Genomic DNA, 72089 nt, shown 5'->3' with positions numbered 1-72089 from the left:
TTCATATGAAACCTGAAAAATCAGATACTGAACTATTTCGCAATATTACAAGACTGATTCCATCTCGTTTTAGCTGGTATGGTGCTTACTTATTTAAGGTAATAATTTAAGATAAATTACAAATTTTGTTTATGAAACATTATAGATTAAAAGAAAAATAATTGTATAGAGTATTTAACAAAAAAATAATTTTAAAAAAATTTTTATTATAGGCTTTTCCCTTGGATATGTCGCAATATAAAAATATATTTAATACAACTAGAATACCAAAATTGGAGAAGGATGTAATTTTCCATGATCCTTCAGCAAAACATTTAGTTGTATTAAGAAAAGGTCATTTTTACGCGTTTGATGTTTTAGATGAGGATTCCATTTGTAATCCTAGAAAGATAGCTGCATGCTTAAAGGCCATACTAGAAGATGATAGACCACCAAATAAACATCCTGTGGGCGTTCTTACGACATTAGAAAGGGATCAATGGGCACAAGCACGCTTACATTTAATTGAAACAGGGAATCAGGAAATTCTTAAGAAAATTGATTCAGCTATATTTATATTGGCCTTGGATGACGAAATTATTGACACTGATAACAACAAAGTACTTAGAACATATTTACATGCGGATGGTACCAATCGATGGTTCGACAAGTCGTTTTCTCTTATTGTTTCTAAGGACACCTATAGTGGAATCAATTTTGAACATTCATGGGGTGATGGTGTTGCAATGCTCAGATATATTCAGGTATATATATTTAATAGATATTGTCCTAATTTTAGGCACTTATGAACATAGTTGTAGCAAACTTTTGAAGATTGTAAGATATAAAATTTTGTTCGTTCTTTAGGATGTGAAAGCCGATATATCTAAGAAACCTAGATTTCATCCTAATGAAGTAACTGAACTTGCAAAAGAAAATGTAAACATTGAAAAACTACAATTTTCTCTCGATGCAAAGAGCGAAAATATTATTAAGCAACAAAAAGCGAAATATCACGAATGGATCAATCAAATATGTCTTGATTATATAATATATGAAAATTTTGGCAAAAATCAGTATAAGAAGTTTGGGGTAAGTCCAGATGCTATGATGCAGCTGGCATTCCAGTTGGCATTCTACACTCTAGAGAACAGAGTAGTATCGACTTATGAATCTTGCAGTACAGCTGCATATAAACATGGCAGAACAGAAGCCATTAGACCTTGTACATTAGAAACTAAAGAAATCTGCATCGCTATGTCCCGAACACAAACTGAACTCTCAAAATCAGACTTAAAAAGAATGATATTCAATTGTAGTAAGGCTCACAATGTCCTTACAAAAGAAGCTGTAATGGGTAAATAGTTCAATTACTGAGCAAATTTCAAACAAATAAGTTTAAAAAATTAGACTGTATGTAAATTATTTCATAATATTTCTTATTTTAGGCCAAGGATTTGATAGACATTTATTTGCCTTGAAAAAGATTTCAGAGAATTTAAATTCTACTAAATCAGTTATTTTTCAAGATCCAGCTTATGATGCTTTAAATTATAATATATTATCTACATCCACTTTATCGAGTCCAGTTATATTTGCTGGTGGATTTGGACCAGTAGTATCCGATGGCTATGGAATATCGTAAGTTAATTACATTGTATTGGATTAATATTGAAAATATGACAACTATTTATACACTATTATATTTTTTCGAAATATTGAGATTTAATAAATACCAAATTAATGTATATTGTTTAGATATCAAATTCGAGATAAACAATTGGCGACTGTTGTAACAAGTTATAAAAATAGTCATAATGCCACAAAATATATACAAGCCTTGGAATATGCATTCAAGAGCATTCATGATGTACTGCGCACATAAATATATTATGTGGCTAGATATATTTAAATATACATTTTTTTTAAATCATTGATACTATATAATTATCATATTATACAGGTATATTATACATTTACACAAAAAAAATGTTTACAATCATGATATCTATATCAAAGACAGATATATATATATGTATGTATGTATGTGTGTATATGCACGTGTGTGTGTGTGTACTTGAAATATTTATATAGATCAAAAGCAATAGGAATAAACTATTTCTATAACAAGAAATCTCTATAACAAGAAATTTGTATATTTTTACTTGTATTTTTTAATTGTTGAGAATAAATATTTTTAATATTTTTTTATATATAATGTTATGCTAATTTTTATATATAACCAACCAACAATTTTTCTAATAATTAGTAATTAGATATGACATATATATGTGTGTATATGTATGTGTGAGGGTAAATTATTACAAATATTATTTTATATTATTCTATTACTCATAAACAAGAAAATATGTACATTGACTTATGTAAAAATGAGCGCTATTTGAAGCGTGAAACGAAAAAATTACACTGTTTTCTAATATTGATAAAAATTCATATGTTATATAAAATTTATACATAATCTTAGTCATTTTTCTGCTTCAAAAAAATGGAAAGATTTATCTAATAACATAGACGATAAAGTAACATTCATAATTGTAAATATTAAAATGAATGTTAAATTAGATCATCATGAAGATTGCATAAATGGAATTGTATAGATACAGATAATATACCAATTTCTTCATATATTGGTATTTAGAAATTTTTTAACATTTCATGACGATTTTATAGATAGACAATTTTTGAAATTTTTTAAATGATTTCCAATGATTAAATATGGAATGGAATATTGTAATCTCTTATCATTTATAGCTTATCACCCATCTTGACTTTGGAAGTCTGCAAAAAAAGAAGAATATTTAATGAGTAATTTATATAAAGAGAATATTAACATTACAATACATAATTTTAAATATATTTGTTACATTCACGTTATCTGACATCGTATATATACAGAATATCCGGAAAATCGACCGTAGTATTTCGGCAAATGATTCCGTACTCATAAATAAGAAAAAAAAGTTATATGAACATAGGTCCGAAAATAAGTCGTTTCCGAGTTATATAGCTACTTCTATATTAAAAAAAATCATAATTTATAGTTCATTAGGCATCCTTCTCTTCTATATTTATTTTAATTTTTAAATTTAAATTGTTAAAATTAAATTATTAAATTTAAAATTGAATTTTTAAATTTAAAATTAAATTTTAAATTTAAATTTGAATTTTTTAATTTAAATTTTAAATTTAAATTCAAATTTTTAAGAATTTAAAAAAAGAGATGCCAAACAGATTATAAATTATGATTTTTTTAAATAAAAGTGACTATAACTCGGAAATGATTTATTTTCGGGCCTATGTTTATATAAGCTTTCTTTCTTTTTGAGTTTCGAATCACTTCCTGAAATACTGCAAACGATTTTCCAGGCACCCTATATATACATACATATATACACACACACACACACGTATAATATATATATATGTGTGTGTGTGTGTTTGTGTGTGAACTTACCATATAAATACCGACAATTAAACCAAAAAGTCCTATAGCGGAACCAAAAATCTCAACTATAAGAATCTTCACGAAAAGAGCAGAGTTTGCTGCATCAGCGAGAGCTGCGCCAGACCCTACAATACCAACTGCTATGCCACAGAAAAGGTTGACCAAACCAACAGACAGACCAGCGCCAAACATTAAGTATCCAGCCAACCAATTTTGATTCTTAAGTTCCTCATTTGACATAGCTTCGGAATAAGTGAATTTTTCGAGCATTCCAGACAGAACAATGGCAGTAATTAGACCATAGATAGCTACAGCCTCGCAAAATATCACAGAAATCAAATTCTTTGTCTTGATTCTAGGTGCTTTTACACCTCCACCGACTATAGATACTCCTGTTGTATGGATACCTCTGAAAAGATGAATATCATAAGTAATTTCATGCTGTTCTAAAATTATGAGTATTATAAATTTATAATTATTGTACTTACAATGCTGCGCCTACCACAGATAAAGCTACCGACAAACCTATGCCCAATGTAGACCACATATATGGGGAAGTATTTGATAAGAACCTAAAGGAAAATAAATATTTTGTTTAATATCTCAAGGATTCAGTACTACAAGAAATGAAAATATTAATGTACAAAGAATATGAATGTATAATTATACGTACCATGCAATGCTAATTTGCTCTCCTTTGCCAGTAAATACATAATACAAAACTGTAATATAAAATATACATAATAAAATCTTTGTATAATTATTAAACAGTGTTAATTCAGTAATAAATGTGTTTGATATAAGAACAGCTTGTGACAGTGGACACTGTATAATTCGGCAAAATATTTATTAATTTAAATTCGACATTCTTTACGAGTTTATCGCATATGTCAAATATAATTATTTTTAATATAAAAACATGTATAATAAAGCCATACCTAAAATAAGAATTGTCACCGAGGCGGTGACTGCAAATGTGCTACCCAAAATATATCTCATTGTTGCCATGATGATTTTAACCCAATATAAATTATATACAAGTCCTGTGAATTATAGTTGACACTCAAAAAAGTTAAGCAGCGCGATGGTTTCCTCAGACAAATTTTCAATCTCTATATCCAAAATATCGAAAGAAAATCTCACGCGCACCCGTCGCCGTCATGTGACGACTGCTGGCTCCTCCAGGGTTGCGTTCGAAAATCTATTTGACGAGTAGAGCAAAGTCCGATTGACTAATCGGAATAAAAAGATTTCTTTGTTTTCATTGGTCAATCAAACGCTACTTTACCCAACCAGTGTTCCGATTAGAGATTTCGTGCGCGTGCATGTGCGGCTCTGCGCTTGCACCACCGTAAAATTAAAGTCACTAGATTAACAAAGTACCGCAATTTTGATCTCAATAAGATAAGCTGGAGCAAAAATGGCGTCCGATAGTATAGATATAGGTTGCGATTGTTGCATTTCTTCACGCAACAACCTGGCATTTTTGATATTTTCTTCTTTTTTTGCGCAACAGAAGGAGTTTTCTCACCTCACACACAACAGGACAAACCAGGATCAAGGTTAGAAAAATTGCACTTAGTATAGATAGCTACACAAAGGGTGCTTTCCATTTAGCGACACAAGTCGACACAAGCGTCATTCTATCTTTTTTCAATAAATAACAATAAACGAAGATAGAATGACACTTGTGTCGATTTGTGTCGCTAAATGGAAAGCACCTAAAGTGTGCACTATCTGCATTATCGGACATCATTTTTGCTCCATCTTATTGAGATCAAAATTGCGGTACTTTGTTAATCTAGTGACTTTAAGATCGCCTAAAAGCAGACTATGACAAAAAAGAGTGAAAACTATGAACAACTTTATTGTTTATTTTATAGATTTTAAAAATGGCTTGTCGTATGCTACATATTTAGAGTTGTAAATAATTTGATAAAAAATGTTCAATCTGTAAACAATGGTAACGCAAATGAAATATATCATTGTCTCTAAATCATTATATGTAATTAACATATAATCTGTATTTAAAATTAATTTATCAATTTAACTCTAATAAAATTATGAAATTTTTTTCAGGTATATTATTATTTAATATTGTTTAATTTATTGCTTGTCAGTCATTCACATTTATTAAAAATAGTCGCTTTATTAAATATAATAATGTGAGAAACTCTATATTTTTTGCGAATAGTAAGTAGAACTTATGAATATAGCATTTTGATAATAGTTTATATTTACAGTAGAAAATAATTTGTATTTCACTGTGCTTTTGTTCTATAGAACCTGAAGATGAATTATGAAAGGGTGTGACAAGTATCAGTAATGCAGGAAGACGCAGAGATAGAGCAAGAAGAGTAGTGAAAAGAGAGAGCTCCTAAATAAGGAGCAAATTATTGGCATGGCAAAAATTCCGATACAATTTCCTGGTCTAAACACTCCTGTGTTTAGAGGAAAAGAATTAATTCAACAGCAAAAACTGCTTGTAAATCTTGAAAAAAAGCAAAAACTTATGGAATTATCACAAAGTCAGACCAGGCCAATGCAAATAAAATTATCGCCATTGGAATGTGGTTGGACGAGTGTTACAATGGATGGCAGAAGCATTGAATCAGATCTTATTGGAAAAGGTTAATATTTATGCTATTATTGGATTATAATGATTAAATTACACACATACAAAAATCAAGTGATACGATGTCTATTTTCAATTCTTTTTTTGATGTTTCAGTTCTAAATAATAGAATCTTATATAATTAATATCTTTGTTTTCTGCAGATACATTTGAAAGTTTTGAAACCTGGATTTTGGAAAACAAAATGATAACTTGTATGACCGGTAATTTAGCACGTAAGACTAGAATCAGTTCATTTATAGTAACTGGAAATGAAAATGGATTAGCTGGATTTGCGTTATCAAAAGCTAAAGCATCCCTAAAGACGGTTAAAAATAGGGCTGGTCAAAGACTAATGTATATTCCTACATATAAGGAATACACTGGTAAGAAAATAATTGTCAATACTATATAATATAAAATTTATTTCTTCTCTTTTAATATCACTTTGTATTTTTCAGTGTTACATGATTTCTTTACACAGTTTGAGAATATAAAAATATTTGTAAAGAAAATTCATGAAGGATAATGGGCTTGTTTGTCATCATGCGATAAAAGCATGTTGTGAGATAATATAAAGGCATAAAGGATATGTATGCCAAAGTACAAGGAGGAATGTAAAATCATTCTTTATTGCAATAGGTATGTATATTCTATATAAAAATGATAGATCTATATAAAAATGATAGATCTATATTTAATAGTTGGAAAGAAAGAGAGGAGAAATGAAAAGTGCATCTAGAGAATTTAAAAGAATAAAAATCTAAAAATAATAATACATAAAAATTAATATTATGTATTTTTTTCATGAGGAATATGGAGCGCACATTTATGCATTTATTTATTTAGATGAGATTTACTTTAGAGCACATTCAGTATTCAACTTTAATTTTATTTTCTCTTTCTTACGATATATAAGTATAACATAATTACCTGCAAATGCTATCATTTTTGTGTGTTTACAGTGATACAGAAGCAACATTACAAGTACTATATTTACAGATAACATCTGTATAATAAAAAAAGCAAAAATCTAATGATGAAAAAAGGATAAATATTGTAGATCAGCATAAGTATCAACCAAATATTCCACCGCTCTGTTTCATTAGAGTTGCAATTTTCTTTTATAATATCATAAATATTATAAATAAGATAAAGATTTCCGTACGTTTCAAATAAATTTATATATTTTATGTATGTAATACTGTGCACACATATTAAAAGGTGATAATATCGCAGTTATAATAAGATACAATCCTGGCAATGTAGTGATTTTTGGATCCTACTGAAAATAATTTAATTTGATTTATTTTTGTGCCATGTATTACCTGTGTAAAGTTCCACACACAGTATCATATTGTCTGCGATATATGAAAAGCTTCATCGATGAAATAAATGGTTGAATATGATTGAGATATAAGAAAAGTAATATACTTTTCTTGTATAGTACTTGTAATGCATAACGTTAATGTGGAATACATAAATATTTTATATTTTAATTTCATATAATCAAGATGAAATAAGACACTCATGATTACTTTAAAAATGTGTCCACAAATATCATGTAACTTCAGTAGCTGCAGATTCGTCAAATTAATCCTATTACGTTAAATGAATCACAGCAGCTTGTTTTAATTTAATCTAACCTAACCAATTATATTATATGCTTCTCATTAAAATGTGTAAAACTGTACGTCGCACATTTAATACGATTAATATACTACGTAATAAAATGTAACACACTAATGAAATAATTAAATATTATTTTTGAAAGCATGATAAAATCCAGGCAGCATACGCTTGTGTTTATATTCGACATCCAAAGCACTGAGAGGTTAGGTTAGGTTAGGTTAGATCGAAAAAATTTATCGTTTAACAGTTGGCAGCCCTACGAGATAGGCTGTGCAGCACTGCGCGTATATAAAATAAATTTGAAATCGCTTCTAGCTAACCATCTTCACGCGATCGACTTTATTTGAATTACACGGCATCGAATCGAATTATGATGCGGCGCCGATTTGTTCGAACGTAATTCGGGACATCGCGATGCTGTATAAGCGTCGAATGAGCACGAACTGTGCACGCAAATATGATAAATCACATCTACTCACCGTTCATCGGCTGTTCCACAGGTCGCTCCACTCGCTCGCCTCGGGACGTCCCATTCCGATCTTGATGCACACAAACTCACACGATATCATCAACGCGAACGCGCGACACTTTATTCGGCACTCCCGATATTCGCTCGCATCCGATAATCATCATCAAGGGCGCGAATAACGCGACGCAACTTCGCTCCATCTTCGCAATGACGCCATCACTGAATATCGTCAAAAATCGCTGTCGCGCGTTTCCATCGACACACTATAAAAGTCGCGCGATCATCCTTCGACACTCTCGACGCTCGTTCACTCGCGATATTCATTTAAAAACGGTTAAAAGATGCGAAAAATGCGGACGTACGACGATCCGTGTAACTGCGTATGACTCCGATTCACGCGCCAACATGGCGGCCGTATGACGCGTTTGACGTAGCAGTGACGTAGCAGTGACGTAGCAGCACGCGCCAACATGGCGGCCGAACCAGCATTCGTTTCTTCGTATGGCCATTCCTGCGCGCAACTTTGATTTCTGAATATTGTCTACGGCTTTAATTAATAGCACATAATGATAAATATATAAAGATGGAATCAATTAATCATATTGGTCATATATGTAGACTTGCCCGAAGAAATAGAAAAAAAATTGAGATATATTTTTAATTTCTTTTTCTTTTAATAAAGGATGGAAATGTCTATTCATAGGCTTGTTCTTTTTTTCCTCTTTCGCGCAATTTCGATTCAATATATAACGTAGAAAATTCATAGTATATTATGCTAATGATATGAATTACGAATGATTCGATTGTTTTATCGCGCTTTCCCAAAGTCAAATCTTATAATATTTAGTTTTGCATTTTAAAAGACTGAGAGCGAATTAAATAAATAAATAAATAAATAAATGATGTTGAGAAAAAGAAAAAGAAGACTCATAAATAAATAAATATATAAATATATAATAAAGATTGATATTAATATTACATATATATCATACGAACTTGTATGATCTCAAAATCTTTATCTTTTATTCCGTTACTCGAATACTTGTACGTTAACAGATTTAGGTTACACACATTGCATAAAACTTCGATATTTTGCAATCTTACCTCATTTCAATTTGGAGAAGCACGTGCATTCCTTTCGATAAATGTCCGCACAAAAATACATCGCATTCATAATTCACTCTTATATTTAAGATCCTCTTAAGTAAGTTGGAAAATATAACTATTTTACTAACTGAACGGAATCTCAAGACGCGATTTAGATTATTTTAAATATAAATAAATATATATATATGTATATACATAAATATATATGTATATGTATATACATAAATATTTCGTGTCACGATAAATCTTGTGAAATCATTGATCTTTAATAGTATCTCGTCAGTGAAAAAAAATGCTTTCGAATGTTACACTTTATGTAGCAAATTTTTTATATTGTTCTATTACAATTTTCATAACAGCAAAATATTTAATGCTTGATCCTTTATATGTATATATAATACAATGTGCTAAATTACAAAGTGTAACATAATTAAAAAGTTTTACTATTATTAGTCGACTTAATTGCAAGCTATTCCTAATTACTACACATGTTTATCCGATGCATCTTCTTCTTCAAATCTTTGCAATGTTGTGATCTGTCGCATTCCCAAGACTATAGGGACTCGTGCTTCTTTCTTCTTATCGTTTTATCATTCTTTTCTCTCTTCCATCTATAGGGACTATAGGGACTCGTGCTTCTTTCTTCTTATCGTTTTATTATTCTTTTCTCTCTTCCATCTTATTCAAAATATATAATTATTAACTAAGTATTATAATATATTATAATATAATATAATTATTATATTAATAATTAATAATTATTAATATAATAATTATAATTACGGTATCTCTCTTAGTCTGACTCTTTCTCTTTGACCTATCCGGCATGGGTGACCCTACCAGTAATTAAGGCCGGTGTTTACACAGTCTTATATTTAAAATCGTTTTAAGTAAAATTTAGAAAATGTTTGTTATTTCATTGAGATTGAACAGAATTTTAAGATGCGATCTAAGATTATATTTAAGATGATTAAATATAAAAACAAATTGTATGAATATCGGCCTACATTACCGCCGGCATAGCTCTCCGGATCATTAGAGTACTCAAACCTCCTCACCCGGCAAATGCCTTCGTTAAGGTGGAGATACCATCGAAGAGGTACAATTTTTTTATTTTATTTTCTTTTAATATAATGTAGGTTTTTCAAATTTTCCAAATAGAAAATGTAATACAAAGGATGTATAAAATATACATATATTATATATATATTATATAATTATAAAATATTATAATGCATAATTACATAGCTTGCAGTCATATAAAAATATATTACAAAATATATATTATAATTATAGTACAATTTATAAATTGGTATCAACATCAAATAAATATGTATTCGAATTTATTCAAATATTTTCAATAATACGGATAATGATGTTGAGAGCACACACACATTCTTGGACTTATAATAATACTATATATATAGAAAGAAAAAAAAAGGAAAATTCGGAGAATAAAATAATTTTTCGAAAAATGAAGATATATTTTCCATTTTTCGACATTTATTCAAGATTTATTTTCTATTGTTACAAATATCTTTTACACATATTTTTGTTATCATTTTCATAATAGTATAACTTAATATATAATATTTTATTTTAACTCTAAATACAATAGAGTTATAAAATATAAATTAGAAAATTAATTTAATATATAATAATACAATCAAATTGAAAATATATAATGTATAACAATAACAATAATAAAATATATATACATAATACACACACACACACATATATATATATATATATATATATATATATATATAATACATAAAATTGTTAATACATAAGATAATATATAAAACTTTTCGTTGAAAATATATAGTGTAATACATAACAATAAAATATATATTATATATAATACATAAAAAATTGTTATGTAGAATATATACATAGATTACTTTACTATATTACACGAAAATATCCGCAATACGTACAACGTAAAATTGATTAGAAATTTTTAAAAAATTTTAGATTAGCGTAGCTGATAATCTATCGCGACTAAAAAAATCATTAATAAATTTATCGCTTGTGTTCCTCTCAATTAAGAAAAAGTAATTTTAATGCGAAATTTTAATTCATTTTATAAGATTTTCTAACAGAAATGTTTGATGACACGGAAAGATAAGTAAAACTTTGATGTTACCCAATAATTAAATCAGAGAAAAAATTAAATTTCGCGGTTTAAATTTCGCGAATATATATGATAAATAAATAAATTAATAATAACAGTAATATTTAACTATAATACACATAATTTCTATAATAATCGGAATACAACATGCGCAATATAATTATTATCATTTTGTGCGACAATAAAAATATTGCAACATTAGAGGCGCATTTCATATAATTTACACAATATTATAATATACGTAAGGAATCAAACGCGGATGCAGAATCTAATAGTCGATTTCTTTTCAAATATACAATTTCATGTAAATTTCGCGATCAAAAGTAAAATATATATCTTGTTCCGCGAACAATTGCAAACAGGCTAAACTTTAATATCCTTATGCCTTAAAATAATCGCGTTATCGCCACGCTCAATGAAGAATAACTGGCCCAACGATTAGACCAGATCAAAATCCCTCTGCCGAGTGACACGCTGGTTAATATCTGACAGAGAGAAGAACGATCCTAAAAGTGGGAAGCGACTTCAATTTGTCTTATTTCTTCTATTTCGGATCTCGCGAAATCGATCCACAACGGATAGTTAAGTGATTCATTAAACATTAGAAGCTTCTTTACAAGAAAGAACGAAACCCCGATCTTCCTGACTGCTCCCGATAACAGCGATTTCGGCAGCGGATTAACGACTGTTACCCTTCTTATCATTTTCAATATATAATATTAAAATTCGCGTAAAAAAACATCTTCTTCCATTTTAAGAAATCTTTTCTTTTTACTAAAAAATGACTGGATATAATAGTTTTTATATATATGTTACAATCAAATATATTTAAAGGTAAAATGAAATACATGCGCTTTTATCGTTGCTTGATTAAATGTGTGAATAATAATAATTTTAGGGTACCAAATGTTCAAAATTCGAGACAAATCAAATCTGATAACAGCAAGATTAAAAAAAAATTCAACTTGAATATTTAGCAACATCAAATGAAAGATTATCAAGAAATTAATTTTTCTGTTGCATTTAACAGTTAAGACTTAGCACGTAACAATAATTTGCAGATATCTTACTGATATCAGAGTACCCATTCGATTTGTCTCGAATTTTTTAATTAATCACACATTTTATATTATATCATGCATTCCTAATATATTATTAAGAATAATATTAAAAAATAGTTTTTCAAATATGTCACAATTTACGCACATGTATTTTATTATATGTACACTCTTATCTAAAATAAACTAATTATAATATACATAAGATAGTGGAGCATCCAGTAATTCCTGCAAGTGGTTTCTTAAAAGAGACCAAAAATAAAATTAATTCAAAATTAATTAATAAAATATACTTGTTTGTAACCATAATTTTTCAAATAATAAAAATTTTGCACAAAAAAGTTTGCAAAAACTTATTAAATTAAATTTATATTTGAAAAAGTGAATTTTATCTATTATATCCATTTTTGAATTATTATTTTCATTATTAAAATAATAGTGATATTAATAGGAGGATATTAATAGAAGAACATTTTTAACAAAAAGAGAAAATATATCTTCTTTCAAAGTATAATGAATTTTGTAATTCGATTTCAAACAATGTACGGTGATTGTCGTTAAATCACTGCCAAAACATTGTTTTCAGGAACCGCCACGAAAACCTGGGTTTAATTCCTACTCTGTAATGAAACTTTCAATTTTCAATGAGGCACCGAACTAAGCGTTGCGGATAGATCTCACAAAAACCGGCGAGAAATAACTTTCCGCAATGAAAATCGTTTCGATTCTCCGCCAGTACAAACCGCGCATTTGCTAGCGTCCACCTGACATGAGGGACAGCGATAAGGCTTCGTCGTCGAGACAGCGATCACATCCAAAAACGTGAAAAGAACACAATTGTTTGCAATATAATTTATTATAAAATCGTAAATCAATAAATCGTAATCTATAAATATTTAACGGGATGCGAAATTCTCGAAATACATTAAATTAAAAACGATAATCAAAGAAAATTATTTTGTTTTACAGATTTTAATTTCCGCATGATTGATAATGTTTAATATTTCGCAATATTTTATTTTCGAATATACTTGTGTTTTCTATAATATTAAAAGAACGACAAATTTTACGTAAAAAGCTAATATCTAATTATTGAGTTAACATCGTGTTTTTCTTGATTCACTTTTATTTAATAACCTTTATATTATGTAAAAAAAATTTTTTACGGTATTTGCGCGATTACGAAAGTTTCTCGAATTTATTAATAATCTTTTAGTATAAAAATAAGCTATCCAAATATTTGAATAATTTTGCAATAAAAATATTCAAATAAAATATATCAAATGTGTTAATTAAACAAATTTTGTTATTATACGTATTCACCTAATTTCGTGTAACGTACAATAGATTTCTTTTACATTATTACAATTAGATTATAATTTCTATACAATTGCAAAGAAAATTATGAAAAATAAAAAATAATATAATTACAATTTATAGATATAATTATAATGTTAATTACAATTTAATAATTAATGCTATTAGTATCAATATTCTCAACATAAAAAAATTGCAAAATTTTTATTATTTAAAATGATTATTCAATGATAATCAATGTATATGATTTCAAATAAGTTAGAAAAAAAATTATTTAAATTGAATTACTTTTGTCTCTCAATATTTTATCAAATAAATATTATCATATTAGATACTAATAACATTCATCTTTGAATTTAAAATTATAATTTAAAAAAAAAATACAATTTTTAGTAGTGATAAAATAAAATATTAAAACAATTTACAAAAAATAAAATATTAAATTTAGTACATGTTATACGTATAATAAAATGCAACTTAAATGTACATTGTGTATTTAAGTTACATTTTTTACATTTTCCATACATTAATTTTTTTATTTTTATTTATAGTTTTTTTGTAATTAATTTCAATTCTTTATATATAATTTATTTAATTTTATATGAAATAAATTATAATATATTTAATTTTTATATGCCCTAATAGCCCTAACAATCTTAACAATCCTAACAGACCTAATAGCCCTAACAAACCTAATAGGCTTAACAAACCTAACAGTCCTAACAGCCCTAACAGACCTAACAAAGACCTAACAGCCCTAGCCACCCTACTTGCTGGCTTACGCCAGCAGAAATTCACGCTCAAGTGAAATTTGGGGAACCCTAATTTCAACCCTAATTAGGAATCCGCGATAATGAAAAATTTAGGAAGCCCTAACCGGAAATTCGCGATAAAAGGAAGCCTTAGCGGCGCAACACATCTTTTGGCCAATATTGCCAATATTGATGTATTTTCCAAGCCAGTTATCTCTGCTTCTGGCTATATTCATTTTGACGACTATTAGTTTAGTCGTCGACTATTCGTACGATCGTACGATATTATGATCGTATTTTAACGTGCGTCATTTAGTCGTCAGAAATCGCAAAATAAATTATCATGCATAAAATATAATTAGCATGCATTTTAACTCTCGGTCGGCGGGTTGCTTATAAATATTTTTATTTTTTAGATTAAATATTTAGAAATTAAAAATCTATTTTTAAAATCGTTTTGTAAAAGTCTGTGTGTCCATATATATATAATGGAAATAAATATTTCATGTATGTCTATATCTATTGTTATTTTACAAATATTTGTTCTTTTACTTTAATTTTTACACGTATTGTCCCGCCAATCAAGAGTTAGAAGCAACGGATTTCTTTATGCATTTACAAATCCTTTGCTTCAAATAAAAAGTTGTCACTTACCGGCACTGATGCGCAACAGCGAAATTGATATTGAAGCTATGTTGTCTGTAACATACAAATATAAAATGCAAATTATATCAATGTTCAAAATAATTAATATTTTAAGAAATTATTATTGGACTCCTTGAATTTTATATCCGATGTACGCAATTATAAATAGATGTATAAATATGAAATAATTTTATAAGTAATTAATTTTTTTTAAGTAGAAACTTTTATAGAAAGAATTATTAATATAAAAATTTGTCCAATCTTTCATGTTTAAATCATTTATGTAAATCAAATTAATTAATTAATTAATATAAAATTAATGTAAATAATAATACATACCATCAGGTTGTTCCGCTGGTGCAAGATGCCTTTCCTAGGCCTGCTCCTCCTCTCAGATCATCTGGGTTGGTTACATCTAACATACACATAGAAAATCGAAATTATAATAACGTCCAAAATAATTAATATTTCAAAGAATTATTATTGTATGTATTGTGTATCTTATATTCAATCCATATAATAATAAGTAGATTCATAAAATAATTCTATAAATTAAAGAAAAACATTATTAATAATTCTTTAATAATTTTATAAAAGCTTATATCTTTACAAGAGATTATAGCTTTTATTTAAAAATCTTTTTCTCTCTTATTTAAATCATATAAATAAACAAATCAATTAATTTTGCGATTAATTGTTTGATTTAAAAATAAATATATTTAATATTTAATATATAATTACAAATAAATAAATTGCTTACCAGAAGGTTGCTCTGCCGGAGCCTGATGCCTCTCCTAGGCCTCCTCCTCCTCTCAGTTAGACGCGCGATACTTAACGGCACTCCCGCACTCACGAGCGATATTTTATATCGCTATTTTCGCACTTTTACGCGCGATACTGAACGGCACTCCCGCACTATTCGATACGATTAAAAATTTTCTGTTTTGTCGCGCGATGTATATTTAATATATATATACTTTAAACGGCACTCCCGGTTTCGGTACGAGCGAAAATCCCGTTTCACTTGTGAAAGTGGGATTGCGAAAAGTCCAACGCGAAAACGCGATAACGCGATGACGCGAAAAAGCTAAACGCGAAAACGCGGTACGAGACGCCGCCGTCCGCGACACGTTGACGCACCGACGACGAAAAAGAAATATATATATATATTTTTTTTTTTTAATAATATTTATGTTTTTTTCTCTGAAATAAATTAATTTTTATATTCCCTAACGGCCCTAACATCCCTAACAGTCCTAGCAGTCCTAACAGCCTAGCCGCCTTACTTGCTGGCTTACACCAGCAAAAATTCGCGATAAGGTGCAATTTGGGGAGCCCTAATCGGAAATTCGCAATAAAATTTAATCGCGCAACACATCTTTTGGCCAATATTGACCATGTTTTTCAGGCCAGTTATCTCCACTTCTGGCCATTCATTCTGACGACTAATTTGTTTCAAAAACGATCATGCGATATTATGATCGTTTCTTTACGCACGTTATTCAGTCAAAAATTACAAGTTATAAATTATCATGCATAAAAGATAAAAAGCATGATNCAATTTCATGTTTAAAAAATTTTGTTGTGATTAAAATAAAAATATATCTTGTTCCGCGCGACATTGCAAACAGGCTAAACTTTATGTTCCTTAAAATCGCGTTATCGCTACGCTCAATGAAGAATAACTGGCCCAACGATTAGACCAGATCAAAATCCCTCTGCCAAGTGACACGCTGGTTAATATCTGACAGGAGAAAAGAACGATCCTAACAGTGGGAAGCGATTTCAATTTGTCTTTATCTTCTATTTCGGATCTCGCGAAATCGATCCACAATGAATAGTTAAGTGATTCATTAAACATCAGAAGCTTCTCTACAAGAAAAGAACGAAACCCCGATCTTCCTGACTGCTCTCGATAACAGCGATTTCGGCAGCGGATTAACGACTGTTACCCTTCTTTATCATTTCAAATATAATATTAAAATTCGCATAAAAAAACATCTTCTTCCATTTTAAGAAATCTTTTCTTTTTACTAAAAAAATGACTGGATATAATAATTTTTAAACATCATTACAATCAAATATATTTAAAAGGTAAATGAAATACATGCGTTTTTATCGTTGCTTGATTAAAATGTGTGAATAATAATAATTTAGGGTACCAAATTTGCTCAAAATTCGAGACAAATCAAATCTGATGACAGCAAGATTTAAAAAAAATTCAACTTGAATATTTAGCAACATCAAATGAAAGATTATCAAGAAATTAATTTTTTCTGTTGCATTTAAGTTAAGACTTAGCACGTAACAATAATTTTGCAGATATCTTACTGATATCAGAGTACCATTCGATTTGTCTCGATTTTTTAATTAATCACACATTTTATATATATTCATGCATTCCTAATATATTATTAAGAATAATATTAAAAAATAGTTTTCAATATGTCACAATTTACGCACATGTATTTTATTATATGTACACTCTTATCTAAAATAAACTAATTATAATATACATAAGATAGTAAGGAGCATCCAGTAATTCCTGCCAAGTGGTTTCTTAAAAGAGACCAAAAATAAATTAATTCAAAATTAATTAATAAAATATACTTGTTTTAACCATAATTTTCAAATTAATAAAAATTTTGCACAAAAAAGTTTGCGCAAAAACTTTTTAAATTAAATTTATATTTGAAAAGTGAATTTTATCTATTATACCATTTTTGAATTATTATTTTCATTATTAAAATAATAGTGATATTAATAGGAGGATATTAATGGAAAGAACATTTTTAACAAAAAGAGAAAATATATCTTCTCTCTAAGTATAATAAATTTTGTAATTCGATTTCCAAACAATGTACGGTGTTTGCGTTAAATCACTGCCAAAACATTGTTTCCAGGAACCGCCACGAAAACCTGGGTTTAATTCCTACTCTGTAATGAAACTTTCAATTTCAATGAGCACCGAACTAAGCGTTGCGATAGATCTGCACAAAAACCGGCGAGAAATAACTTTCTGCAATGAAATCGTTTCGATTCTTCCGCCAGTACAAACCGCGCATTTGCTAGCGTCCACCTGACATGAGGGACAGCGATAAGGCTTCTTTCGTCGAGACAACGATCACTCCAAAACGTGAAAAGAACGCAATTGTTTGCAATATAATTTATTATAAATCGTAAATCAAATAAATCGTAATCTATAAATATTTTAACGCGATGCGAAATTCTCGAAATACATTAAATTAAAAACGATAATCAAAAAAATTATTTTTGTTTTACAGATTTTAATTTCCGCATGATTGATAATGTTTAATATTTCGCAATATTTTATTTTTCGAATATACTTGTGTTTTCTATAATATTAAAAAGAACGACAAATTTTACGTAAAAAGCTAATATATAATTATTGGGTTAACATCGTGTTTTCTTTGATTCACTTTATTAATAACCTTTATAATATGTAAAAAAATTTTTTTACGGTATTTGCGCGATTACGAAAGTTTCGTCGAATTATTAATAATCTTTTAGTATAAAAAAAAAGCTACCAAATATTTGAATAATTTTGCAATAAAAATTATTTCAAATAAAATATCTCAATGTGTTTAATAAACAAATTTTTTATTTACTATTCACCTAATTTCGTGAATCTACAAAGATTTCTTTTACATTATTACAACTTAGTATAAATTCTATACAATTGCAAAGAAATTATGAAAATAAAAAATAATATAATTACAATTTATAATATAATATAATGTAATTACAATTAATAATTGACTGATTAGTATCACATACTCAACATAAGAAAATTGGCAAAATTTTTATTATTTAAATGATTTCAATGATAATCAATGTATAATGATTTCAAAAGTGAGTGATAGAAAAAAAAATTTATTTAAATTGAATTACTTCTTGTCTCTCAATATTTTATCAAATAAATATTATCATATTAGATACTAATAACATTCACCTTTGATTCTAAAATTGTATAATTTAAAAAAAAAAAATACAATTAGCTGATAAAATAAATATTTTAATACAATTTACAAAAATTAAAATAATTAAATTTAGTACATTATACGTATAATAAAATGGCAACTAAATGTAACCATTATGTATTTAAGTTTACATTTTTTTCATTTTCCTAACATTAATTTTTTTCCATACATATTTTATTTATAGTTTTTTATAATTAATTTCAATTTCTTTATATATATTATTTAATTTTTATGAAATAAAATTATATATATATTTAATTTTATGTGTCCTAATAAGCCCTAACAATCTTAACAAACTCCTAACAGACCTAATCCCTAACAAGCCTAATACAGACCCAAAATAACATATTTTTAGTTTTTTTCTTTGAAAATAAATTTAATTTTATATCTTTAATAGCCCTAAAACAAACCTAATAGGCTTAAACAAACCTTAACAGTCCTAACAGCCTAACAGACTTAACAAAACCTAACAGCCCTAGCCACCCCTACTTGCATGGGGCTTACCGCCAGCAGAAATTCACTGTCAAGTAAACATTTGGGGAACCCAATAGAATCCGCGATAAATGAAAAATTTAGGAACCCTAACCCCGAAATCGTATTAAAGAACCTTAGCAGCGCAACACATCTTTATGGATTAAACACCAAAAAATATTATAATAAAAAACAAAACTTGAATACCAATATTGCCAATGTGAGTTTATCCAAGCCAGTTAGGTCTCGCTCTGCTATATATTTTGACCTATTTGTAATGTCGTCGACTATTCATACCGATCGTACGATATTATATCTGCTATTCTTAACGTGCGTCATTTAGTCGTCAGAATCGGCAAAATAAATTATCATGGCATAAAATAAAATTAGCATGCATTTTAACTCTCGGTTCGGGGGGTTGCTTATAAATATTTTTATTTTTTAGATTAAATATTTAGAATTAAAATCATTTTTATAAATTCGTTTGTAAAAGTCTGTGTGTCCATATATATATAATGGAAATAAATTATTTTCATTCAAATATGTCTTATATCTATGTTATTTACAAATATTTTTTCTTTTACTTTAAATTTTTACACGTATTGTCCCGCTAATCAGAGTTAGAAGCAAACGAGATATTCTTCATGCATTTACAAATTCCTTGGCTTCAAATAAAAAGTTGTCACCTACCGGCACTGATGCGCCAACAGCGGAATTGATTATTGAAGCTATGTTGTCTGTAACTACAAATATAAAATGCCAAAATTATATTCAATGTTTTAAAATAATTAATATTTTAAGAAATTATATATGGACTCATTGAATTTTATATCCGATGTTAGATTATAAATAGAGTATAAATATGAAAAATATTATAAGTAATTAATTTTTTTAAGTAAGAAACTTTATAGAAAGAATTATTAATATAAAAAATCTTGTCCAATCTTTCAATCATAAATTTTCGTTTAAATTACATTTATGTTAAATCAAATTAATTAATTAATAATTTATATTAAAATTTAATGTAAATAATAATACCACACCATAGCGTTGTTCCCGCTGGTGCAAGATGGCCTTTCCTAGGCCTGCTTCCTCCTTCTCAATCATCAGGGTTGGTTACATCTTAACATACACATAGAAAATCCAAAGTATTTAATTAACGTCCAAAATAATAATATTTCAAAGAATATTATTGTATGATATTGTGTATCGTATATTCAATCCATATAATAAATAAAAGTAAAATTCATAAAATAATTCTATAAAATTAAAGAAAAACATCTATTAATAATTCTTTAATTCATTTTATACAAGCTTATATCATTACAAGAAGATTTATAGCTTTTATTTAAAAATCTTTTTCTCTCTTATTAATTCTATAAATAAACAAATCAAATTAATTGTTGCGATTAAATTGTTTGATTTAAATTTAATAAATATATTTAATATTTAATAATATAATTACAAAATAAAATAAACTTTGCTTACCAGAGGTTGCTTCTGTCGGAGGCCTGATGCCTCTCCTAGGCCTCCTCCTCCTCTCAGTTGACGCGCAGTACTTAACGGCACTCCCTCGCACTCACGAGCGGCGATATTTTATATCGCTATTTTTCGCACTTTTACGGCGCGATACTGAACAGCACTCCCGCACTATTCGATACGATTAACAAATTTTCTGTTTTGTCGCTCGATGTATATATTTAATTTATATTTATACCTGTTAAACGGCACGTCCCGGTTTCGGTTACGAGCGGAAATTATCCCGTTTCACTTGTGAAAGATGGGATTGCGAAAAAGTCCAACCGAAAAACGCCGATTAAACGCTGATGACGCGAAAAAGCTAAACGCGAAACGCGCGGGTAAACGAGACGCCGCCGGTCGCGAGCACGTGACGGCACCGACGACGACAAAGAAATATATATATATTTTTTTTTCTTTTTTTAATATATTTGTTTTTTTTTTCTCTGAAAATAAATTTAATTTTATATTCCCTAACAGCCCTAACATCCCTAACAATCCTAGCAGGTCTAACAGCCCTGCGCCTTACGTTGCTGGCTTACCGCCAGCAAAAATCGCGGATAAGGTGCCAATTTGGAGAGCCCTAATCGGAAATCGCGATAAAAATTAAAGAGCCTTAAACCGCGGCAACACATCTTTGGTCAATTATTGACGCATGTATTTTTCAGGCACAGTTATTCTCCTTCTTGGCCATTCATTCTGACGACTAATTGTTTTGTTTCAAAAACGATATGCGATTTATGATCGTTTCTTTACGCACGTTATTCAGTTCCACGAAAATTTACAAGTTATAAATTATCATGCACTACAATATACGATAAAAAGCATGCATTTTTAACTCTCGGTTGGCGATTGGTTAGAAATATCTCTATTTTATAGAATTTAAAAATATTATATCGGTAAAATTGGAAGATAACCATTAATCATTCTTTTTTTTCTTTACCAGAAAATATGTTTTTAGGAACCGCCGATAGCAAGCATTCAAAGATAGTAAGTCGGAGATTTTACCTGCTGTCTGACAGCGTTACTTATAAATAGTGTAATTCGTATGCTGACCCTGGAAAGTATCGTTCATTGATTACATCTTTCCATCTTTACAATTGTGCATAACAAAAATTAATTCATCTGAATCGTTTATATTAGGATGAGTATTTCCTTAAACATTCACTATTTTTGATTTCTCTTATCCTTCGTCGCGTGAACCTTGATTCCCTGCTCACGTGACGAGGTCTTGAGAGAAGCAATGGATTTCATGCGATTACAATAGTGTAAAAGCGTCTAATTGATCTTTATTCACCTTAGAAGATGAAATTATAGAGAATGATGGTTGTCACTTACCGGCACTGATGCCGCAACAGTCGGAATTGATATTGAAAGCTACTGTTCTCGTCACAAGAACTATAACATACAAATATAAAATGCATTATATATATTTGAAAAGAAATCGAGTATTACATTCTGAATACGCGTTTGGTTTTTTATGTCATATATTATAATTGCAGATTCCTTGTATATTATAATTGCAGATCATATAAAATGCGCCTGTAATGTCGCAAATTTTTATTATCATATAAAACGATAATAATAATATTGCGTGTGCGCACGTTGTATTCCGATTATAGAAATTATATGTATTGTGATTAAATGTTATTATCAATTTATTCATCACATACATTCGTGAAATGTAAATCGCGATTTTTTCTTTAATTTAATCAAAGCTCAATTTATCTTTTCGCGATAATATTGTAGAAAAGAAAACCTTTTACAAAATGCATTAAAATTCCGGGTACTCTTTCTTAATTGAAAGACATAATCGATAAATTTATTAATGATTCTTTTGGTTGCGATAGATTATCAGCGCTACGCCAATCTAAAAATTTCTAATAAATTTTACATTGTACGCATTTCTGATATTTTCGTGTAATATAATAAAATACTCAATATGTGTAAAATTGTATATATTAACTATTTTATGTATAATGTATTATGAATTATGTATATTTTATTTTATTGTTATTGTTATACATTATACACTTTCAATTTAATTGTATTATTATATATTAAATTAATTTTGTAATTTATATTTTATAACTCTTTATATTATATTTCGAGTTAACATATAGTCAAAATAAAATATTATGTATCAAGTTATATAATTATGGAAATTATAACAAAACTATGTGGAAAAGTTAAAAATGGTTTTATTCTCCGAACTTTCCTTTTTCTTTCTTTCTATATACATAATATTATTGTTAAGTCCAAGCGTATATGTTGATGCTTTCAATATCATTATCCATATATTATTGATAATATTTGAATACATTCGAATACACAAATATTTATTTGATGTTGATAGCACCACCAATTTATAAATTGTATTATAATTATAATAAATATTTTGTAATATATTTTTATATGACTGCGAGCTATGTTATTATACACTATAATATTTTATAATTATATAATATATATTTTATAAATTCTTTGTATTATATTTTCTATTTGGAAAGTTTGAAAAATCTACACTATTAAAATAAAATAAAATAAAATTTTACCTCCTCGATTGTATCTCCACCTTAACGAAGGCATTTGCCGGGTGAGGAGGTTTGAGTACTCTAATGAACCTAAGAGCTATGCCGGCGGTAACGTAGGCCAGTATTCATATATAATCTGTTCTTATGTTTAAAATTATCTTAGATTGTATCTTAAAATTTTATTTAGTCAATGAAGTGGTCACAGTATTTTCTTTGACTGAAGACGGCCTTAAATATAAAAACAGACTATGAATATTAGCTGTAGTTATCAGTAGGGTCACCCATGCCGAACAGGTCGAAGGGGAAGAGTCTGACTAAGAGAGATACACAAAAATTACATAAATTATATGTATTATAATAATATACAATAATAATATATAATATATAAATTATATATCATTAATCATATATATAAATTATGTATGTTATATTAATATTTTTGAATAAATTGGAAGCAAAAAGAAATAGTAATCGGAAGAATAAAGAAAAGTCGCTTCAGTGAATTGAACATTTTTTAAGAATGCCTGAAGATAAATAACTATGGAAGATATTCCAACAAACATCAAGAAGGAGGAAATGCATGTGCTTATTATCTTAGGAATGCGACAGTATAACAATCGAAAGATTCGAAGAAGAGGATAGCGTTAAGTAAAAATTATATAGTAATAATTAAGAACGAAAAAATAGCTTGCAATTATATAAAATCTGCTAATATTAATTATATTTTATAATTGTTATATTTTACAATTTAGTATTAGGGTATAGGTATTAAGTATTCAAATATTTTGCTGTTATGGAAACTACAATAAAATAATATAAAACATGTTTGTGTGTTATATAGAGGGGAATATATAATTTCATTAATCTACAGAATACTAATTACGTTCAAAAAGATTAAATAAATTATAAAAGATTGAATTATTATTTTATGGACATTTAAAATCGTTAATTATTACAGATAACGAAAAGTTCTTGAGGTTATTGAAAGAGAGAGCAAAAGTAAATAAAGAGCAAGCCAGATGACATATAATACATATATCATCAAAAGAGTTTTGAAGTCTTTTACATGATACTTCTTTTACTTAATATTATAATTTTTTGCAAGCATTATCTTATCATAAAAAATACACTGCATTGTATTCGTTTACAATTAATAGAATATAAATATCCTATAAAGTAAAAACTGAAATTTTTATTTTTTATTTTATTAGTTTAAAATTTTATTTTTATTCAATTTTAATAGAATAATAAGAATTTTACAATTAAATGACATCAAACAGGACATAAATCGGATGTATTTTATTGTTAAATATGTAATAAAAAATTTTTATTATTAGACTAAATTATAAATTATTATTTACGTCGTGTTTAATGTCATTTTAAATCGCAAAAATCTCACTAATTCTTTAAATTTAAATAAAAATAACTTTTTTAAAATTAAATAAAAATAAAATTTCAAACCAATAAAATAAAAAATAAAGGTTTCGGTTTATATTTTATAGGATATTTACATTCTCGTGAGTTATTAATGGATAGAAGAAGCAAGAAAATCGATTGTAAGTAACTTCGAAATTTTTCGATAATAGATCAAGTGCTTTGCGAAAATATTAAAAATTTGTACTATACATCGGAAAGAAAGGAGAGAGAGAGAGAAAGATCACAAAACTTATTTATATTGGAAATTTATTTAATATACATAAGCGTATTGTGTTCTTCGTATTATTACACTTTTTGTATCTAAGAAAGAGAAAATAAAATTAAAGTTGAATACTGAATGTGCTCTAAAGTAAATCTCATCTAAATAAATAAATGCATAAATGTGCGCCCCACATTCCTCATGCAAAAAATACATAATATTAATTTTTATGTATTATTATTTTTAGATTTTTATTCTTTTAAATTCTCTAGATGCACTTTTCATTTCTTCTCTCTTTCTTTCCAACTACTAAATATAGATCTATCATTTTTAATTTAGATCTGTCATTTTTAGTGTACATTATTGCAGTAAGTGGAATAAAGAGCAAATCTTTTGGCACATTTAAAATGTACAGAAAAGTCAGTTTTATCTGATGCGTTTTTTTCAATGGAAATATGTAAAAAAATCTGAAAAAATTCATACGTTTTTTTAAATCTTATTCTTTCAAAATAAAAATTAGAATAATAAATTTGCAAAATAATTTGCTTTAATATATTTTTATTGCAAATATATGAAGTAAAATGCTCAAGGTGCATCACTATGAAAACATCGATAGAATAAAAAATAGATCGTATACGAAAAAATTATAAAAAATAGATCGTATACGAAAAAATTAAAATATTTACACTACATATTTGATATAGCATTTAATCGATATGTGCAGTAATACGATAAAATCTAATTTTCTCTCAAATTTTTTCACGAAATTTAAACTACTAAAAAAATATCAAATTGTTCAATAGTCTTGCGAAAGAAACTGTTCTCGCTTAAAGAATCTTTAGAAAAAAAAATAAAAAAATTCTAAAGAAAAAAAAGGACAAAAAATTTTAAATCTCACATGGATATTTAATTTTATACTAACATTTTTAATGTAACACTTCATTTATAAAGATTTTATTTTGTGAAACGTTTATACATAAAAGTACAATGATTATACGGCTTCTTTAATCTATTGTTTCATCCTCGCATGATTTTCGTTTATAAAATATTTGTGCCTCTGGATACTTTTCTCTGGAAGCTTTATGCAATGTGTGTAACCTAAATCTGTTAACGTACAAGTATTAGAGTAACGGAATAAGTATATGTAATTTGATTAAAAATACGTTTTTACATGAATTTTTAATTACATATTTTATTATACTACAAATAAAAAAATCATTCCTGCGCGACGTGATTCTAACAATTTACCGACATGCACAAAATGATGACTTTACCGGCAGTCGAAGTATCTGGACTACGTAATTCTGGCGTTTAACGCGAATGTAGATGGCGATACTAAACAGCAAAAAAGATTGCCGCATTGTGTGAAACGCGAGGCGCGAAATATTGCATTTCGTATATCGTTCTTTACGAAAAAAATGTGTGGAAGTGTTGTACACGTATTCGCGATTAACAGTTCGGTGTTGATGAATACTAATCAATGCAAGTATAATTTGTCGTGTATTGGATATCTCTTCAAATTCTGTATATTCATCGTTTTCGAATCGTTCTGATCGCACGTTCCGATAATACAGTGATCCAAAAAAAATCGTCGAATATATTTCGTACGATTAGAATCGTGCACAGTATCGAGTGACTTTTATTTATTTGAAGCGCGATGTATTTTTGTGCGGACATTTATCGAAAGGAATGCAGGTGCTTCTCCAAATTGAGATGAGGTAAGATTGCAAAATATCGAAGCTTTATGCAATGTGTGTAACCTAAATCTATTAACGTACAAGTATTCGAGTAACGGAATAAAAGATAAAGATTTTGAGATCGTACAAGTTCGTATGATATATATGTATATATTAATATCAATCTTTATTATATATTTATATATTTACTTATTTATGAGTCGTCTTTTTCTTTTTCTCAACATCATTTATTTATTTATTTATTTATTTATTTATTTAGTTCGCTCTCATTCTTTTAAAATGCAAAAGTAAATATTATAAGATTTGACTTTGGAAAAGCACGATGAAACAATCGAATCATTCGTAATTCATATCATTAGCATAATATACTATGAATTTTTTACGTTATATATTGAATCAAAATTGCGCGAAAGAGGAAAAAAAGAACAAGCCTATGAATAGACATTTCCATCCTTTACTAAAAGAAAAAGAAATTAAAAATATCTCTCAATTTTTTCTCTATTTCTTCGGGCAAGTCTACATATATGACCAATATGATTAATTGATTCCATCTTTATATATTTATCATTATGTGCTATTAATTAAAACCGTAGACAATATTCAGAAATCAAAGTTGCGCGAACGTTGAGCGCAGGAATGGCCATGCGCAGAAACGAATGCGCAGTAGTTCGGCCGCCATGTTGGCGCGTGACTGCTACGTCATAGCGTCATAGCTACGTCATACGCGTCATACGTGAATCGGAGTCATACGCAGTTACACGGATCGTCGTACGTCCGCATTTTTCGCGTCTTTTAACCGTTTTTAAACGAATATCGCGAGTGAAAGAGCGTCGAAAGTGTCCAAGGATGATCGCGCGACTTTCATAATATGTCGGTGAAAGTGCGCGACAGCCGTTTTCGACAATTCAGTGATAGCGCGATCGCAAAGATGGAGCGAAGTCGCGTCGCGTTATTTGCGCCCTTGATGATGATTATCGGATGCGAGCGAATATCGGGAGTGCCGAATAAAGTGTCGCGCGTTCGCGTTGATGATAATATCGTGTGCATCAAGATCGGAATGGAACGTCCCGAGGCGAGCGAGTGGAGCGGTCTGTGGAACAGCCGGTGAACGGTGAGTAGATGTGATTTATCATATTTGCGTGACAATTCGTGCTCATTCGACGCTTATACAGCATCGCGATGTCCCGAATTACGTTCGAATAAATCGAGCCGCATCATAATTCGATGCGATGCCGTGCAATTTAAATAAAGTCGATCGCGTGAAGATGGTTAGGCTAGAAGCGATTTCAAATTTATTTTATATACGCGGTGCTGCACAGCCTATCTTGTAGGGCTGCCAACTGTTAAGATGCGGCCTCATTGACGCTAAAAAGTAGCGTCAACCATTGGTTGAACAATGAAGCAACTATACTTACCTCTTTGTTCAACCAATGGTTGACGCTACTTTTTAGCGTCAATGAGGCCGCACCTTAAAGGTGCAATTTCATTGACGCTAGAAACCAGCGGCAAATTAAAATCACTAGACTTTCTCTAGATATGGCGTCAATAAAATAAAGTTCAAACAGTTTCAACTTTTTCAGTGTGTAAAGCGGCCTTTTCGCCTTTTTCAATTGACGCTACTTTTTTAGCGTCAATTGAATTTTTTTTTTTTTTTTTTTTTTTTTTTTTTTTTTTTTTTTTTTTTTATTGTCGTTATTTTTATCTCAATGTTAAATTGCACATTATTATCATGATATAAGAACAAAAAAAGTTACGTGCAACTCCACGTTATATTATACAAGATACATTGTAATAATATATTCATTTTATTTAACATATATTTATTTTTTTTTTTTTATGTTGTAATACGCTACTAATGCGCATTTTATATATTTTAATATATCTATTATTTTATATTATTATTTTTTATTTATATATTAATCATTTCTATTAAATATACATCTATTATTAGTATTTATTAAATTTTTATAACATTTTTTACTTTTAGGTCAGATGCTAATTGTGTTCAATTATGCGAGGTGCTGGCACGTTTTTGCTCGACGCTTGCGTAACGTTCATTAAATACTTTAAGGTGCGGCCTCATTGACGCTAAAAAGTAGCGTCAACCATTGGTTGAACAAAGAGGTAAGTATAGTTGCTTCATTGTTCAACCAATGGTTGACGCTACTTTTTAGCGTTAATGAGGCCGCATCTTTATAATTTCAAAACAGTGTTTTGTTGTTTGATTTTTCGTTCTCGTGGGTAAGTCGTATACGTTACATTTCTAAAAATTTCCTTAAATATTTAATAATAGAAGAAGAGATACTTTTTTGCGAATATCACAATTTTCATTTTTGGCATATCTACGCCAATGTATCGAAAATTGCTTTAGTATTGAGCATCGTGTTATTATCGAGATAAGCTGCCGTAGGTTATGTCATTGTGCGAAAGATAATTGGAAAATTGAAAATTCTGGGACGATGAATAATCGAGAAGAGGTGGACCTGTATCGGGATACATATGTGAGATATTTAGGTTAGCAATAAGTAAATTATTAAGTGATGTTATTGAAATTTTCTGTCATGTTTTCCTTACTTTCTTCTCTAATTCTATCAAACATTACTGTAAATATATTTTAAGAAAATGTAATGGTAGCAGCAATAACTATAGTGAAGTAATTAGATAATATGTGCAGTTTAAAAAGATCGATTATATAAGTTAATAGAATAATTTTCTCTCCTTCAGGTTATGCAAATGAAGTTGGAGAGGCATTTAGAAGCCTAGTACCAAAATCCATCGTGTGGTTTAGTTATGCACTATCAAGTGGATATGTTCTTGCCGATACAGTGCACAAGGGTGCAAAAGTCTACCAAGTGTGATATAAATTTTAAAAGTTTAATTATAAGTTAATAATAATTATTAACATAATGAATAATGTTACAGGCAAACACTACTTCACAAAGAACTAAGAATGTTCTACTGTCCACATCGGATACTTTGATATGGCAAACTTTTGCATCTATAATAGTTCCTGGTTTTACTATAAATAGAATTTGCGCAGCAGTTCAGTTTGCGCAAAGAAAAAGTACAAGAACAGCTTTTAAAAAGCCTTGGATTTCAACACTTGTTGGCTTGGTATCTATACCTTTTATAATACATCCAATAGACCATGCTGTAGAAGGCGCAATGGATGTTACATACAGGAAATGGACAGGATACCATCCAAAAGTGCCCTTATGTGGAATAAAACATGAATAACGAAAATGTAGTCAATTAAAGGTATAGTATATTATTATTAAACTGAAAGGGGTTATGCTTAAATCAATCTTAAATTTTAATGGATATATTGAAGAATATTTCATGTTTAATACAATATTTTTAAAAAGCCTTGTATTAATAATGATGGACAAATTATTATTTTTCACAATTTTTGATAATGATATCAAAGGATAATATACAATAATCACAAATTTCTCTGAAAGTTTTATTAAAATTATTGATATAAAATTAAGGCTAAATCTGAATTATCGCGACCTCTCGATGTATAGTAAAATATTACTGCCGATTATATTTAAGATAGTACAACAATGCAATTAGAATATTTTATTATTAATTGCTTAAAAAATGTTAAATATTTTTGTTATGATGTACATATTACACAGCTATATGTGCATTAAGACTGTGATCGCGCTGGTTTACGTGCTACAATTGTTAAGCTGTTGAATAAAATTATTAATTCTACATTCCCTACATATCCTGGAATCATTATTTTAACTGTACACGATCATGTTTTATTTTATATAAATGTATAATATCAAATGAAGTTATACTTATATCTTCTTTTAAATTAATATTTTTAAAATACATATTAATTTTTTTAAATATCTTTTACTAAATTAAATATAGATTTTTTAAATTAATTTGAAATATAAAAATTTTAAAATATAATAATATATCTTTCGATAGAAAATTGATAAATTAGTAAAAAAGAAAAATTATTGCGATATTGAAGGAATTTAGACAGTTCCGTGAAATAGAAATAGTTTCGCAAGTCAGATACGGCGAAAGGTCTATATAGCTTTCAACAGTTAATAACAGTGTGATGTGGATACATTCGTTTGATGAAAATGTTAATGTAAAAATTGATATCACGTTGTGGCGGCGTTATAATTATACGCAAGTAGCGTCGATTACGAGATCTTATCTTTCTGTACTTATTACACATTTTCCTTGCTATCGCGACTAAATCTGAAATCGTTCATGATAAATAAGATTATAATCGATATACATTTTTAATCGAGCAAGTTCCGCATTAAAACATCAATAAAGCCGACTAGGTGTTTTCGTAGAATGCAATTTTCGATCAAAGATAACGTCATGAATTTTTCGTAAAAAATAAACGATTTAAGAACACGTATTGGCATGTATATCTATTCTAAATTAAAATTCTAATTGAAAGGAATTAAGGATCATATCTAGAAATCTGTAGATTTCTTTGTTCTCTTATATCCGTAATATTTTAGTTTCAATTTTTTTTAAACTCTTCTACAGAATAACTTTCATTCAAATATATTATAATATTTTGTACGGAGTTTTTTAAAATCTTTTTCTAACAGAGATAAATTTACATTACTGCACAATAATATTCATAATTTTAACATAGCAAATTTTAATTACACATACAAATTATCTAATTTTTTAAATGGAAATTTAAATAATATTGATTAATTATTCCAGAAAAAAGTTATTAAATTATTTGAAAAATAAAGTTTACCTTTATTTTGATTAGGAAAATGTATTTATGGAAATTAATCTGTTAATAATAATAATATTGTTATATTATATTCAGTTAAATTTTATTCTTTAAATATGTAATATGAGTTATTCTTTTTAAAAACATAATACGATTATATTTACTATATAATAATATAAGTTAATATATAAATCCACGGCTTGATATTGTAATAATAATAGAAAGTTATTACATATATATAAATCTAATTGTATTTCGAAAAATAATACGAAGCGCTTCGCGACTTTGTTCGACGAGTCTTGTGACTCTTTTGACAACATTACCGTACGCGCCGAATTTTTGTGACGTAGCGCGTTGTTTTTGTGGCAGTGTTGTCATTCGAGCGGTGAGACTCGAACGGTTAAGTAGTGACGTGGACGCTCTGCGTGTCGCATTATCTTTTGAAATACAATTACAAATGTTATCGTTAAACGCGATCATTTCCTACAAACAATTAATATTTAATATTAACGATTAATATTAGGATCGCGTAACTCTTGTGATTAACAAATCGCGAGTGAAACGAGGCTTTAAGCGAGGCTGGAAGCAGGTATTTCATGTCATAATATGAATCCTCGTCTATTAACGAAACGAACATTCGGATTTATTTTATCGCGCGAGCAATTGGCAAGACGATATTTCGGATACTTTTATGTTATAATACGAGATAATGCGATATATACGCAGTCGCCTAAAAATACAATTGTATATTAAAGTACGGAAAATGTTACAGAAAGTGCAACTTAATCGCGAAGTTAGCCGCGCATTTTTCTTCCGCCATTAAAGATTCGCGTTAATTTGCCAAACATCACGTGGTACACAGTAACAATAGTGCGTAGTAGTGCGCGGTCGTAGTTTTTTCTTCCGTTACAATGTAATAAAATTCGAGTAACATTATGGAAAGTGACGCGATCGCGGTATTTTGATAATGTAAACGCGTACGATCGTTATTAATTATGTTTTCGCGAGTGCTTCGACGAACGGCGAGGAAGCGACAGTGCTTGCCAAACACCTTCGAGTCTCGAGTAAGATTTACGTAAGTTTTTTTTTATATATATATTAATAAAAATTGTTTCTTGTCTTTAAATAAAACGACGTATAAGCATACGAGTACAGTAATATTACAGTAATATAGGTTATATGAATAATTAAAAACGACGTATAAGCACATCGACGTTACATGCGAGTAATATAGGTTATATATATGTGAATAATTATCACAATTATTTCCCTCGATTATTCTCTCTGCCTATAATTCAAGATACACTGTCAAGATTCAATAGCTAAAGAAATGTAGAAAAATAATATATTTATGTTGAATTTTTATATAATTTTTGAAAGATTCGAGAAGAGAGCGGGGGAGGAGGGGGAGAAAATACTTCGCGCGGGTTTCATAATAAATACAAACAGCGCGATTCTTGAATGCGATGCTTCCGAGTCGCATGTGCGATCGAGGTACTTGTTTAGCTCTTAACGATATATCGCACGTGCTCGATAATTAATAATAATAAATCCTCTGCTTTTTTTCTCTCCCACGTTCGCGCGAAATTATACGCGGTGTACGCGTTTGAAGAAATTCAATGGTTATCGGCGATAATATATATCGGTCTGTAATCGTATAATTCTAACTACGCGATTACGGGCTCCGCTCGGCCGTAAATGAGGCAGCCAGCTCTAGCCGTAAAGTTTTAACCGCGCTAATAACGCTGCCCTTACTATAAATACCCGCGCCGCGCGCGACTAAACTATAATACCCTCCGGGCGTGCAATTGCAATGAAGTCGTTCGTCCGTTCTCGCGAACACGGCGATCGTAAATATCGCCGAATAGACGGAAGCCCGCGATAATCCTCGCAATAAATAGTCAGTTATGGCCCCGTCTTAGAAGCGACCACGGTCACGTTTTCCGGACAGTTTTCCGAAAATGCACCCCGTTGTCATTCATCTTTTCTTCTTTCGGAAGCATCGATTTTTCGGTTAGATTGTATTAATTTATTTATCATTGATTATTTAATCATTTGATTATTGATGTGATGAACGAATTGCATAGAAATGATCATGTGCAGCGCGAAAAAATTGCAAAGATGTTTCGTTATAAATACATTACGTGTTGTTGCAGTCAATGTTACGTCACGTAATACTTTTATATTGTTTTTGAAACATTACTGTAATATTACTGAATCTGCTCTATTAAATATATTATTTATTAATTTTCGGAAAATAATTCAATGAAACCTTAGACAGTGAATTTTTAATTATGATATAATTTTAATCATAATTTTTTTAATTACCCTGGTTATTATAATTATAAAATTGAATCGATTGCGACTTTAAGATTCTTGAATTAAGTCTTGAAATTCGTCAGATCGTCTGAAGCATGACACATTTATTATACACGTACATATATATATATATTCTTGAGCCTGACAACATGACTTCCGGTCAAACAAAAATGATAACATGATAATCAGTGATGATGTTTATGTTTTATTATTACGAATTGGCACGTTTAACCGATGGGCGATTTTTTTATGACAGCCTGTAATAATTTCAATTAACTTCCCGATAATCTGTCAACCTTTGTAACAAGCTTACCAAGTGCAACAATATAATTTATAGAAGTCACTTCTTTACGACTAATTATGACGAACTACGATGGTACGAAAGAGAGCCCATTAAATCGCGCTGGTCCTCATTAAGAGGAGACGAAACGCGCAAGGGAGCGAAGACGATATATCGACTTATCTCCGATTCGTGTGGCCCTATCTCGCGTGAAATATCTTCCGGATATATCACTTTATATTACGAATATATCTCCTGATGTTTATCTTAATCACATACATTTGCGATCTGATTTTTAAATCCTGTTAAATTTTTTTTTAATGATTAAATTTTTTATTCTCGAAATTAATAGAACAGCAAATAAATAGTATAAGAAATAAATAAGTAATAATAAAAATTTTGATATATTGATAATTGAATCTTATCAACAGAACAAAAATTAAATCTTTATTTGTAGAAAAAATAAAACAAATATTATATTTAATTTGTTTAACAAAGTATATAATTTAGAGTTTCGTTGAATAATTGATTAATAAATTGAGAATAAAAAATTCTAAGGAAAATAAATACTTCTACTCATAATTTGACTATCGATTCGTGATTCGTCTCGTGAAAGGAGGCTGTCACAGCAAGCAACAGCATTCGGCCACTCGGTTAATGGCACGTGGAGTCCTTTAATCGATAGAAAGGAGCGCGTATTCTGCGATAACGCACTGTATTTCAGCAGCCAAAACATTTGCACCGGCGCGTATGAGTAATAAGAGGAACAGATAGAAAAGGAAAGGAAAAGACAGAGAAATATTAAATATAAATACGTAAAAGATAGAATAAATTTAAGATAGGTAAAAAACACGGTTGAAGAAAGAGGAAGAAAGAATGACAGAATAATAAAAGAAAAGGACAAAAGTCAACGTAAAAGGAAGATGAAAGAGTGAAGGAACTAGGAAGAAACACACGCGCGATAAAGTAATTAAAAAAAGAGAATTAACTAGCAAGAGACGAAGAAGTATTACTGGGGTTGATGTAGAAAATAGAAGAAAGAAGATAAAAATAATGACGTGGACGAAATCGAGTTATCGACAATGACAAGCAAACGAAGAAAAATATGCTCGCTGCGTTCATAAATGAAAGGATGATATCGCGTCAACGAGAGAAAAACAGAAGTATTTCACGGCCTAAAGTGTAGGCGATGCAGGATGATAGACTAGATATAGAAATCAAAAAAGAAGAGAATCATCAGCGACGAGGAGAAGAGAACTAGTTGTAGATACGTGAAGAAGCTATATCGGTCTGATGGAGAAAGATAATAAATGGCACCTATATAAATGAAGAGCAGAAAAGTAGATGCAGAAAAGCTGATAGAACAGCAAGGTAGAAACGACACGGCGCCGCGATAGGCGATGAACGAGTGGGAGGAAAGGGTGAAACACACTTCGCGGGCGCGAAAGGTAAAGATTCCCTGAAACCTGTGGCATTTCGCGAGGCAGTCTACTCTCTCGTCTCCCGCGACGCCGTGGGATCGATAGCGTGTCAGATGAAGAGAAGCAGGCGGCTGCGGTGGTGGCGTCGGCGACGGCGGCAGTGGCGGCGGCATCACCAGCCTATTTCCAGCAACAACAGCAGCAACCAGCCAGCCAGCCAGCGGCAGTAACGCCGGCAGAAGCAGCAGTAGCAACGACAGAAGCGCCTCTCCACAAGCAAACCCTGTTCCGCAGCCATTCCACGGCCATATCTGGCGGCGCTCTGCCTTGGCTACGCCTGTTTTTAGCATCACCGACCAATCCGACATTGGCGTACTGTGTATACCGCGTATGGTCGTGTCCAATGGGCGTAGCTGGTTCTCGTCGGCTTGCGCGAGTCCTGGACCAAACTCTAAGGGAGAAGGGGACGCTTGCTGATGCCGCAGGTGCAGCCAGTTGGCTGACGAACTCGAGGCGAGTGCGCTCGCATCATCGTCGTGTTCGCTTCGCCGCTGCCGTGACGTGACGTATCGCGCCGTGCGCCGGCATCTCCGGTCCCCACTCACACATAGATAGAGAAAGAGAAAAAGAGAAAGAGAGAGAACGTCATTGGCCAGCGGTTCGCGTGTCGTTCAGAAATTTTGCTACGACAAACACTCGAGATCACGCCGGGAGTGCACGAAACTAACGCGACGTCGCTATTCTTTCATTTTCAGAATCAATCCGCCGACGTGGTAGATGAGAAGATCTATCGGAAAATCGAGTGAGAGGAGAGATCGCGAGAATCGAGTTCCGAGAGTTTTTTTTTTCATATCGAAATATCTTAAACAAAGAAGCAACTTCTAGAGAATCCTGAGAGATCCTTGAGAATCTTTCGTTAAATAGACGCGTTTAGGACTATCGCTCGCAATTGACAAGCATCATGATCGTGTGTAAGGTGCACGCACCTCGGTCAAGATTGTGAACGGGTGTTATACTTGGTGCATCAGAAGAGAAACGTCGAAGATAGACTTGCGAAAACAAATAGATCGCAATGAGGACGATAGGGCGTTCTCAGGACGATAGTTGAGAGAAGACGCACTCTGTTCGAGGGTGCAGCTTCGTCTTCAGTGACGACAGAAGGAGATTGCTCGAGTTCAGGAGTTGTGCCGCGCCGAAGGGTGCAAAAAAGCGCGAGACAAACACGGCGGGAGTTTTGCAGTGAGTGCCGAAGAAAGTTAAAGGAAACGCTGGCATTACTGGCATTGGGGGGGAAAGTGTGAGAAGTGCGATTTAACGGTCGTTGGGATAACAACGCAGTAAAAGTGGGTGCACTGGGGCCCTCGGGACCGTTCGGCCGATACGGGCCCGTTGAAGGTGGGCCTGGTGGTGGTCCCGGGCCCGGCGAGGGAGTGGGGGCAGGGGTGGCCGCAGTCGCGGCTGGGGAGGTGGAGGGCTACGGGGGCGCCGGGGGCGGGGGAGGGGGCCCCGGGGGGGTTAGTACCCCCCGAATAAGGGTCACGGCCCTCGGCGGGCGTTGCTGCGCACCCCTGCCCGTCACCCAGGCTTGTAATATAGGTAAGAAGCATGGGAACATCGTTTATGTAGTAATTGTTTATACCTCTTTGGGCCTTAAATTTTCGCTTCATACAATATACATTTAACATCTTTGTTATATTTGTTTAAAGATTAATCGCAATTGGATTTAAAAGTTAGAAAATTGCAAATGTATGTTAGATATTAATTCATAGTTATTGATAAAATATTATTGAAATGTGTTGTTGCTCCAATATTTCGAAACTTTCATACAGATTTTAGTGTTAGTCGAGTATTTGCACAAAAATATTTAATGACACAAAAATTGTGAGACTATTACAAATTAAATATACTTTATATAATAATATAGTAAATTTTACGACACACATACTTTCGCGAATATTAACCAGGTAAAAACTGTGTGCTACCCAAATATTTCGGCATTTAAAATCACCAATGAATACACATATTCCGATGTGTATATTATATATTTTTCATTAAAAAATAATTTTGTATGAATATGAATTGTGTCTTGAATATATATATATATGTCTGTATATGTATGTATATGTAATTAACGATTTGAAATATTAGAATATTCGGATAGTAAGTGCAATTTTTAACATTTGAAATAATCTAAATATAGAAATATAGAGAGATAATCCGAATATCTTGATTTTTTTCTATTGTTTGCTATTGCAGAGAATTAATAGTTAGATATTGATAATGCTAATCGAAGCAAATAGTTGACAATATCAATTGTTAAAATATTAGCAACATATATTTCCAAAATACGATAGAGTCTGAAAAAATCGACGATTATTTCTACAATACTCGTCTATCTTTTAAAGATCTATATTGAATATTTTTAAAAAATCATGAAATAAAGAAACAGATAATTTTTTGAAATATAATTATTATAAAGTGTTGAGAAAGAAAAACAATTGCATATTTATTTATCTGTTAAATTTCACAATATAAATCCAACAAAAATTTATATATATTTTAAAAGAAAATGAGTGAAACATGAAAAATCTACTATAATCGATACTTTAAATCCGTATATTCCATTATCCGTATATTTTCGATTCTTTATGCGAATATATGCAATTTTTCATACGTATAAGAAAAATACGTCTCGTATAAAATAAAATAAAATAAATTTCGAAGCAATCACGTCTAGCGTAACATTGAATGGAATATCATGCCGAATGCATCAGAAAACCATGTAGAATACGCGACGCATGAGACAGAATCCACTTCGTGATATCAAAGTGACACATATCTATATTGATGATCCGGTCTTTATAGTTTTCCATAGTTTCTCTTATTAGCATATTGATTAAAAATAATATCTTTTTTTTTTTTTTTTTTATATTTTTTTTTTTTTTTTTATTTTGCATTGTTAGATTTAAACTCGCATAACTTTAATGAAAAAGAAGCTTAATTTAAATTTGAATAATTCTTAAATCCAGTAGCTCGACTGCAATTTTTATAGATAATGCTCTATTAAGCATTATCTTTTACGTAAATGTCTCTGATGAGATTCTTCACGAAAATTCTTGGTAAGATGCGTTGTTACAAAGTACCTGTTGCTGTATGCGAAACTTTGCGCACGATTTTTCCGCTCATTTTCGCACAGTGTCGCGCTCGCGAGATCGCCGTGCCATTTCGGTCAATCTCGACACGATGGGCGTGAATCTCTCTTTCTCACTTTCTCTCATTCTCTCCGTCTCTGTGAGAGACGTCACGCGTGAGAAGTTGCACGCACGAACAGATCAAAAGTCAATGAACCGCTCAATAGAGAATGCAGTCCTGCGATGTTATGCATGCAAATCTATGCTGCATGATCGAAGGAGCGACGCATTTTTTTCTAGCTCATTACGTCGCAATTGCGCGGATCGAAATAATGGGGAGAAGTATCTTTTAACGTTTACGTCGCGATAGGCGTGTGCGAAAGTTATTCGTAAGATGTCGGGAAGTCTGGAAACTTTTTGAAGTATGTTAATGTATTTAAATCTTACTTTGTGTGTATGTGTGCATGAAGCTATATACGCGAAAGCGAAAAGTATAGTTTTATATATCGTACAAAGTAATTTTTAGAGAGATGCTTGGATTACGATAGACAGAAATCTAGTAGTAAAAGTGAATATATGATCAGCCGTGATTAGTTTTAAACTGTAAGCAACAGGAATTATGCTTGTTACAGAAAATGTATTTAATTAATTGCTTTTGTTACGAGATATTTGACATAATTGTATAAATAACAATATTCGTAATATTTATAGTAACATTTCATAATTATAATAATAGTAAAAATATAGGAGATATGTGATCATTCTTCTTCCTCGGTTTTTATTTACGCAAAAATATTTTTTTTTTATATAATATCTATCTTGAGGCACTCTTTCATAATTATTATAAGAAATTCTCTTGAAACATAAAAAGATTAACTCATCAATTTAAACAGTCTTATTAATTGATAAATAATTATAATCAAATATATCAAGAAAAGGTAGTAGAATTTTCTTATATATTTTTAGTTTTCACACAAATATCTTGTTTTCTTTTATGCTATCGAATAATAATTATAAATTTTTAACTCTGGTTTAATGCATTAATTCATCATCTATTAAAAATTAATGATTCATTGTAGTTTAGGACAATTTATCGAAATTGCAGCAAAGATTCTTTACGCAGTTTCTTCTAAAAAGACCGTGAAAAAAGTATAATATTATTTACAATTTTAAGATATTAAATGAAATTAACGCGATAATTTGTAAAGTTTTATTTTAGATTTTAGAAATATTTAATTTCTTTTTTTTCTTCGCCAAAATGGCCACCGATCCTTTGATTTATCAAAGTCGGCAAATCAATTCGCCGCCGGTGCATGGGTCTCGTACCATAGAAAATAGTAATTTTGCTACGAGGTAGTTTACCAAATCTAGATGCACCTGACGTAGGCGATCTTAGAGTAGACTGATTAAGGTAATTCGTTGAAAATCGTTTTCCTACTTCATCCCCTCCAAGTCGCGTTGTGAGGGTGAGAATGCGCATGTCGGAATACGCGAGAGTGATGCTACGTTTGTATATCTTCATAGCATGCATACATACATACATCTCCCTCTTTCAACACATATGTATGTGTGTATGTACATATATGTATACATGTGAAAATAAATATAGATTCATACTTCGTCAAACGATTGTGAGAATTTACGCTTGCGGAACAATTTCGATCTGTTTTAACTTTAGTCGGATCTAACAAAATAATAAAAATATTATTATATTATTCGCTTATATCAAGAGATTTAATTCAATTTCAATAAATTACAATTGTTTTGAAATTATAATTTAAGTGTGCGCGAGTTACAGAGAGAAAGATTTTACAGACAATACTTTTTCTCAATTTTTATTCTATGCGATATTTATTAGTGTTAGATTAATGTTAATTGATTGCTATCAAGTTCCATTGTTTCATATCTAAGTAAATGTGATATAACGTAAAATTTTATATATTTTTTTTTTTATTTGAATAGAAATATTCTTATAATGTTCTTTGATATTATATTGATAAATCTTCTAATAAATAATTATTATTTATTGAGAATACATTATCCTGCCGTCATTACTTTGGCACGTATAATAGAAACATCTCGATAATGTTTCGTCCGACGGAACAAAACAGATCCGGCATGACGCGAGCAATGACGTTTAACCGGAAAAAAATCGGATTAAGCACCCGATGTTACTGGATCAACAGGGTTTTCGTCTCACGTCTAGCTAATCCTAATCTCGTTTATGCGATTTAGTTAACTAGGTCTTTCTTGTCTCGCTTTTACCAGAATAAAAGAATAATAAGATAGAAACAATTTTCTGGTTGAAATAACAGATTGCATATATGAATATTTTGATATTTATATAGTGAATGAAAAAATATTTTCATAGAGCTGTAAATAATCTTTCAATTTAATCAATTCTATTTTTCATTACTTGATCATGTGATCATGTGAAATAAAAATGAGCGATAAAATATCATGATTGTTAGTAAAGATTTTTTTCTGGTTTTAAGATGATATATATATATGAAATTAATACCAATTTTTAGTATTATATATCACAAGAAGAAATTATCAATGATGTAGTTAAATATTTTTTAATAATATTTCTGCTGAGAGAAGATAGTTGCTTAAGCAATTTATTTTAATCGACATTAATCAATATACATATACGAAGATTCTATGTATATGCTTTACATTCGTTAAGACAGCTATTCGAGCATTTAAGTCAATGCATGATAGTATCGTTGGAATTTCATATAGTAACACTTATACGCGAAATTAATTAACAATTTGCTGCTAGAACATTAATATCTTTTTTGTGAAAAAATAGTTCTCGAATGTCTATAATTGTTATTATGATTTATAAAATCAATTTTAGTTTTCTACTAAAAAAATGTATGTCATTAACTTGAAAACGTATTTAATTGTAGTACTAAGACTTTTTTATGTAATCGCGTGATTTTTAATCGAATTCGCTATTGTTTAATTTTCTTTATATAGCATCTATGTATGTGTGTGTGTGTGTATGTGTGTGTGTATGATGCGTATAATAATATAATTTTTAATACAAGCAGCTAAAAAATGTAATTCAAATATTATTTAGAAAACAAATTTATAATCATATGAAATTAATTTTTAATATCAAGTATGTTATAAATTTGCAAAAAATATTATTGCAAATATTTTAATTGGACGTACATATAGATTATCAATAGTTTCGTTTCATAGCTTTGTCTTTATGTTAGAATTAATAATTACTATTTTCTGGACGATATAGAATAATTTGAAAATAATAAATTTCAAGAAAGTGATGATTGTAAGAATACTCTATTATTAAAATCTAAATGAATATAATTTCTTTATGTGGATATCAAGATTTATATCATATCAACTTGTTATATCAGTTAAAGGTTAACCTCAGTACTTTAACTGGAAAGAGAGAAAGAGAGAGATAGACCATACTAATCGATACACGGAATAGTTTAGAACTTCAAAGTTAACTTGCAAACGATCGCGGGTTACGTCGATGCCGTGCTACCCTCGCCTTTCTCGCCCTTCCGCGAGAGGGATGAGATGCGCAAGGTCAGATCTTAAGGGTGGGAGGAGGGTTGCTAGGTTGACAACCCTGCCAGCTAGGCAGAGGGACTCCGCCCATTGGCGGAAACCGCGGAAGAAAAAAAAATGTAGAGGAGGGTGAAGTCTGTGGATCTCAATGATGGCGATAAAAACGGCAAGAGGGCGAACGGAAGCAAGAAAAGGAAAAGGGATAAGGGAAGAGTGAGAGGGAAAAAGAGGAAAATGTAGAAAGCGATAGAGGAAACAAACCGCGAAGGGACGATCTCGCTCGCAAATGTTAATTAATAACGAATTATAATTATTCACCGTAGATTCAGTCGCGAAAGACAGGCAAAAAAGCGGCCGTGAAATTAGTCAGGTAAAAGATTAACGCCGAAACACGATCGTTAAATTCGTCGATGCGATATACGATTTTTTGTTCAAGCCGCAGGATTTATAACCGCGATACACTATTGCAACGTTTGAAATTCTTTCCTTTGTTTCGAATTAGAGGGAATGTCGTTCGTTAAGTGATCGCGACATTGTACAGACGATAAATTTTTGACTAACTATTCGACGATTGTAACGCAAACATTTTAATTACAATATTTTACATCGTTTAAATTATCGTGTTTAAATTATTTAACGATCGCAGGTAGTAATTGAAACTCTAATTAGCGCATAATTTTTTATGTGTTTAATCGTTACCATTATATTAGCGATATAATGAATGGTATATTTAAAGGTGTATAAACATACAAAGAGAAAACATGCGTTTTGCTATAATTTTGATGGATTTAAAGATTCGTTTAACGAAATGTTTATTGATAGCTGTCATTGGAAATGTCAAATTTCAATAAATATTGATTTAATGATAATTTAAAACTGAGACTATATATTTATGGAGTAATTATTTATGGAACTAATCTTTAAATATATAAAATTATATAATGTATTGACAGAAAAATCAAGAATCAATATTTGATCAATATCATTTTGTTAATATATAATAATATCTGTAATTATATATATATATATATATATATATATATATATAAATAATTAATATTACAAAATTTGGTAGAAACACAAACATGCTTAGTAAATGTCTACGAAGTCGAATACTAAAAATTATTTTGTACCAATACAAAAATTGTATTTCTAATTTCCTAGATTCGAAAGTTTATGATTTCGCAGTTTATGTTTAGTCGATATTTATACAATTTTGCTTAAAAAAGATACGAAGAGTGATAAGAATTGAAGTATGATATCAACTTGCTATTGTACGAACATCTTTGCTAGCCGATTTGATTTAATATATATCTTGATTAAAAATTACAAGCTTCAATTTAGATTTTGAGTAAAATTTTAATTAATTTTTGATAATACCTAACAAATATAATTATATAGAACTAATATAATTTGTGGAATGCATAATATATATTATTAAATTTTTTTAAAAGATATATCGTCTTTTTCAGATATATACAAGACAATGAAACACGCGACTTTTTTCATATTAATCTTTTCATATTAATCTTTTTATCTTATTATTAAAAACACAAATTTTTTAATGAATCGAATTAATTGCTTACTTTATGTAATCAACACAGCGATTATGTTGCATCATTTTTTTTATACATTTGATTGTGTCAACTAGATCGTGTGGTGATTTAACTGTTGAGATAAAAAAAGTCGAACACGATGTACGCCTCCTTATGCACGCGTGCTCTTATAACGAAAACGTTTAAACTTTTTTTTTAAATAAATCATGCGCGATACGCACGAAAGACTTCTGAATATTTCGATCTGTTCGCAATATGGTTAATAAGCCATTTTATTTTTTTTTTTAACAAATCATTGCCAGGCTTATTTTGTGGCTGCATATGAGTTTAATTCAATTTATTGCAGATAATTTCATATGTAATTCCAATTGAGTTTCCACCGTTACAATTATTCGACGCATGTTTCGAATGATTCGCAGAATTAATATTTACAAATAAATATGTCGCGGTGAAAAAGGATTTAATGTGAGCACCACGATATATATTTATCTTTTAACATTTTTTAACATTATTTTTCAGTTTTAGGAAACAATAGAATTAAATTATCCAAAAAAAAGAACATATATATACATATATATACATATATATATATATATATATATATATATATATATATATATTGATGAATATATATAAATTGAAATATTCATCGCTTTGAATCGCACATTTGCGATTATATTTAAATTGTGTAAAACCGATGTTATGTTGTGGCGATACGCACATTCACAACAAAATATCGAACATTGCATGTAGAACTAATATTAATTCAAGCTTTGCCCGGAACTAATGATGTAACGTTTATATCCGCTGTCCACATTAATAACCATGCATTAATATTTCATTAAATTTCGATTGAAATTTTCGAATTGAATCAGATCGAATCGTTTAACGATGCAAAAAGACTTATGTTTCTCATCTTTCAAAAAAAGAAATAAAATAAAAAAAAATATTGTCAGAACTGAACGTCATGTTATAAAATCGAAACTAAAATGACGGAGATATGTAATGTGTTCTCTTTTAATTTCAACAGGGAGACGCGGTCTGGCGATGCTCCTGTCATGTGCAGGATGCGAGAAACCGATAATGGATCAGTACCTGCTGAACGTTTTGGATCGTGCATGGCACGTCGAGTGCGTGCGCTGTTTCGACTGCAGAGCCGCGCTACAGGACAAGTGCTTCTCCAGGGAGGCGAAGCTCTTCTGCAGGAACGACTTCTTCAGGTACGTGTCCATGTATATGTGCGCTTTCAATCTTTACATGAAAAGATATTTTTCTCTAATTTCTTTTAATAAAATATTATTAGTTTAGTAAAGTAAAACTTTGTAGTAATTAATATCGTAAAAAAATTAATAGAAACAAAAAAATAAATGGTATATTATTAAATCTTTTAATAAAATTATTTATTGATATATAATAAATACTTGACATATAATAAATACTTGTGTATTTTCTGATACAGATGAATGAGAATTAACAAGTAAAGATTGATTGATGCTCAAAAGAATTTTTTGTTATATTATTTTGTATATATATAAAACTTGGTACTCTTCCTAAAAATCTCATAAATTGTTTACGATAGTTATATGAGATTGTCTTGATTAATTATTATTGAAAATAGTACAAATTATTATCATTGAGCGACATTACTATATACCGCACGTGTAATTGGAGTTCCTATTCTAATATCTCTCATAATCTGCATGCATATGTATATGAATGAATATGGATGTGCCAACTGTGTAACTCGTATCTCTCACTGTGTTATGACCAGGAATATATCTTAAAAAATCGATTTGTACACTGCTTGTATTATATGACATATTTACATAATATTATATATATTTATATATATCGTGTAATTACACTCGCACGTGAAAAATATTCTAAGAAACTCTCAGAAAATGTGTTTTTTCCGTTTCAAACTTTCACGAAAGTTTGCTTGATCGACCGGTTGATGTTGCAACTTCCTCATCTCTTCGCGAAGTACCTTTCCGAATTTAACCGTCATCCCGTTTATCGGCGATGAATTATGCAGAATCGATCGGTATTTTTACATGATTGGCGCAATTTGAAAAAAGATCAAATCTCACGATTGATGGAATATATGCCTTGACATTTTCTCGTTGAACGAAATAGACGTTGTTTAATTCGATTTGATTTTAAAAATCAGTCACCCGTAGGCTTGAAAATAATGCATGTCACGTGCGATTGTAAACAAGGGAGCGTCTAAAACTTGTAAACTTGCAAAGCAACGCGCATATTCATGTATTTTAATAAGACACGAGGACACTGATAAATTTTAAGCGTGCTTTATTGAGACATGAGACCGAATAACTATTCAAAACGCGTTGGTTACTGCATTCTCTTATCCTAATTCAGAAATCAAATTAAACTTCGGAGATTCTTGAGCTTTTTTGTGTTGTTGGAAAAGAAGAAAAGTACTTCATCTTAGTGTTTTTAATTAATCACCGTTGCGTATAGAAACGATTTAAACAATTCGCTATATGAATGATGATTAATTAAGTTTATTTGTAAAATAATTTGCGTTTGATGGAATTTTTGGCAGTTATTTTATTCTTATGCACTATTTAATCTTACGTTTAAAATTAGCGCGAAGAAACAATAAGTCGATACACCATAATTCATATCAAACCGTTACTATTGACAAATATATTCTTACAATATAAATTTATAATTTATAATTTTCAAATATCCGTAATAGGAATGTAACATTTGCTAAACAAACATTATCATGAATTATTATCTATTATTAATATAATTATTATTATTTATTATTAATATTATACTTCCCATTTTCAATTATTAATAATTATCAGTCTCATTATTATTAATATTTTACTATTGCTATTATTACGAATAGCATAATTTTGTCAAATTAATTAAAATACGTAGTAATCCATAAATCAATAACGTACTAAAAATCGCAATAAAATATAATACTTTTCTTAGCCAGCTTAAAATCGAAAAAATTGATATGTCTATTATTCGTGATGTAATATCTCCATTGACTTCGCATTCTACGGTCCTTGTCGTCCCACGTAGATGGCAAACTATACAATATCAGCATATCGATCAGTCAAGACGAAAAATGGCGAGTTCGCCACAACACTGTGGCGAATTCAATTTCGCGGCGGCATTTTTCTGCGGAAGCCGGGCGCGTAGATCGTTTGCAAACAAAATCGCCGTGTTCTTGGGCGGCTTCGAGGAGAGGTTACTTGCTTCTTTCGTTACTTCTGGAAGTGATGAACGATCGCCTTTGTAACCGGAGGAACCGTGCCGGAGCGGAATGGCGCAGGGACAAGGGAGAGGGGAAACGCCTTTGATAGGAATGGACGAACGTACGAATGTATAACGAACGTGTTGTATATTTTACGAGGCAACTACTTTGCATCTCGACGCGATGAAAAATTCATTAGCTGTCGATGCCGGTTGCAGTGAAAAAAAATGTCGCGATATAATATACACGATTCGCATCTATTCGCTAATTCGTTAATCATTCATTGGTACGATTATCCACCATTATACGAAATTCAATATACAAATTAGAATTGGATAATCGTGGCGTATGAATATACACAATCGTGTATTTAGAATTAAATTATATGATGTAATAAGGATTTAGGACGTTATTGAATCGACAAGCGCGATGTTTAATTAAAATAAGAGCAGAGAGATTCGTTTCACGAATTTGTAACATGCGAAATGTCATTTAATTGAGATCTTGACTAAATTTCCCTCCTCTCTGTTTCTGCCACACACAAGTTTCTGATTCAGGCGAACCATTGAATCTGATTTATTTAATGAAGACTGCCAGGTAAAAGGGGGGACGCCGAAGGACGGTAACGTTGACGAAGCACGGAAAAATATATATTCGGCTGTCCTGGGCGAAAGTGCGCTCGAATCCTATAACACCTCCGGGAGGTCTCTTCGTCGGTTATATGTGCGGTTATGGTAACCGGTCTCTACGAGTCGCAGCAAGGTCCTTAAAGGTCGATAATGGCCCGTGGCGCGACCGTCGACGGGGCCCTTCGGGGCCGATCAAAAGGACCGATGTCCCCGTTTCGACGCCGCGCGCCAGGCCATCGACCGCGGCGAAAATTATTGCCTTAAAATACGGTTCGCCATCCCGTACAGCCGAAATGATGATGAAAACATTAACGGCGAGCCCGCGCTGTGTCACCCGTGCGGTCGCAATAATCCGAGGACAGGGACGACGCGATAGTGTCGCTGCTCGGTGGTTCACCGATTTCTTGGCGCGGACAGCTCCCGAAAATTAATGAATGAATAATTCATGGTCGACGACAAGGTTGCGCAAGCCGCCGGCGATTCCACGCCGCTATCGATTCGTAATTGGCGATACTCGCGGAAAGTCTCCGGCCGGCTGTTTATGAAAGCGCGAAATTACGTTGGTCGTGCTTTTTCTGTCTTTCGATAACAGATTTATCGCCGTACTTCGTTAACGGTGTCCTTTTCAGTTGTATAATCGTTGGATCGTTTATTAGTGCAAAGTTACAAAGTCGCGGAGTCTGATGTGAATTATTATATAATGTACTTGAGAAGGTAATATAGTATACATCCCCCTTTCAGATTACCACTATATCTTGTTATGTAATCTTACGCTTGATTCTTTCTTTAATTCTTTAAGTAAAACGAGATGATTGGTATTATCAGTATATTATTTAAATTCTCTTATATTAATTTATATTATAATTATTTAAATCAGTATTATATTTAAATTTAAAACATATCGGTGAGATTTTATTTTTCTAATGACTTTTTTATTACTTTTCTGAGTAGGTTTTTAATTAGTTTTTTAATTTTTAAATCCTCTAGCATTTTTAGAGTTAATTATATAAATTAATTTTTGTTAACATTGAGAATTAAAATATAAATAATACTATTATAATTCCTTTTTTCATTTTTTTATTACTTGTTTTTCGAATGCTGCGTTCAAATAAATTCACTTTACTAGCGAGCCTTTTTAACGTAAAGATTGTTGATCCGATTTAGATAATATCGTACAGATAGTGGAGTTGAAGCTTTTACAACAAAAATAAATAGAGAATCGCGATAAGCCAACGATCTACGATGCCATTCCAGCATATGTCAATGATTGTCTTGATCGTTACATGGATCGGTACATGCGTTACAATGTTAACGTAATGCGCAATGTAGTTAATTTATTTTTTTTTTCTCCTTAACGAAGCAATGCGTGCGTGTCGATTGAATGAAAAGTTGACTCGTGGGTCCAGTTTGCCTCGGGGACGCGATGTTACTTTACGTAACGGCGTTGGTAACCGATGGAAATATTGCGCAGGCGGGATTAGTGTTTTACGAGAGTGCTAAATAACGCGCAGTAGGATGCAACTTACAGCACTTGCGAATCTTTTTTCTTCTCGCTGGCCGTGGTACAAATTGTCGCGATTTCGCAGTGCTGTCTAGTAGAGTGCAATGAATGCAACGAGTAACGAGATTCTTTTCAACCCTTGATGAAAAAATTGGTTAAAAAAATTTCATCAATTACTCCTCAATTTTTAATTGTCCATATTTCATTTATTAAAAACCCGGTTAGAAACTAGTTGGTAGCCTCGATCTTTTATAAAAAATTACTTTGTACGGAACTTTTTATTTCTAAAAATTTATATATCGATATTTATTATTTTTTATAAAAATTGCCAAAAACATTATTCTAAAAATAAAAGAATCGGTTTTTTTATTTATTTTTTTTTATTTGTAAAGATTAAGTATTACCAAATAAATTTTTAATACATCTTTTGTCAGTATTAAATGTCGTTGTCCATATCGATATTTTCTCGGATAATTGAAGGATCATATAATCGAGCGAGATTTTTCGGGGCAAAGGGCGCCGACGTGGCAAACCCATTGTCCTGCCGCTCGATTCTCAGCCCCGCAGGAGTGGACCCATCGAAACTCAAACGTGGAAACATTATAAATGCGGCGTGACGCCTGTTACGAGTCGTAGGAGAAGTTTGTTGGGCGTGACGGAGCCGGCGCGATCGCAGAGTGGACGAACATCATGGACAGGAGGGTGAGAGGAAGGAAAGGTGGAAGGGAAGGTGCAGCTCTCTCGGGTCCCGTTTCCCTTCCAGGAAGGCCCGGCATCGCGATGCGTATACGTTTATGCATGCGCTCGTTTTTGCTAACTACCAACTCTTGCGTCACACCGGACCCTTCTTACTCGCGATTAGCATGAATCGCTCGTGCTTATTCATAAACAGCTGAGAGAATGATTAGTCACTCGTATGAATAAGATTAGGTTGTTCCTGGTATTGTCTATCCGTCGCGGTGCTTTGAAATATTTAAGGAACTATATGTGGCAACAAAAGAGAAACATTGTTAGATTCTTGCGGGAAAAACTAATGTATATAATAATGGATCCAGCAACAAGGTCCAAAGTTGCAAAAATTATAGTGGTTTACAGCTGTAAAGTGTGTCGCGTTGATGAATGCTGGCCTGATTGGGCCAACCGCATTTTTGCAAGGAAAATATGTATGAATCCAGTCGGAATATCCCGAAATAACGCGAATCCAAATAATGTTTAAGCAATACCATATAATCGTCGGTAACAAACTTGACAATGTGCGGTGAAATAAAGTCACGGTGAAGATAGATAAAGACAGAGGAAAAGTGAGAGGAGACGAAAGAAAATGGAACGATTCGAATCCATTTACTATGCTCTGATAACGAGCCGGTTGAAAAAAAAACGATGGAATAATGATATATAATTGACAGGACTATAATAAAGCTAAATGCAATCCGTTACCGCGATTATATCTCGAAAAAGATGCGGCGGTAAAAAGTAAAAAAAAAGAGAAAAAGCGATTATACGAAGGCGGGAAGGCACGAACGAGAAATGGCCTAAATTCGAAGAGACCCTTTATCGCCTCTGCCTCTGGAATTTTATGCAGAGGTCCTCTTTTCTTTTTTTTTTCTTTTCTTTTTTTTTACCGCGTTACGCGCCCCGTTAAAACGAGACACACGAGCCACATTTCGCTGTAACATGGCATGGAGAGATTATGAATGCGAGACCTCTTTATGCACGTAAACAGATGAAGAATTCGAATTACTTCCGGTAAGAATTTTAAGAATGTTATTTTAAAGGATTGTCTTATAAATGTTTCGTTAATTTTTATAGGCATCTCTCTATTCTCTTTTTATTATATAATCGATACAATTTATTTAGAAAATATTTAATTTCAAAGAATATTTAAAAGAAAAAAAATTAAGATTAAATATTGTATATTTATAAGAATATTATAATAATATTATTATAATATTGTTATAAATATACAAGAGAGAGAGAGAGAGATTAATATTGCCCTCTACAGAGAGAGAGATTAATATTGCTTTGTTCTTAAATAAACAAATTTTACATCGATCTATGAAATAATAATAAATACAATATTTCATAACATACATATTTCATAAAATACAATATTTCATAACATTTTGTCGAGCAGAGATTTTATTATAATTGAACTTTGTGTTGTTATTTTTTGAAAGTTGTAACAAATGAATATACTTTTCCGCAACTTTCGTCACGTCGAAACTTTTCACACCGTTTGAGTGACATTATCTTTGTTCCGAAGTAAGAAGCCATTCTTATGTGTGAAAACTAGAACAGGCATAATACATTTTTATTTTATATTCCATTTCATCTAAATATATCCATTGTGTATTGTGATCATTGTATAAGTTCTTTGATACGCGTGGTCACGCTTCAATCGTTGCAATCGTCGATATTTCACGGATTAATATTCGCCAGCGATAAGCAGCCACACGAAGTATCTCGCGAATTCAGCTGGCGAAAATACAACGACGAGTTATGAGCTTTACGATGAAACCCGCTCTGTGATTACGGGGAAATTCTTTCCCGAAGAAAACGCAGTGCTGCGGAAGAGCATTGTGTGCTAATTGGATTCCGTTAATTAGGCTCCAATCGTGCTGCGAATAAGCTTTCGCGTCGCGAGATTTCGATGCGGGATCATGATAGAAAATCGGGAACGCGAGGAACGAGAGGAATATCGGGTTGATTCTTTGTGTTGACAATTTTAATACAGAATTACATGATTTTATTTTATGTATATATATATATTTTGATAAAACTTATCTTAAGTTTTAGCAAAAATCAAATCTTTGTTTTTTAAACTAGATAATGATTTAATCAATAAAGTTTAATGAAAAACTAAAAAATATAATTATATATAATTATAAATATTATTTATATGTACACACACAAACATACACACATTGAGGAAGAAAATAATAATTATAATAAAAGAATAAAATAATGTTTTCTTCATTTATCTGTCTTCTATGTTATATTTACCATTGATTTCAAAAATGAGAATTTTACAGCAGTATGAGCAGTATGAGATTACGCAGTAATGAGCGGATTAATTGAATGAATAGAACGTAAGCATAGAAGAAAATGAGATATAAATAGATAGAGAGATTTATTCCATCTTAGGATTAAATCTGTATTTAAAGCGGATTAGAGATTATGCACAAAGTAAATACAACATAGCTGACAACTTAATATAATTGTAGGCATATAATTTTGTCTCTTTCTCTCTCTCTTAAAGCTAAATTCAAGACAATAATAATTCACGAATTTAATAAAAAAATTTGATGAAGGTTCATAAGATTCATGTTTATCTAAGTCACGTTACTAAAGAGCAAGACAAATCGTTTATGAAAAGAGGATATATGAAATATTTTATTGATATCATCTCTCATAAAAAACATTGAAAGATTAGGAACACATATATATATTATAATAAAAATTATGAAGAAAAAGGAGAGAGAGAGAGAGAGAGAGAGAGAGAGAGAGAGAGAGAGAGAGAGAGAGAGAGAGAGAGAGAGAGAGTAAAGATCTTACTTAATATGTAGCAGGGTTACTTGTCTGTTCCGCATTGTCGAGCAAATTTATATCGTGCTGTCCCTCCCGGTGATCCCTCTTTCCCGTTGCTGCTGTCGTATGTTAGATAGCGTACGCCAAAGGGAGATTAAAGAGGAGGGAAAAAGGGAAAAGAAGAGAAAAAAATAGAGGGAGAAATATCGTATCTTGAAATATCGGTGCCCGCGGCGCAGTCAGAGACCGATGAAATGTCTCGTGTTATGTATGCATCGCGCGCGTGAACGCGCTTTTATTTCTCCGCGCGTTATATTTGCGGAAGATTATCCGCGTTGCTTCGCGCACGCTGCGCGTTTATTTTCGGTTTCGTTGCGTTGAATCGCCAGCTAAAGCCGACTTGTCCTCGGCAAAGCTAATCTTCGAGCGATTGTATAAAAAAAGAGATGCTTTAAGACACGAGAAACACCATGTTTTAAACGTCGGGATTTGCTAGACGATTTGTTTTTAGACGATATTCTTGACCTCAGAGAAGTTTCAAAATTCAAATTTGATTATTGAGAAGATTTAAAATTATTTCTGTGTCAGTATTATATATAATATAGGAAAAATGATTATGATATAAATAGTTGATTAGTAGTATACAAAAACTCTTAGTATTATATAATAGATATGATTTATCGATATTTATATATTTAATATTTATATCGATATTTTTATATTTATGTTTTAGACACGAGAATCGTATATCAAAAGTATAAAAAATTAAATTATTTTAAATTAAATTAAGAAATTATCTCTTGATAAAAATTAAAAGAATGTACATATTATATACATCACATATAAAAACATTTGTGTCTAAAATAAACTATAAATAATAAATGAAATCATATTTTTTAAATATCGTTCCTCTTTCTCGAGAATCTAAGAATGCGAATATATCTATCTAATAATTATTAGACATCCCTATCATGACTCGCACGATCAAAATAATTCTCTGTATCGCGAGAGAAACGAATAACAAGGAGCCTTCTCTCGAATGTCCGTCTTAGAACTGTCCATAGTGTATCCATGGGACTTGCACCGTCTGTCCATCTGTCCGTCCGTCCGTCCATCACGGTATCACACGGACGCGCGTACACGCGTTTCGTCGGGTCCGTGGCAAATCGCGCCCCGGGCACACCCCTTTTCTTTTTTCCCATCCGCCTGTCCTATATTTCTTGCTCCATGCCGGAATTCCAACTCGGACTCTTTACGCTCTCCTTTTTAAGGGAGTCTTCCAGTTTCTCCTCGCCACTCTTTCCCGCCCCCTAGGAGTTTCGTTCCTCTTTCTCTTTCCTCTTCCCCTTCACACATACGCATGGGACCACGTAAGCCTTTCTATTAATGATTTTTACGGCCTGCCTTCTTTTTTGGGGTTTCTCTTTTTTTCCTCTCGACGAGGACGAACCTGTCTTCTCCTGGAAGAGAAAAAAAGGAACAAAGATTCAGCATAGGAAGAAGTGCATCGCCAAGCGCATCGTCAAGCTGCACCTGCAGAAGTCGATTCGGTCGCGGGTAATTACTATGATCAATTAAATAATTCCTCTAATTAGACCGAGCTGCGGAACGTAATGACAGCCGTCGTTGTCCTTGTCGTTCTCTCTCATTTTCGTCCACGTCGTCGTCGAGAGTCGCTCGTGATCATCTCTCGCGCAGCTTCCGCGATGATAGTTTCGTTGTTCGGATCGCGAGCGTTAATTCGGACAGCTTGATGGATAGTTCGGTGAGAAAGAGTGCGCCGGGGTCGGCTGATTACAGGACGCTCCCGCCGAGCCGCATCTCGTAATCACGCGATCCGTCGTCCGTGTTGATCGATAAGGGGCGATACACCCTTCACCTCTGCGTGGAAAACTGCCCGCTCTTGTTATCAATCCGAGCGGGATCGCTATCGATCAGCGTTCGGTAAATTTAAAGATTTTTCGAGATAATCTATCAGAGACGAGATAGGCGTAAGAATTTTTTATTCCTACAAAAAATATATTTTTTTCTCGTAAAATTTAATTTTCGAAAATAGAAGTCTTGCGCATTTTTAAGACCAATGTCTGATGTTATTTTCTTTAATTAGTTCCTTAACTATTCTTACGATTGAAATATCGATAAAAATATTCACAGTATCGAAGTATTTTCAACATTTTGGATCGAGTGACGTTTACTGATGATCGATGCTTATCGATATCGCGATGATTGATCCGGGAATGCGATTTGTGAAATGTTTGACACGAAAATAATTATGCAACGACGATAATAATTGACGATTCTTTGCATACCGTTGTTTTCTGCAGAATGACACTTGCATTACAAAGTAGCACGCCGATAACAGTAATCATCGTATCCAGGTTTTTTTTTTTTTTTCTTGTTATCATAATTTGATGCAATTTTAAGATATTTTTTTCTACATTTTACAAGAAATAAATTTCAAGGATATTTCTATCTACATTTCTTAATTAATATATTCAATATTTTTAATATTTTTTTTTTAAAGAAATTTAAAATGTTAATCAAAATGAGGCATTTTTCACATATCGCATTTATATATTTATTTGTTCATATATGTACACATGTATGTGTATAAATTTTTATAAAAAGTAATTTCGATTTGCGTTGGAAGGTGCTCATTTTTATGAGAGATCACGGTCCACGAGGAGAGAGTTGGAGAGTTTAAGCACGCGATGGACGATGAAACCCCGACGTGGGCAATTCGCGGCGCAATACGCGAATACAATGTAGCAGACACGTGCAGCACAACCTTTGATATTCACCGACGGTGTGCGAGGGACCGGGCTCCACCTAGACAGGAGAAAGAGAGAGCTGCCTCTTTGAGATACACGACGCGTTTTCCGTCTACGACTTTCTCTCTCTCTCTTTTCCTCTCTCTTTCTCTTTTTTCTCTTTTTCTCTTTCTCCTTTTTTCGCGAGTGCACATCAACCGCGGGACGTAAAGTATTTCAGAGGTGGTAAAGGCTGCGGTGGGAAACGCTCTCGCGGTATGCAAAACGGGTACGTAGGCCAGAAAGAAGCTGCGCGTTGCGTTAGTTCTTTAGGGTGCGACGAAAGTGATGAATAATTATTGATCCATCAATGGCGTCACGCGTGCTTGAGATCTATCCATCTGTTAAATGACGACGGTGTCGAATTACCGGTTGCGCGAGACGCGGCGACGCGATGATAATTAATATTAAAACGAATCGCGAGAAAATTCATTAAGATCGAATGAGTTTTCCGCGAAAAAAAGGATACGCATGCGATGAAACGTATTTATTTAACTATCACAATCATCACTCGCGGAACGTTCTAATAATTAATTCGATTAGCTTGCATTTTAATTCGTCATTTGCGTCATTTTCCTGTCTATTGGCTAAATTATTTAACTTTCATTAAAGGTAAATCAGTCATCCAATGTCACGTATATACGATTTTACTAAAATTTTTATCATATACTCCATACTTGTCAAATTAATTCGCACAATATAAAAACCTTTGTTGATTTAAATTACGTTGTACGTTGTAATATTGGCGAAAATTGAACTGTACGTCCGAGAATTAACGGTGCGTTAAACGGTTAACAATTACGACGGTTTACAGAGATTTAACAATTCATGCGATTCATGAATTTGTTAATATCGATTAAAACGATAGCGCCGTTAAATGTGGAGCCGTGCGAGATTTCATCGTCGCGTATATTTTTGCTTTGACGGCGGCAAGACACCTTGCATTCCCGTCGGCGTCCACGGTAATAAAGTCGCCGGTGAATTGGGTCGCTTGATACGGTGTATGACAGTCAATAGAAGATTCCGCGGGGATTTATTGTGCGTTAAAACGCACGTCGATACGCACGCATACGCACACCATCAGGTACACGGAGAACAATTAGGCTAACAATGACTCTCAAGTAGCGTTCGAATCATGGTTTGTCGACATGTGTTTTCTATTGCCATTGCTTTACGAGTGCTCTGTACTTTTTGTGATTAATTGCGCGATAGTAATACATTATTGAAACAATGACGCATTACTAAAAATAAGATTTAAGCTTTATTTTTAGAAGTAATAAATAGATATTATCTTTAAAAAAATAATCAAAAATATTGGTATGAGAGTTGACATATATAATATATTGATACACAATATATTGATATTTCAGATATTTATCACATTTAAAAAATAAATCGTACAAATATTTTTTAATTATTTTCAATGCATTTTTGAAACGACAAAATCCAAAAATGCGCTAAAAATAATTTTTGAAATTTAATTATTTGTTCAAAGCTCATAAAAGATTATTCGAATCAAGATATCAAATAATAATAGAAATTTATTTTTTAATCAAATAATATTAGAATATAACACGACAAAGAAATAAATTGTGGCAGTAATAAATCGAGAAAAAAATGTGTAATATTTATAATAGGTTTTCGCATTTTTTTATATTCGAAAAATAATATACTTATTTCTTATGCTGCTTAAAATTTTTATCGATGTAAATTATAAAGTATCGAAAAGTCGATAAATATTGCCCTACCGAATTGCTAATAAGCGACCGATTTCGTGATCTCTCCGATCTGCCATCTCCATTTAACTTGTTTATTATTGGCGAAACGATGTCGGGAAAGGGATCGATTGAGACATTCGTTCTTCGGAACACGCCAGTCCTAAGGGTCTTGGCTAATTGCTATAATTAATTGCGTGATTGCTATAGTTAGATCAATCTGGATTGCCAGTTAGAAGAGTGTAGCTTCTGCCATCGTAATGATACAGTTACAGAGATGTATTGGCTTGACGATTGTTCCTCCTTGATTCACGAACTATCACGCGCCACCCGGAAGAGAATTGTCTATGTTCCTTTATTAATTTAATTTTATTATATTGCGTTCTAATCTTACAATTAAATTTTATATAATTTGAACTTTCAAGAGATTCAATGATCGTATATAATTACATATTATATATAACTTCATACAATATAATTTCACAATTTTAGAACATATTTCCAGTGGTATTTTATAAAATTATTTGATTTTATTACTTATTAGAATACTTTTCCGATTTAATTCTATAATTTCGCAATATAGTTCACTTTATAATATAATTTCGTAATCCTCTCCTTATATATAAAACTTTTTTTTTGTAGTTGCGGTTGTAATACCTTTACGATTTAAGTTCGCGATATGACGCAACGGCACAATAACGGCGAAATAGAAGAAACGTTTAACGAGAGATCAGCGAGACGTCTGAAAAAAAAGCAAGGCGCTTAACGATTCAACGAGGAAGAAAAAAGATCGGACGAACGCGCGGTGCGTTTTTTACGACACGGTAGGGCCTTCGACTCTCTTTATGCCGGATCGGAGCATTAAACCGCCATCTCTTTAAAAGCGCCGTATTTCTTTCATCGGCGTTTGCGGTCCGACAGAGTCACAAATAGAACTTGTAACTTTCACATTCGATGAGTATTACTGCTCTAATATTAACTCCGATAGTCAGGGGGTTCATTGAATGCGTTGTGGGCATCAATTATTTTCGTAGATGAGAATAACTTCGATACATCGCTTCGGAATTTCGCGGATTAAATTAAGAAAGGACGCGTTTTGCCATTTTTCGAAGGAAGTCTGTTATCGAGGTGCGAAATATGATCCATGGCATCCTCAGGAAAAAGTCGAGAACTGCGTCGTACGTGTGATAATAACACAGTGTGTGGCGATACTTGCGGTTTAATGATTAAGGGTTCGCGTTAACGTGCCACGATGAAATTACAACGTCGCGCGATGTAATACGCCTTCGCGAAAAAAATGTGAAAAATCACGAAATCAGGTATATTTAATGATCAACCTCTCATGGTACCTTCTACATTTAATATCAACTTTCCCTGGCAATTTTATTGAAGTTTCGCTAAAACTTTGATAAGTCTCTCTCTCTCAAAGAAATTGGAAAATTAAATAGGATTATAGTCTAGCTAGTTTAAAATTTGCTTCACGGAAATTCCGTTGTAATGTGAACTCACAGCTAATGACATCGATGACAAACGATGTTTCGATCTCACTATTAATTATGAAATTTTGTAAGCACGCCTATTCTTGTTAACATAGTAAATTAAAATTTGCAATTTAATTAATTCGTTAATATTCATAATATTGTTGTTGATATAATAATTTATTTATTTTTTGATGAGAGATGCATATTTTTGCTTACGAGATTTTATCTACATTTTCGTATTTTATATTTTTGGTGTATTTATATATGATATTTAGATCTTTTATTAGAATTTTTAAAATGATTGCTCAAGAGAAAAATTTACACCTCTTTGTAGTGCAAGAACGAGCACTTTAGACACCCACGCGCTCATTATACTCCTTTTCATCGGCTCACCAACGATAAATCTGAATTATTATTCTTCTAGGCGATACGGTACCAAGTGCGGCGGTTGCCTTCAAGGGATAAACCCGCAGGACCTCGTGAGGAAAGCGAGAGACAAAGTTTTCCACCTGAATTGCTTCACCTGCCTAGTGTGTCGGAAACAGATGAGCACCGGCGAGGAGCTCTATGTCCTGGACGACAACAAGTTTGTCTGCAAGCAGGACTACCTGTCGGGCAAACCGCTGCCGGACACGCATCACGTGCACGGTCATCACGGTGAGTCGCTTAAATCACCCTCTTTCGATATTTTTTCCGATTATCTCACGTAACAACAAAATCAGCTCGATTCATTGTTATCTTATCTATTTATAAATATCGCGATAACATACAATTAAAATTTTAAATTTATATTACGAGTGTTAAGAGATTAAATTAAAATATGTATAATTAAGTTTATTTTTTTATTAATAATAATAAAGTTAATAATTAACTCTGCAATCGAAATATAAAAAGTAAATTAAATTCATGAAGAAGAGGTAAAACTTAAAAGTATCATGGTTCATTTGTACACATTGTCCACTTTATTTACAAATCGATTTGTCCCGGGATTTAAATTCAAAAGAAACTTATTACATCTAGAGAATTTCCATGCAATCTCTCTGTGTTTATCTTTTCTGTTGCCAATCGATATCGAGACTAGTGCTGTTTCTGATCGTCAATCATCAATGACACGATTGTAATATTCGAGAAATATTTAGCTTGTTTATGATTATACACAAATAAATAATTTCTGAATTTCTGTCGGAAACGTGGACATTTAATCTATATTTTAATATAAAACTTAATATATTTTCACAAAAATTGTGATAGTTAAAAAGACTATAAAAAATTATAAAAGCCATGATTAATTTACTTTAATTGATGCCGAATATTGTGTAAATTAATAAAATTTCTTTTTTTCATCTGTTAATAGAATATGATAAAAATATATAAAATTGAGATATTACAAAAAGGGCAAATCTCTCTCTCTCTCTCTCTCTCTCTGTCTCTCTAAATTAATCTTTTGATTATATTTAAAGATTAAGTTTCGGTCTTTCAAACGGGTCGGCCTGAATACATCGCGCGAGTTGCTACGCCACGATTTCGACGTGGCACGTGGCTGTCAGCGGCACGCGGCCGATCGATCGCGGCACGAAAATTCGCGCGAAATCGCATTTAGCACACGCTCGGTTCGGCTCGGCGCGCAAACAAAGTCAACGCACAATCGCCTTCCATTATATCGATCTTCGCGCGGCTGTCACCGGAACGCGGCGCCGTTGCTGTCCAGAGAAAACGAGGAGAAGGGCGTATTATCGCGACAGCACCTCCTCGCACGCTCCCCTCGGGGTTTCTCGCGCCCGATCTCGGGCGCATTTTACGATCACCTCTGTCGTTTCCGTTCTCGCTGCCGATAAATAATTTTATCCATCGCGAGAAAGAGAGGGGTCGTCATAAATTATCGCGCTAGCCGCCGCCGATGTCAAAGTCCCGAAGAAGCAGCCTATCTCGATTTCGATGCTCTTTGACCGGGGAATCAAAAGACTGCCGATGCTTTTATGACGTTTCGATGCCGTCGAAACAAAAGAAACATTGGCGTTAAAAATATATATTCATGTTAAGGCACTTGTTTTAAGTGAAAAAAGTGCAAACCGAAATTATTAAAAATATCGATATTTTCATTACTTGTGATATTAAAATGAAAAAGTTGAATATCCCATTAAATTCACGCATTCTTACGAACAAAGGCAAGATCCGATGTGCTTGAAAATTTCACTGGATTTATTTTTTCGAGCGGCGAGGTCGAGGGGGTCACAGTTCAACGCGCACGCCGCCACAGATTTCACGGAGTCAGGATCAGTCTAAAAAAAAAAAAAAAAGAGGACCGGTGGATCGATGGATAGAGGGGAGCGGGCAGGTTTTCACGGGGGTTTCTACCCTGAGAGAGAAAGAGAGCGAGGGAGAGAAAGCGGCAAGCTGTGAAAACAGCTAGGCGCGTATGCCACCGTGAACCACCGGTCGAAAAGAGAGATAGAAGGAGAGAGAAGGAGCGAGAAGGAGCGAGAGAGACGGCGAGCCGGCTCGGTTTCACGAGGGCCTCACTCGTATATAAGCCGTGAAACGAAAACCGAAAGGTCGTTAGGCAGGGGGCGAACCTTTTGTCGCTCCGTTGCCGACGCCGAAACCGCAAAACGCCCCGACAACCCGTTTCTTCTCTCTCCTCGCTCCATCGCCTTTTTCTCTCAGGGCCTCGATGCGCCGCGTTGTGTTCGCCGTACGTGAGACAATGTCGTGGGACAGCCAACGCGAGCGCGAGAGAGCGCCACGAAAATGATTTACGCTTCAGCCGCGGCCGATTTGGCCCGCCGACTCGTCGTCGATGAGTTTCGCGTTGCGTACCGTCGTCATCGTCGTCGATGTGTTGGCGTCGGGGGGGCGTAAGGGACCCTGGGGCGCATACCTGCGGATCCAGGAGCGGATCCGTAAGCCGCGTCAAGTGTCACCTCGAAACGATGCCTTCGCCGAAGGATTTCATGATTTTCTGACGGGAACGACATGGAGAGATTTCACGGAAAGGGATTAGCCATTATAACAAAATAACAAAAAGATGGAACAAAATGAACTGTAATCAAACATAAATAAGCATGTAATCAAACATAAATAATATAAAATAAAATAAGAATAAAGCAGCACGCGCGATATCATAATTAACGAGGAGTGACAAGAAAGATCATACAAACAAAATAAAATAAAAATTTAGAATGATAAAAAAATAATCGGTATTTAAAAAACATGCTGGTAAACATAATTGATATAGTGAAAGACAATAGAGAATAGATACGAATAGAAAGAATAGAATTTTATTTTATTTTAGCTGTGCGGATTTTTAGTTAGAGCCAGAAATTGCGCAAATTCATGTCGTATCTCTTCTCTATTGTCTTTTGTTATATTAATTATTTTTACTAGCATGTTTTTTAAATACTGATTATGGATAACTGGAGGGAACAATGAAAGCAAGTATGAGGTACCGCTCGAAATCTTTATCGCGTGGAGAACGAATTTGATGCGCAACTGGGGGCAGAATGTTGACGCGAGCTTTCAGAATGATTTCGGGCCGATGATTAAACGACATGACCGTCTTGATGCTCGACACTTTTTCAACATTAATCTCTGCCATCCGCTCGGCCATTTGTCGGTTGTCGAATCCGCGGCCATCCTTCTCTCTCTCGGCGGCGCGAGCCCTGAGAGCACGATAATTATGTTCGTAAAGACGATTAATATCCGGAGACACCTATCGCCATTTTTTCGGCGGTTCCCGTCGTAAAATATATTGCGCTACGTTGAAAACATTTCGAGCGAAACACCGCTATTAAATGCGAAAGGTACCAGTAGCCGATTCTTAAAAACACTACTGGTCGCTCGCAGTATTTTACAATTAAAGTAACTATATATATCAATTAAACCTAATGCTAAGAAAATGGAATTGTTTGTGCATTTAAAGTTTTCGAATATTTGTTTTCAGTTATTATAATAATCATATATTTTTCTCTTAAGAAAAAAATTATTTGATAAATTGTAAAATAATTGCATTAATATACACAAACTTTTATTTATTGTTAGAAGAAACTTTTTTATTTTTAATTATGCTACGTAATAAATCTCAACATCGATTACATACCGAAAAAAATCGATTCTTCTTTATATATATCTCGTATAGTAGAGTCCCTGCCGTCGGCAAACGTAATCTCTCTTCTTTTAAGCGAAAAAATACAATTGAATGCCGATTAAAAACTGCGAATTGAGCTGTTTTTACATTAAAACATAACTATAATATACTCATATATACAACGACTAATCTATATTTGCATGTTTACTGAAAAATGGAATCGCTGATTTTGAAAAGAATAACCCTTCGCAATTACACAGAAACGGAAATAACTTTCGATTATTAAGTAAAATTGCAAATAAAATTTTCTTATTCATGTCACGAAAAAAAATTAGTTTCCAATTTTGTTAATTTGATTATAATAATAATTAGATATATTTTCGTTATTATTGCACAAGATACTTTATCGATCAGGTTTCCGTTTCTCTTCTGTGCAAAAGCGAATAGTAATAATTTGTGCATATGGAATTGATCGCGGTTGTTTCCAAAAATCGGCGATTCGTTCGTCAATGTTATTAAAAAGGTCGGTGTCTCGCGTCGTTCACGAGCAGAACCGTCCAACCTGTCGGCAGGCGGAGACTCGCTGATGGGCTCAGGATCGGAAGACGAGGACGAGGACGGTAGTGCTCATCATCATCATCACGAGCCGACCGTTCGCGGCGCTCATCTGGGACCCCATAACATTGGCTCAGGTGGTCCCGGCGACCAGACTGTCGGCCATGGTGGCGAGCTACCTCTCGGGAGCGATCCCTGCAAGCAGGAGGATTCCGAGGATCAAGGTAAGTTTTGACTTGTTTACAAAAGATATCATAACTACGATGATGAAACAAAACAATCCGTGCAATTTTTTTTAAAAGAAATATTTATTGAAAGTTATTTTTTGACGTAAAAATACTAGTTTTATAACCTTTACGTGAAAAAAATTTAGTATCGTGCTAAATTAAATCCTTCCTTTCAAATTAAAAAAATGATTCATCTAAATTAAATTCATTATCTCTTACAAGTGAAACATGTTTGAAAAAATTTTGTATTAAATATTGTTTTTCTTTAAATGCACGGATTTTTTACGTGATATAATAAAAAGATTTTTTTTTCAATAGTTGAGAAAATTGTCTTTAATCCTTTTAATCGCTTTTTTGTATAAACGATATATTATAAACATAATATTTTAACGTTAAGATAGATATTTTTTTTATGATAATTTTATGCAGCAACTGCCTTTGAACAGAATAAAAAACATCTTTGTTATCTAAAACGTAAAGGTTGAAAGATAAATGTCATAAAAGAGTAACACAAAGGATTATGAAAGTCAAATAGTCAAAACGTGAAGGACACACGCGTGAAATATCTAAGCTGTCATCTCGATATTTCACGTGTACATCGTACACACATATGTATACATATCGGCAAGTGAACTAAAACTCGTAAGTTTTTCCGCAAGTCCTCGAAACTCGATCAAGAGCAATCGACTCAATCGAACCACCCTCGGAGCCACGCATTACCACGTCACCCCACAATCTCGCGGGTACGAATTCGCGGCATCGCGACGTCACCAGGGACGACGCGGGAGAAGCCATCGAGCTATTATATGGCTCCTGCTCTTTTATCGCGCATATAACAATCGGTCCTAGCTATATACATCGCCTAGGCTAACCCTCCTCGCGTGGGTCTCCTATACATTATACGCGCAACACAAGCATTTCGTTTGAAAGAGGGAGGGAGCGGGTGTCTTCACGAAGGGTGGCCTCTCGTTGTGCAGTGTGACACTGTCCAAACATTTTCTTTGTCCCGTGGTTAAGACCTACCTACTCGTTATACATCATATGTACGTGTGTATAGATTACTATGGAGAGTCGAGATACTTATATATGCATGTGCGTGTGTGCACGCGTATGCGGGGTACGGCTTTCAGCGCGCGCGGCAGCAGCCACGATAATCCGATGGGGGTTTCGCATCGCTTCCGGGGGATTGGCTTCGATTGTTGTTACCTCGATCCGGCCGATGAAGATACCGGGATACACGGGGTGTCCCAGACCTACCGCGCTCTCAGCCTCTCAGCTGTGATCACTTCAGTGAATTTACCAAACGATTGTCCCTCAACGTTTAACGGAAATTATTCGTCGCAATTTGTTAAAATTTCCATTATTTCCTCTAGGTATTTAATGATTTTAATTTTTAATTTACATTCATACAAATTAAATAAATCGAGAAATTGTATGTAAGATAAAATTCACAGGAAAAGTTAGCGGTGATATTTATCTCGTTACTAAATTTGAATATCTTTCAACGTCAAAATTTGCTACCTTGATATTGAAACATTGCCATCATTTTTTGACCTTTAACATTCGCGTAAGACACCCGGTGTATGCGCTTATATATACGATAAATTTCCTGATCGAAAATGCGTTTTTTTGAAATAGCTTCAGTATTGCTGTACAGGCAATCGCAACTTGACGGGCGTTACTTAGAAACTCCCGTAATGTAATGATGACTCGTGGCTCAGGATGACAAGTTATTTCTGGATTACCGGCGAGTCACGCGTCAGCGGATACGCATAGTTTAGGATTAAGAAACCGACTATCCCATCGCTATAGACCGAGTATAACGAATGTGGTGTAACGTTGAAAATATTGTGTCAATCTTTTTTCCCATCAGAGGTCGACATGTTTTTATCACTGTAAATTGTGTAAATTATATAAATAGCTTAGCAGTTATTAAGAAGCTAGGATTTAAGAATATAGAAGAAAATGATTTCTTTAAATTTAGCAAAGTTTTAATATTTTATTTCTACTTAAGATTATTTCGCAAAAATAAAATTTTATATATATGACAAGCGTACAAATATCAAGATTGCGCCTTTCTAATAAAAAAATCAGTTTGGTTGCTTTATCTATGTTTAATGAATAATTAAAATATTATAATCTAGAAAACAAATTGCGATGTTTCATATTTGTAAATTCTAGTTATGTATACATATGTGTGTGTAGTATGCAACTGGGTTCAAGAGTTTCACGAAACAGAAAGCGAACAGAGTTACTCTCAGAAATGTTATATCTTCATCTCTTTGAGAATTACCATTGTGTTTAAAATCGATAGGCATGTCTGCGAAACTCGCTATCGCGACAGATACAAGCTTTTCTCGCAATGGGGCTAACTTTGCTGGCGCTTGTCGTAGCGATTCGGCGAATTTTATAAGTCTCAGGTGGTGACGATGATTATACGATAGTGATGTGGCAGCTCGGCTTTGATCGGTTGAAGGTTCCCTGGATGGCGATCCCGAGACGAGGGACAGCCAAACGGAGAACAAGAGCCCGGATGGCGGCGCCGGCGGTGGCAGCGGCGACGGCGGGGCCGGCTCGAAGCGACGTGGCCCGCGGACCACCATAAAGGCGAAACAATTGGAGATCCTGAAGACGGCCTTCTCGTCGACTCCGAAGCCTACCAGACACATCAGGGAACAGTTGGCGAAGGAGACCGGTCTGCCCATGAGAGTCATACAGGTAAGAGAAAGTTTCTCTCTCGCATCACGTTCGTAATTTGTGTGGTGAAAAAGTCGGTTGCTTCTTTTTAAGTCATCATTTTTGCTCTAAATTTTATATGTATAATGATTGCAGTCAATTTTAACTAAATCTCATAGTACTAAGTCTCGAGTGAAAATTTTGTTGAAATTTCGCTAGAATTAATTTGAGAATGAGAGTATAAATGATGACTCGTGCTCTTCTCTCTTCTCAATTTATTTTATAATATTTGTTATTAAATATATAAGTGTGTCGTTTGTAGAATTTTCAATTCTTTTTATTTTTGTAGAAAGAATCAATATTGAAACAAATACTTTTAAAACAGAACTATGGTCTTATTATTCTCAGAATATATATATAAAAGAGAATAATAATTATATAATAAATATTAATATAATTCTTATAATAAAATAACTTAATTTAATAATTTAATTTTTCCTTAATTTATATTGTTTATTATTAAATATTTTGTTGTGTTACTGTTTGCATGATTCTTAATTTGTTAATTTTTATAAATACTATATAGTTTATCTTTATAATATTTATCATTACTAATATCGAAACGGAAAATGTGATATTAAAAAATATTTATTATGATGATTTTTATTATCAGCACGAAGAAAATATGATGCTTTTATGACAGCCGTCGTCTAAATTATGTTTAAAAGTGAAGCTATGCTAAAAAAATGTTATCCGCTACCAACAAGAAAAAAAAATGCGTCGACAAATCATTTGCCAGAGAATAATTTGCTTGGCATAGTGACATCATATTATTTACCGCGAAATAATTTCGCGACAATGCCACCGGTAAAATTGCAGTTTATCGCCGATAAAAAATTGTTTGTCATGGTTTTGTGGGTCCTAGAATACAAAGAAAAGAATAAAATAAAATAGTTTAAAATATACTGGGTGTCTACAATATAATCGAAAAGAGAATATTTATAGTTTATATAGCAGTAACAACAACATAGAAAGAAGAAAAAGAGAACGAATACTTTAAAATTTTAAGAAAATGTACTGTGTAGTATTTTAATATCTATTTGAGCAAGATTCATAATTACAAGATAAATATGCGAAAATTGAAAGATGACGGGGAAAAGAGAAGAGACCGACCGTCGTTAAATAATTCAGCGATTAAATTCAGCGGCCGGTCTGTCCGCTTGCTGCTTCTAGGTCTGGTTCCAGAACAAGAGAAGTAAGGAGCGCAGGCTGAAGCAGCTGACGTCGATGGGCAGGAACCCCTTCTTCGGAGGTTCGCGCAAGATGCGTGGCTTCCCGCTGAACCTAAATCCGGGTGCTCTCGGTGGCGAGGATGGCCCGCCGCCAGGTTTTCCGTACTTCGGCCCGGACAAATTTGAATTCGGCTATGGCGGTCCGGTGGCCTTTCATCACGAGTTCTTCGGTGCTCATCCGCCCCCGCATCCGCACGGACCGCATTTCGCCGGAACGGGAAATCCAGGTAAGTCTCTCTTTTCCTTTGATTTATTTACATCACAGAAGAATAATATAAGTCCTACTCTGAAATGCAACTTGCGGGAATAGCACGGAATCGACCTATGTCTATCGATTAACAGGCGATCGTTTTAGCCACAGAACAACTCGACTTTTCACTTATTCTTGCTAGCATATTTTCTTTCTATTATATTATACTTAAGAATAAATTCGAATAAATCCCTTTTGCATTGGAAACAAATAAAAAATCGCGAGAGCTCCGAAAATATTGAACACGGTATAAGATAACGATGTCGCAAACAAGTGTTTCAAACAAAAACCATCAGTGATTTCGACCTTATTTTTTATATCATGTCGTGCATTAAAATTTTTTCTAGAATCTTGCTTTTTATTTTGATATTACAAAAAATTGCGAGAAACCGCCCTCCGTTTGCCTCGAAAGATCCACTTGGAGCAAAAACGGCCGATCTACGCCGAAAACCGGAGCCCGAGAGTCTAGTCCCAGAAAATCTCGCGTAATTATAATAAACCTCGAATCAAGTAGGTAGGCCCCCGCGATAATTATGACAGCCGGTTTCGGAGATGGCCGGGCGGATACGATCCTCTCTGAGAGCAGTACGTAATCTGTTTCTGACAGGCCTGGACCCGGCCAGTTTAGCGGGCATGGCAGCGGCAGTGGCGGTGGCAGGGGAGTATCCACCTCCGGGCGCGGGGGGCGGCCCTCCGGAATTTCTCACGGGGCCCCCCGGACAGGGGCCCCCTGCACCCACCGGCGGCAGTCCCGGAGAGTTCCTGGCACCTTCAGGTAAGAGAGGGAAATATCCCCGCCAAAGCCATTACCACCGAAAAACCGACCGAATCGCGATCGCCGATCTACCTCAATCGTGCCGTGCCTGCCCGCGAGCGAACTTTATATTTGCGCTCTCGCACCGATATATTAGCGTTATTTTCGTGATGCCGGATGGCGATGCGGCCATTAATTCGCAAATCGCTTTAAGAAAATTGAAATATTCTTACAGACTAATATTCTACAAGTATCTATTTTTAAATGTCAATCGTAATTTTTCTAAATATACCTAAATATGATATATATATTTGCTCTTTCTATATGCAATTTTTATGTTAACATACGTTAACATTTTAATTATTTTTCTCAACTCCGAACAACCTAACTTTTTGTAATTTTGAACAAATTTATTGTCGGAAAAGAAAGATTGTAATATTCGCAACGCCATTTCGTGACGATTATTCGTGACGATTTATTATGCACATCTTTGTTAGATCGAACATGCCGTGTCGTGTTAATTAGAAACGCTTTAGTCTCGCGGTATCGAATCGAAACTGTTTCACGCCATTCAACGTTTCACGTTGAAACGAAAATTACACGTTGCTGTTAACCTTTCGCACACGGTATCATTTTTATTATATTGCATCGCGCTATTATTCACACAGTCGCGATGTTATTTCGTGCACGAAGGATACGCGTGCGAGGGACTTCTATCTAAGTAGAATTTTCTGCAACAAAGTACGGCAGTGTGAATGTCATTTCCTTCGAAACCCGTCATACGGATAATTGAGATCCGACAATCACAGCGTGACCTTTTGCGATATGTCCAATTTTAAAACTACATTTTCCAACTTGCGTCAGATCTTCATACATTCATGCCTTATCCGCTGTCACTGACGTATCAATCAAATCACATATATCATTAAATAATGTTAAAGAAAATATAGTTAGCGCGATAATGGCATTAATAACTATCATATTTATAAGGTGAGATGTTTAACGTGGCTTCTGTGAGCTCAAATTCGAGTTTGGAAAGTTTTTAGTTTAAAGGATAGTGATATTTTTACAGTATTTCTTATTCATAAAAATGTAGCATTAAATATTTTAATGAGTAAAATATACATAGATACACATGAGTACATGATGAAGGTTTTATCAAAAGAGCGTAATCCAAAATCGCCACTTTATAATGAGAAAAAATTTTTAAATTCGAATTTTATAGAAATACAATTTCCATGCATTTTTAAAAAGGTAGAAATACAATTTCCATACATTTTTAAAAAGGTAGAAATACATATATATTTCTAGATTTGCAAAATATTAATTCCTGATTTTGATGTTGTGTTATTGTAACTTCTATTGAAATTGAGAATATGCCCTTCTATAATGAATCTTTCAACATACATGTATATTTAATGCCACATTTTATAAGTAAAAAATATATAACACATATCATAATATACATAACATATACACATACATGTATTATTTTTCAAATATAATGATATTATATGTGTATGTATATGTGAAACTCGAAGATAGTGAAACTCGAATTTTATGGCTGACCAAGTTTTTCCGTCTTCACTGCCTTTGTACGAGGAATGTTACAAATTTGCAATAAATAAGGTCGAAAAAGAGAGTCGAGCAATTATGCTGTCAGAAAAGTGGTTGAATTTATGTAAGAAATATTAAACGTAACACATTTTTATCGCGCGCGAGATCGTATATTAATATTTATAACCCGCCGGCGGCGGATTGTCTCGCCGACTTTCGCGGGACTTCCGGCCGCTAGGCTGACCCGTTGGGTCGCATCGCATCGCGTCGCGTTGTGGGATTTAAATCTTAATTGGCATCGACGCCGTATGCGTTCGCTTGTTCCCAGGTGGTGCGCAGGGTAATCCGAGCGGCGGCGGGAACGGCAGCGGCGGGCCAGGAGGCGGCGGCGGCGGCGGCGGTGGCGGGGTCGCGGCCGGCGGATTCCTGGAGCCGCACCAGATGCAAAGCGAAGGGCTGGCCTGGTAGTACGAGTTTTAATTAACGTGTCCCTTATAATAATAATAATAATAATTCCGCCCGCACGCCTAAAAAAGCGAATGGAATCGCGAGATCGCCGCTGAGAGAGCGGGGAGCGCGAGAGGGGGCGACGGCGGCGGCGGCGGCGAAACGCGATTTCGCGTCCGAGGGCGACGGAAGGCTCGGCGCTCCGCTGCTTTTCCTTTCTTTCTATTCTTTTTTTTTTTTCTTTCTGTCGTCTTCTTTGTTGTCTCCTCTTTCTCTTTTGCGATTGACTCAATCGAGACACTATCGATCTTTCTCACTCGTCGACTCTTCCTTTCTGTAAGATACAGACACGCGCGTTTGTCTGAGCGCCTTGATTCACGGTTATTGTGCAGTCGACGCTATTAGCTTTATTATTACGCATCTCGGCGCCGCAACGTCGATGTTACTCTATTTTTATTATTATTAATATTATTATTATTATTATTATTAATTATTATATTATTATTGTGTATAAAATTCGAAGGTCCCTATCGTGTAATATTGTACCCTCCCTGTTGATTATTTTTGACGTTATTTTGGAAACACCCTGTAGATAACTGCTGTTGTACACCTGATAAAAAACGTGAATCGCTAGACACACATATGACATGCAACGTCACACGCGCTCGCGTATACACAGACACACACAGACATTTGGAACACTGCTGTACTAATATTATCATTAAAGTATAAATATAAATAGGAAACGTGTAATTTTTTTTGTATCTGTAAGGCGGCGAGATTGATGTAAATACACACGCAAGAAAAAAAGACACACAGAAACACTCTCTGTCCTCTCTCTTTGCTGAAATGCGCGCGAGCCGATTTGCGCTGGACTTACTCATTAAACGACACACCGGAAATAAAATATGTGTATCGTGACACAACACACAATACACCGAGTAAGACAGATCGAGAAAGAGATGCGCCGCCGCGACGCATAACGATTATAAATATTATTATAATAAACCACCTCGTATTTCCGTATGCTGTGCTGTGCATTTCACTTCCTTCTGACCACCGTGTGATATTTCTCTTCAACTGGATGAATGATGTCGCAATGTCAAAAAAAGATATAGAATAGAATAGAATAATTACATATTTGATTTTTTTAATGAAAATGTAACATGTCATTTTTCTAAGGACCATCGAATTAAATTAAAATCTTAAATTGAATTACACATTTAAATTTAAAAAATTAAGTTTTTAAATTACAAGTTTAATTTCGTACTATTTTTGTAAGTAATTGGTGATTGGTCTTTACAAAAATATCTTACAAATT

The 72089-nt window shown here is 32.6% G+C and overlaps 5 protein-coding genes across 10 annotated transcripts in view; 4 read left to right on the top strand and 1 right to left on the bottom strand.

The window, feature by feature from the left end:
- LOC105251495 (carnitine O-palmitoyltransferase 2, mitochondrial) overlaps window positions 1-1935 on the top strand; it is a 3266-nt gene extending 1331 nt beyond the window's left edge. For both annotated transcript variants that reach the window (XM_020027600.2, XM_025409533.1), the window contains 5 exons: window positions 1-98; window positions 213-743; window positions 847-1336; window positions 1428-1620; window positions 1738-1935. The exon at window positions 1-98 is cut by the window's left edge and continues 461 nt beyond it. In XM_020027600.2, coding sequence (XP_019883159.1) covers window positions 1-98; window positions 213-743; window positions 847-1336; window positions 1428-1620; window positions 1738-1864 — 1439 coding nt within the window. In that variant the 3' untranslated portion in view covers window positions 1865-1935. The remainder of the gene's footprint in view (window positions 99-212; window positions 744-846; window positions 1337-1427; window positions 1621-1737) is intronic.
- A 627-nt stretch (window positions 1936-2562) lies between these two features.
- On the bottom strand, window positions 2563-4644 carry LOC105251496 (V-type proton ATPase 21 kDa proteolipid subunit). Its single transcript, XM_011258352.3, has 5 exons — window positions 4384-4644; window positions 4119-4167; window positions 3934-4017; window positions 3455-3854; window positions 2563-2778 (listed from the first exon to the last, which is right to left on the bottom strand). Exons 1-5 carry the CDS (start codon window positions 4451-4453, stop codon window positions 2746-2748), a joined length of 636 nt encoding a protein of 211 aa, XP_011256654.1. The 5' UTR covers window positions 4454-4644; the 3' UTR covers window positions 2563-2745.
- Window positions 4645-5730: 1086 nt separating this feature from the next.
- Window positions 5731-7085, top strand: LOC112638238 (28S ribosomal protein S5, mitochondrial-like). Its single transcript, XM_025409531.1, has 4 exons — window positions 5731-6075; window positions 6224-6445; window positions 6521-6701; window positions 7025-7085. The coding sequence occupies exons 1-3, from the start codon at window positions 5847-5849 to the stop codon at window positions 6586-6588; spliced, it is 519 nt and encodes a 172-aa protein (XP_025265316.1). The 5' UTR covers window positions 5731-5846; the 3' UTR covers window positions 6589-6701; window positions 7025-7085.
- A 22137-nt stretch (window positions 7086-29222) lies between these two features.
- On the top strand, window positions 29223-30756 carry LOC105252241 (mitochondrial fission process protein 1). Its single transcript, XM_011259543.3, has 3 exons — window positions 29223-29550; window positions 29761-29888; window positions 29959-30756. Exons 1-3 carry the CDS (start codon window positions 29496-29498, stop codon window positions 30271-30273), a joined length of 498 nt encoding a protein of 165 aa, XP_011257845.1. The 5' UTR covers window positions 29223-29495; the 3' UTR covers window positions 30274-30756.
- Window positions 30757-32459: 1703 nt separating this feature from the next.
- Window positions 32460-71788, top strand: LOC105252280 (LIM/homeobox protein Lhx5). Of its 5 annotated transcripts, none has more exons than XM_025409521.1 (8): window positions 32460-32843; window positions 45055-45244; window positions 59351-59583; window positions 63562-63789; window positions 66269-66510; window positions 67702-67987; window positions 68597-68785; window positions 70650-71788. In XM_025409521.1, the coding sequence occupies exons 2-8, from the start codon at window positions 45072-45074 to the stop codon at window positions 70787-70789; spliced, it is 1491 nt and encodes a 496-aa protein (XP_025265306.1). In that variant the 5' UTR covers window positions 32460-32843; window positions 45055-45071; the 3' UTR covers window positions 70790-71788. The 5 variants fall into 5 exon arrangements, with proteins under 5 accessions (XP_025265306.1, XP_025265308.1, XP_025265307.1 ...); XM_025409523.1 differs by lacking the exon at window positions 32460-32843 and adding an exon at window positions 36294-37384 and having other exon boundaries at window positions 63583-63789; XM_025409522.1 differs by lacking the exon at window positions 32460-32843 and adding an exon at window positions 36294-37384 and having other exon boundaries at window positions 68618-68785.
- The last annotated feature ends 301 nt before the right edge of the window (window positions 71789-72089 follow it).

Source organism: Camponotus floridanus, unplaced genomic scaffold, assembly GCF_003227725.1.
Source record: "Camponotus floridanus strain SB8 unplaced genomic scaffold, Cflo_v7.5 scaffold27, whole genome shotgun sequence".
Classification (NCBI taxonomy): Eukaryota; Metazoa; Arthropoda; class Insecta; order Hymenoptera; family Formicidae; genus Camponotus; species Camponotus floridanus.
This window is presented reverse-complemented; position numbering and strand designations above follow the sequence as displayed.

What these genes read in the sequence shown, in the direction of transcription:
- LOC112638238 (XM_025409531.1), top strand. Translation starts at nt 5,847, where the DNA reads ATGGCAAAAATTCCGATACAATTTCCTGGTCTAAACACTCCTGTGTTT. An exon ending in ATCAGATCTTATTGGAAAAG is followed by an intron (nt 6,076 to 6,223) that starts GTTAATATTTAT and finishes TGTTTTCTGCAG; the next exon opens with ATACATTTGAAAGTTTTGAA. An exon ending in TACATATAAGGAATACACTG is followed by an intron (nt 6,446 to 6,520) that starts GTAAGAAAATAA and finishes TGTATTTTTCAG; the next exon opens with TGTTACATGATTTCTTTACA.
- LOC105251496 (XM_011258352.3), bottom strand. Translation starts at nt 4,453, where the DNA reads ATGGCAACAATGAGATATATTTTGGGTAGCACATTTGCAGTCACCGCC. An exon ending in GAGCAAATTAGCATTGCATG is followed by an intron (nt 4,018 to 4,118) that starts GTACGTATAATT and finishes ATTTTCCTTTAG; the next exon opens with GTTCTTATCAAATACTTCCC. An exon ending in TCTGTGGTAGGCGCAGCATT is followed by an intron (nt 3,855 to 3,933) that starts GTAAGTACAATA and finishes TCATCTTTTCAG; the next exon opens with AGGTATCCATACAACAGGAG.
- LOC105252241 (XM_011259543.3), top strand. Translation starts at nt 29,496, where the DNA reads ATGAATAATCGAGAAGAGGTGGACCTGTATCGGGATACATATGTGAGA. An exon ending in TACATATGTGAGATATTTAG is followed by an intron (nt 29,551 to 29,760) that starts GTTAGCAATAAG and finishes TCTCTCCTTCAG; the next exon opens with GTTATGCAAATGAAGTTGGA. An exon ending in AGGGTGCAAAAGTCTACCAA is followed by an intron (nt 29,889 to 29,958) that starts GTGTGATATAAA and finishes ATAATGTTACAG; the next exon opens with GCAAACACTACTTCACAAAG.
- LOC105252280 (XM_025409519.1), top strand. Translation starts at nt 45,030, where the DNA reads ATGTGTTCTCTTTTAATTTCAACAGGGAGACGCGGTCTGGCGATGCTC. An exon ending in TCACGTGCACGGTCATCACG is followed by an intron (nt 59,584 to 63,561) that starts GTGAGTCGCTTA and finishes GTTCACGAGCAG; the next exon opens with AACCGTCCAACCTGTCGGCA. An exon ending in CGCCGGAACGGGAAATCCAG is followed by an intron (nt 67,988 to 68,596) that starts GTAAGTCTCTCT and finishes CTCTGAGAGCAG; the next exon opens with TACGTAATCTGTTTCTGACA.